The 72,089-nt window shown below is 33.9% G+C and overlaps 3 protein-coding genes across 3 annotated transcripts; 2 read left to right on the top strand and 1 right to left on the bottom strand.

Annotated features, from left to right (window-relative positions):
• The first annotated feature begins 2,204 nt into the window (after nt 1-2,204).
• Nucleotides 2,205-8,679, top strand: LOC128556461 (heat shock 70 kDa protein 12B-like). The gene is made up of 3 exons (XM_053541691.1): nt 2,205-2,293; nt 3,186-3,464; nt 8,428-8,679. Exons 1-3 carry the CDS (start codon nt 2,210-2,212, stop codon nt 8,677-8,679), a joined length of 615 nt encoding a protein of 204 aa, XP_053397666.1. The 5' UTR covers nt 2,205-2,209.
• Nucleotides 8,680-9,134: 455 nt separating this feature from the next.
• On the top strand, nt 9,135-14,432 carry LOC128555165 (heat shock 70 kDa protein 12B-like). The gene is made up of 2 exons (XM_053536735.1): nt 9,135-9,288; nt 12,905-14,432. Exons 1-2 carry the CDS (start codon nt 9,231-9,233, stop codon nt 13,981-13,983), a joined length of 1,137 nt encoding a protein of 378 aa, XP_053392710.1. The 5' UTR covers nt 9,135-9,230; the 3' UTR covers nt 13,984-14,432.
• Nucleotides 14,433-43,313: 28,881 nt separating this feature from the next.
• Nucleotides 43,314-63,574, bottom strand: LOC128557463 (dentin sialophosphoprotein-like). Its single transcript, XM_053544842.1, has 12 exons — nt 63,485-63,574; nt 60,153-60,307; nt 59,273-59,333; nt 58,704-58,750; nt 58,051-58,096; nt 52,567-52,613; nt 51,215-51,275; nt 50,537-50,691; nt 49,608-49,848; nt 48,895-48,987; nt 48,423-48,512; nt 43,314-47,775 (listed from the first exon to the last, which is right to left on the bottom strand). The coding sequence occupies exons 2-12, from the start codon at nt 60,251-60,253 to the stop codon at nt 44,866-44,868; spliced, it is 3,852 nt and encodes a 1,283-aa protein (XP_053400817.1). The 5' UTR covers nt 60,254-60,307; nt 63,485-63,574; the 3' UTR covers nt 43,314-44,865.
• Nucleotides 63,575-72,089: the final 8,515 nt, after the last annotated feature.

Raw genomic sequence — 72,089 nt, 5'->3', positions numbered from 1 at the left:
CCCAAATTTTACAAGATGATCATTATATATTTATATAGATGTGCTCTAGAAGGAACTTTTGCTATGCTTTAACTTGTATTAAAATATTATTTCAGTAGAATGAGGGACTATAATGGGATTCAAATTGTCCCCCTTATTGGATTATCTCCAAGATGATAAAATTGTAAGTTGGTCCAATCATTTGGAATCCTCTGACTTTATCGTCTGTGCGGACTGTGAGATATCAGTTCTAAGGTGTGAGATATCTTGCATATTTGTTAAACTAAATGTCAGAAATGTCAAAATTGAGATACATGTGTGTTTATAGAATATGTAGCTAAAAGAATATTTAATTAACAGACATGATTATCAATATCTTAGGTTCACTTACATAAGTTGTTGCGAAAAACATAGCGATAACAACAGTTATCAGAATGAAAGGACCTACATACTTTAGAGAGTATGTAAGGGGGATAACTGACCAAAGTCTCCCATTCAATACAATATTGATCGTGCACTGCTTTTGACAGTCTGCCATAAAGCAAAATGAGGCTGATATTGTAACAAAATGAGTTTGTCAAGCACAAATTCAACATTAAAGCTGAGGTTTAGCAGTTTTCTCTGCTTTTTAAATGATGTTCTAGCAGTCACAAACATCTGCTCTTATATTTGAAGCTACACATTGATAATCAACGCGGCAAAATCGGGTCTACCTAATAACATAAACATTAACTGACTTTTACAATAAAGCAAAGTCATGGTACCACGATATTATTAAATTTATGTACATGCATATGGTGTCATATACTTTGAAGTTAACTGCCAAAAGATAATTTGATAAAAGTAATGAATCTCAATAGAAATATAACCTATTTTAACGAAAACTAACAATAAATGAAGTTTAAATTCGAAATATACATCAAGTCTATACTGACTTAAATAAGTATAATGCACTGGGTAGGGTACGGCAAATATGCTTCTAATTATTATTTCAAAGAGAATGATGAAATTATGAATTATATTTTATATCATACATAATACTATAGCCTCGCAATAAAAGCTTTGATTAAAAATAGTTTTTCACTGTAGCCACGATAGTGCATTTATTCATGACGTCATAAGATTTTCCAGTCGCGGTCTCCAAAAGAGATACATGCGATGTTATATTATTTATAGTCTATATTTTCGTTTCAATATGTCGCCATGTAAAACAACTATATTCGAGCTGCACTTATTTTCGATATACACTACTTGGCAGAGTGAATGAAAATTAGTTATCTCATTCTATATAAATATAATTACTAAAACTCAAGTTATAAACAAAAGTTTCTTACCTCTACACTCTTTTTTTTTCTAATTATACAGTGTAATGAATCAGTTAACCCGATTTTATCACATTTGTTATTCGGAAACCCACGCAGGCTAAATGTGATACATGTGTGAGAGATAACCGACATTTATCATATGATTATCTGTATCTCAAATAAATGCTAAAGTACACATCCCTGTCTTAATATTAAATATGAAGTATATTTTAGTTTGTACATAATTTATGTTAGGTCAATTGTGAAGGAAGTTCTACAACTTGTATTTATCACTCTCGGCATCTCATTCCTGATGGAATTAATCGCCATGAGTGTATGAGAGAAGAGGCCAGTTTTTCTTTCTTTTAATGCTGAGCGCCAAGCAAGGGAGCTAGTGGTATCATTTTTTCACGTCTTTGGTATGAAGCGGCCGCACTCGAAGCGGAAGCTCTGACACAAGGCTATCGAGGCGGTTAATATTTTAGCAACCTCAATAATGCTATATGGCCATGTACTTCCGTCTACATTTTTGACAGTAAATCTTTTATACATCTTCTAATTTTTAAGATTGAATGCATCGTATCAAGTGCCTGAAACAATGCTCGCGGTCTGTTCTACCGTTTAAAGTTGGACAGTTGCCTTATGAAATGAATGGTATCGCAAGCACTTAAGGTGAATTTAAATTGATTTTATTACAGATATTTAATTTGTTGCACCAACATGCTGTAATAAGGTGGTTACAAGATTATCGAAAGAAAATGAGCTCGACCGTAATAACGACATAAAATAAGTTAGTAATCGAGACTTTGATCTTGTCAACTGAGTTATCTTCTATCATGTTATCTCACAAATGGTGTAATCTTTATTTTATACATGTCGAAATTTGAACTTGACTTTAAAAGTTATCGTCTCCTATGAGGAAAAAGATGGAGGCACTGGCCTCGGATTTTATTCAGGATGATTGCTATCCCTATAATATGTTCGAACACTATGTTGACCAAGATTTAGAGGTTAGTTCACGTCATATCTATTTTCTTTTTCATTTACAAAATCATAATACATCAAAAGTTCTCTTGACTCTCTTAATGATTTTAGATAAACGGGCGAATATACAACGAAATAAATGGAAAAGAAAGAACACAATGTAAACAGCAATAGCGGACGTATCCTTTAATATTTTACATGTATGAAATGTATGTATGTTTGCAAAGATCATTATCATTCTTTGTAAAACTAAAAGAAACTAACAAAGCCAGGTAACCAATTTAATGATTCTAAAAGTACCAATAAGATACAAAAGTTTACCTTGACTTATATGAAAATTGAAGATATATCAGCCAAAGCGTTTTATGGCCACATCCTGCTAATTACATGCAAGTCGCTTCTTTCGGTAGTATTAATGAGGACATACATGTACAAATGAACGGACACACAAGTGCAAATTAACATGTTCGTCTCAGTAATTGTGTACATATGCAAATACTAGAAACAGTTCACGGGAGATATTTGAAAGGGCAGCACCCAAAACGATCCATTGCTACGCATTTAAGCTTTACTCTGTTATACAGCTGGATTCGATGACCTAAATGGTTCCTTACTGTCAGTAATTATATCGATAATGAAAGTGCCAATGCATACGGTGACTTTTGAAGACCTCCGCGCGACATGCTAAAATGCATTCAAGTAATAAAGAATATATTGCGTCCTATTTTAACACAAAATACTATGATCGTAAAAGGATCAGAAATGATAACAACATAACCTTTAAATTGTACTTCTGAATGACTTTTCTCTAAAAAAAAACCCCTCGTCCCAATTGATACAGCGGTCATGTTAATTTTTTGAACATTTATTTCGCGATGAAGTTTAGTTAGACTCTTAAACCATCTCTGCATTTTTCAGCCGAACATTGTAGTTGGTATAGACTTTGGGACAGCTGGAACAGCTTTTGCCATTCAACTACGAACGGATTATGAGAACAATAAGCATGAGATGTACTATGATAAATATTTTTCTGAGAATGGTCGGAAAAATTCAACTTCACTTTTGCTAAGAAAGGACAACTCGTTGTCATATTTCGGTGTTGAAGCTGAAAATAAATATAGGCGACTGCAGAACCGTGATGACTGGCATTTCTTTCGACATTTCAAAATGCAGATGTATAGAGATAGAACACAGCAGGTATTGCTTAATTTGATTCCATACGAAATCAAATACAAAATATACATTTAATAAATGAATGAATGAATATATAAAGGTTTAATATTTTCTAACAGCAGAAAAACACGTTTTAACTTGGGCTTAAAGGAATGAAAAAAGAATCCCTGTTCAACTACACTCAACAAAATTCCTAATCGGTCAGTTTATATTGTATTACTATTTTGTTGATAATGCATGTATTTACAAGAAATTTCACATACCGACATTTAAATAGGTACTGCTTCTTAATATTGATTAAATTAGGCCGAATCATGGTCAAAGTAACCGCATTAGGCTTTTTAGCCAATATAGCATATTTTGCACGTGCAGGGCATGTACTCCAATATGCACGTGTTAATGAACACTTTTTGCATTATTGACGAAAGTCCTACTAGAAAAACTCATATCATCATGAAATTGACACAAGAGAAACGCGCCCGAGCTGTTGGAATTATACAACAAAATTCAAAATCGGTCACTTCAATGAATTGTACTTTGGTTAAATTTCCCCAATAAGCGCGGATGGTAGATAACCAACGATTAAAGGTTCTTGTTAACGGAAATAAGGTTAAAAATGGAAATAACCATCAAAGTAACAGCTACACACAAATTATATCGAAATTCCTTTGAAATTGCAAAAATAATTACACACGTGTCGTAAATGTGTCCTGGCTGGCAACATTCCGACAGCTCGATCGCGTTGCTCTTGTGTCAATTTCACTATGATATGTGTTTTTCTAGTAGGACTTTCGTCAGAAATGCCAAAAGTGTAAACGAACACGTGCATGTTGATGCGAATGCCCTGCACTTGCAAAATGTGCAATATTAGTCAGAACGCCTAATGCGGCTCTTTGGCCATGAGTCGCCAAAAATAATTTAATAATTAGTTGCAGTACTGATTCAAATGTCGGCATGTGAAATTTCGTGTATATACATGCATTATTAACAAAATAGTAATTCAAGTTTGATCTGACCGATTAGGAATTTTGTTGAGTGTACACCATCTCAGAATCCTTTTGCCAAAACATACAAATATACTTATTAAGGAAGTTTGTGTACAATTTCATACGAGTTTATTCGAGCATATTATTGTAACTATAACACATTGACCATTTTTATTTATTACTTAATATGGTCTGGTAATTAGTCCTCTGCTGGTTGAGAACCAGAATGCACTTTTCCGTCCGTCCGTCATCCCGCCCGTCCGTAATTTCTTGTCTGGTCCATAATTCTGTCATTCATCAAGAGATTACAATATTGCTTGGTTTTCCTCCTTGAGTAGGATTGTCATCAGGTCCCTGGTTCTAAGGTCAAGAATTAAGTTGTCTGGAACATTTATTCTTCATGCATGAAGGGATTTTGATGTAACATGGCACAAATATTAACCACCATGAGACACCCTTTTTGGAATTTCTTCCCTTTGTTGTTACTATAAATAGCTTATATTGTAACCTTGTTATTACTGGCCATAAGGAAAATCGAGACTACTTCTCTGTGGTACAACGTGCTTGTTATATCCAATTTTAGGTGAATTTTTACCCATATCTACCTAGTAAAAAGGTTTGTGTGAATTTATATAATATACATTTTTAGTGCACATTTCTTTTATTGGTACTATAAATAACTAACAAAACAAAATAAAATAAAATCCATAATGAAAACCAAGGTGCTAGTGTAAAGAAATTTGCTATGAACGGCGTATATTGTAACATTCTGGCACTCTTGTTTATGTCAATAGTTATGAAACAATCAACAACTGAAGGTATTTTGTATAATTATGCAAATCGTAATCAGATCGTTTTGGTATAACATGTTGTATATATAGTACAATATTGTTTATACATCAGTGGCAGATACCTGTTCATTATGTTTTGCAGTTACTGTTACTGTAGAGAAAATAAGGTGCCTTCCAGCAGGGGGACTTTGAATTGCATTGCAATACTTCATTCACTTGTGTTTCACTAAAGTTAGAGCCTTTTTTAGCGAAAATTGACTTTTTTTTACATTGTGTTCTCTAACTTGTTGAAAATAGGGTAAGTACGAGGTTGGCATGCCCCAAACTCGTTTAACCATCAACGGTGTCCTTTATATAGGTTACCGACGTTTCAATGCAGTGCTCCTATTTTCAACTATTTTTCTGTCCGTCTTGTTTTTTGAGTTGCGTACGTTGTCTTCTTTTCTCTTTCTCCTACTCCTCCTATCGTCCCTCCCATTCTTTCCACTTGCATTTACATCCGCACTCCTTTTTCTATGAGTAAGTGAACGTGCCCACCTTAATTTTGGCTTCAGGAATTCTTTGGCAGGTGCCTGATTGTTGTTTTCCTCTGATTAATTGTGTGCGTATGTGTGCTTGTGCGTCTCTGTGTCTTAGGCGGTGCCTTTCAGTGTTATAAAATCTTTATTGTCTGTTTGTCTTTGTAAGTTCGTTATATGCATGTGTGTGTGTGTGTGTTTGTGTGTGTGTCTGTGTGTTTGTGTGTGTGTGTGTGTCTATTGTACGTGAGTATCTGCGCTGCTGTGGTTTACGTTGTAAAGTAACTGTTTTATTGAACGTAGCATTCCATTTCGAATATTCATTCTTGTTCCATGTTCCCCTTCAATCCCATCCTTTGCTGCCCCCTACCCCTTTCTCCCCTTTTTAGCTCACCTGAGCAATGCTCAGGTGAGTTTTTCTAATCGCTCGAAGTCCGGCGTCCGTGGTCTGTCGTCTGTCAACATTTAGCTTGTGTATGCGATAGAGGCTGTATTTTTCAATTGATCTTCATGAAATTTGGTCAGAAAGATTACCTTGATGAAAACTAGGCCGGGCTTGAAAATGGGTTATCTGAGGTTAAAAACTATGTCACTAGGTCAAATCAAAGAAAAACCTGGTGTATGCGATAGAGGCTGCATTTTTCAATTAATCTTCATGAATTTTGGTAAGAATGATTGCATTGAATTTTGGGATTTCATTGATAAAATCTAGGCCTCTTTCGAAAATGGGTCATCTTGGGTCAAAAACTAGGTCACTAAGTCAAATCAAAGAAAAACCTTGTGTATGCGATAGAGGCTGTATTTTTCAATTAATCTTCATGAATTTTGGTCAAAATGATTACCTTGATGAAACCGAGGCCAAGTTCGAAAAAGGATTAACTAGGATCAAAAACTAGGACACTAGATCAAATCAAAGAAAAACCTTGTGTATGCGATAGAAGCTGTATTTTTCAAAAAATCTTCATGAATTTTGGTCAGAATGATTGCCTTGATAAAATCTAGGTCAAGTTTGAATATGGGTTATCTGGGGTCCAAAAATAGGTCACTAGGTAAAATCAAAGAAAATACTTATTTATACTCAAGATTTTTGCTTCAATTTTAATGATAATTGGTCAGAATATTTTTTTTCCATGAAATCACTAGGTAAAAATATGTTTATACTGTTATGGTGTGTGTTATGGTGTGTTTCTCAGGTGAGCGTCACTAGGTCAAATCGAGAGAAAAGCTTGTATATGCGATAGAGGCTGTATTTTTCAATTGATCTTCCTGAAATTGACTCAAAATGATAATCTTATTGAAAACTAGGCCGAGTTTATAAATGGGTTATCTGGAGGCAAAAAGTAGGTCACTAGGTCAAATCAAAGAAAAACCTTATGTGTGCGATAGAGGTTGTATTATTCAATTTATCTTCATGAAATGTAGTCAGAATGATAGCCTTGATAAAATCTAGGTCAAGTTTGAATATGGGTCATCTGGGGTAAAAGATTAGGTCACTAGGTCAAATCAAAGAAAATTATTGTGTATGCGATAGAGGGTTTTTTTCAATTGATCTTCCTGAAATTAAGTCAGAATGATTGCCTTGATGAAATCTAGGTCAAGTTAAAAATGGGTCATCTTGGATCAAAAAGTAGGTCACTAGGTCAAATAAAAGAAAACGTTGTGTATGCGATAGAGGCTGTATTTTTCAATTGATCTTCATGAAATTTGGTCAGAATAATTGCCTTGATAAAATCTACGTTAAGTTTGATTAAGGGTTATCTTGGGTCCAAAAGTAGGTCACTAGGTCAAATCAAAGCAAACCCTTCTGTATGCTATAGAGACTGTATTTTTCAATTGATCTTCATGAAATTTGGTCAGAATGATTGCCTTGATGAACTCTAGGTCAAATTCGAATATGGGTTATCTGGGTCAAAAAGTAGGTCACTAGGTTAAATCCAAGGTAAACACTGTGTATGCGGTAGAGGCTAAATTTTTTCAACTGATCTTCATGAAATTTTGTCAGAATGATAGCCTTGATGAACTCTAAGTCCTAATCGAATATGGGTCATCTGGGTCAAAAACTAGGTCACTAGGTCAAATCAAGGAAAACCCTTGTGTATGCAATAGGGGCTGCATTTTACACTGGATTTTCATAAATTCTGGTCAGAATAGTTGCATTGATGGAATCTAGGTCAAGTTCGAATATGGGTAGTCTGGGGTCAAAAACTAGGTCATTAAGTCAAATCAAAGAAAAACATTGTGTATGCGATAGAGGCTGTATTCAGAATGATAACCTTGAAGAAATCTAGGTCAGGTTCGAATATGGGTCATCTTGAGTTAAACACTAGGTCACTAGGTCAAATCAAAGAAAATACTTATTTATACTCAAGATTTTTGCTTCAATTTTTATATTTAATTAATGATAGTTGGTCGGAATATTTTTTTCCATGAAATCACTAGGTCAAATATATTTACAATGTTATGGTGTGTTATGGTGTGTTTCTCAGGTGAGCGACCTAGGGCCCTTTTGGCCCTCTTGTCTATATTTTGCATAACTTTAAAATGTACTTGCTGGGTTTTTAAAGCAACTCATCTTTAATATTTTCCGTGACAGCTTCTTTTTGTTGTGGGCTTAATTGGCTCTGTAGCTGTGTTTGTTTTGCTTTTTGCTTTCGAGAAATCTACACTTACCTTTTATCTTTTGTATTCATAGGATATTGATAGTAAAACACAATTAACTGCAGAAGGAGGAGAGAAGGTACCAGTTGTCATTGTATTCGCCGAAAGTCTGAAATGTATTAAACGTGAAGTTGATGAAGTTTTAGTTGAAGCATATGGGAGTTGTTTAAAACAAATGAAAAAATGGGTTATAACTGTCCCTGCAATATGGAGTGATGGAGCAAAGACAATGATGAGAGCAGCCGCTGAAAAGGTTACATGTTATGTTAAATATAATGTTGACTAAGGGGTGAACTATGTAAACTTAGTTGAAAAACATTAAGGCATGATTCGCACTTTTCTACAAGAAAAATATATGATACATGTAAGTTTATAACATTAGGGTACTGCAAAAGAAATGTTTCTGGATTTTTATACGTTGCACGGTGAGAAACTAGTTTTACCAAATGCGCAAGATTAAAACCGGTCTTATTGATCAGCTAACATAAAATCAAATTTAAGCTTGTTGTAAGCATTTATAAAAGCAATATGAAACTCGGAGTAGACAAACGTCCTTAGGACCAAGCTATTATTTAGATTTGTTACATCACGTTAATGTTGTACGTGTAACGAAAGGTAAGTTAAGGTACATCTTTTCAATCAAAACTTGAAAGATTCATAAACTAATTGTGGTTCAAATGATAAATGTTAAATGTGAACGGCAATACAGTAATTATTTGTCTGTTTTAACAGGCCGGCATTGAATCTAAGTATCTCTCAATTGCATTAGAGCCAGAAGCAGGTGCTATTTATTATGCCGTGACACAGGCAAATCCACCAAACAAAATCAAAAGAAAGATGGAACTTCCGGTGGATATCGGCCCAGGATCAACATTTATGGTTGTAGATATTGGAGGTAAATATTTTAACTGTCTTTATAGGTTAGTAAGTAGATGATTTTTAGACTTTTCTAATACATTATTGAAATATTAGTTTTTTGTGGGGTTGGGTTTAACGTCGCACTGACACAATTATAGGTCATATGGCGACTTCCCAGCTTTGATGGTGGAGGAAGACCACAGGTATCCCTCCGTGCATTATTTCATCACGAGCGGGTACCTGGGTAGAACCACCGACCTTCCGCAAGCCAGCTGGATGGCTTCCTTACATGAAGAATTCAAAGCCCCGAGTGATGCTCGAACCAACATCGATGAGGGGCAAGTGATTTGAAGTCAGCGGCCTTAAGCACTCGGCCACGGAGATTGAAGTGAATACCTTGTTTTCTCAAATATGAAATATATTTTGCATAAATGGTGTTGAACTACACTTGAAATGCGGAAGATTATGAAATATACATAACCGAAAATTCTTAACAAATACACGCATAAGTACTTCGCGAACAACATTTTTCTAAATGAAACAGAAACTTATATATTTCATTCAACTTTTCCTCACATGGACGTCATCATGTTGAATATAAAATTAAGCGGGCGATATGAGTAGTTATTTGTTAACCGTGCAAAAAACATGGAATATCGTTTTTGCTTTACATACTGCACCTGTGTTCGCTCGATGAAACTGTCTAACGCTAGCCGCTATATATTGTTTGCTCTGATCGTTGTTTTGTCAAATATGATAGAAGCAAAATACACTTTTACGAGGGTCCTGCAAAACTTTCTATCATTGGGTTCAGATTTCTTAAGTGCCACGTTTTATCATAATTACATTGATTACAAACCTTCAAAGTATTCCCACTTTACCGTAACACTTTTGTAACCTTTTTACCCAATTGCCAAAAGCAGATAAAAAAGTCTTCTGTTGGTATCTGTTTGAGACAAACATAAATGGAGCTACCAAGAAAACTTCTGGACTTAAATTTCTTTCCATAAAGCATTTTCTTAAAGCCTTGGAAATGTTGAATGTCGCAGGTACTCAGGTCAGGAAAATAATGCGGATTGTTTACATTTTACACCTAACCTGAAGCCAAAAGAAAAAGACATGCCAACCTCGTACTAATGGCAGGAGGCGTTGTCGTGTATAATATGGACTTCCGACCACCCTTTGCTTGGCCATTTCTGATTGTAAAACCTTTTCACTTTCTCCAGTACAGAATTGTCCAGTGAGAAAATGAGGTTCCAATCTAGCGCACCCTTTGCTCAGATTTTTCAGAGCTGTTGGCACACTGCCTTCTAGTGTGTCAGTACAACAGGCTGTATACTATAGAGGTTATACGCCTACCAGAACGGCAGATACTTTAAAGCTTAACCCACCTAAAAACTGTGCGCATTGAAATATATAACACACAAGTTATCAAATATATGCTTTGAATCTATATCAAGCCTTATGTGGCCTTTAATATAGCTACGGATACGTCTTTACGTCTTTTTTACAATGTGACAAGTAAATTGGTAAGTGTATATGACTGCATTTATTCTAATCTGGAAAAAGGCGATCATTTAAACAGCAATTTGCACGAAATAGACCGATATTGTTAGCTATTTGACACACCATTCAAGTGCAATGAAGCGTTGTAAAATAACTTGGATAAAACTACGGACGTCCATTAGTGAGGACCCTCGTAGAAGAAATCAGTCAGGTCTTAAATATGGAAACGTATGATTATTATCATTGTACATCCGGATGATGTGTTTATGAAGGAATATTTTTGTCAACTTACTCTGAAATAATACGGTATGTCGTGATAAATAAGTTGTATTGTCAACATGAATGATATAGCTTCCCCACTATATTTTATCAGACATATTTATGTAAAGTGATCTTTTCGACATAAGTACTCGTCTATCAAACCGAGTCTGCAATTTTCACTATTTGCCTTGTTCTCGGTGCTTCCGAGGGATCTACTTTCCAGATTTTATTTACTTCACAACAGCGGGTGTTAAGTGCTGTGTGGCGGCCGTAAAAAGTCGCCCCGACTTCATCTCAGTGTTGTTATATTTTCTGGTCCTTCGGGATCATTGATTTCAACTCATTTAGATTTGAAGATTGAATACTGCTTAAGCCGGTGCTAGGGGGCGTGGGCAGTGTTGCTTTTTCCATTACTGCCCATGAACAGACTCAATCAAACCGAGTCTGCAATTTTCACTATTTGCCTTGTTCTCGGTGCTTCCGAGGGATCTACTTTCCAGATTTTATTTACTTCACAACAGCGGGTGTAAAGTGCTGTGTGGCGGCCGTAAAAAGTTGCCCCGACTTCATCTCAGTGTTGTTATATTTTCTGGTCCTTCGGGATCATTGATTTCAACTCATTTAGATTTGAAGATTGAATACTGCTTAAGCCGGTGCTAGGGGGCGTGGGCAGTATTGCTTTTTCCATTACTGCCCATGAACAGACTCAATCAAACCGAGTCTGCAATTTTCACTATTTGCCTTGTTCTCGGTGCTTCCGAGGGATCTACTTTCCAGATTTTATTTACTTCACAACAGCGGGTGTAAAGTGCTGTGTGGCGGCCGTAAAAAGTCGCCCCGACTTCATCTCAGTGTTGTTATATTTTCTGGTCCTTCGGGATCATTGATTTCAACTCATTTAGATTTGAAGATTGAATACTGCTTAAGCCGGTGCTAGGGGGCGTGGGCAGTATTGCTTTTTCCATTACTGCCCATGAACAGACTCAATCAAACCGAGTCTGCAATTTTCACTATTTGCCTTGTTCTCGGTGCTTCCGAGGGATGTACTTTCCAGATTTTATTCCTAATAAGTTTTCTCACACTTTGCTAATACACTTTGCTTATGCCGTTATGTCGTGTAAATACTAGACAAGTAGACATTTTTCAATATCATGACAAGTTCGTTATTACTTGTCTTATTTTAGGCGACAATTTTAGTATTTTTTTTTAAGTCATGACGAGATTTTCACAACTTGAAGTTTAATTTCATGAGGAACTTCGGTGTTGTATGTCGTCGTGTCGTCGAAGAGGATCTCCACTTAAACCATACATCTAACCAGGTTGTACGATATACGTAGTCATACTTAAATGTATTTGCAATTAAGAGTGGTGATCGAGAATTACAAAATTATGTAGGATTGGTATAGGAAGGTCCATAGTAGTATGTAATTCGAAAAAATGCACATAAACAGCTATGCACTTGAGTTATTCATTTCTAAACGAGCCCTATGTGATAACATTTAAATTCAACTCTGAAATACATAACAACTACGAGGGTTTAAGGCAAGACATGATAACGGATATTTTTACTCGCATGTAATTTGTGTGGCCAACCCACGTGAAAATAGCACTTTGCCAAAATATTTTCTTCACGGACCATATGTGTAGATAACGTACACACTGGAATTCTGGCAAAGTGTTTGAAGAAAGTATTGATTAATTGATTAAGTTAGGTAAACTGTTTTGCAGAGGTAGTAACTAGATTTCTATCTGCGATGCTTTTTACTTTCTGACATTGTCTGAAGTAACAAGGACATTACAAAAACAAACAGTTCATGGATCGCACGATTTCGTCCGAAAAGACATGCGGATCGGATACCCTTCTAATGTATATTTATCTTTTGTAGCAGGAACAGTCGATATAACAACTATGACCATAATGAAGAATGGAAAACTTAAACAGATTCACGAATCAGACGGCGGCCCAGCTGGTGGCGAAAATGTTGATAGAAAGTTAATTGCCCTTGTAGCAGAGCTGTTTGGGGAAAAAACCTGGAGTAAGTTTGCAAAAGAGAGTTCTCGCAAATATGCACAATTTAGGGACTCAGTTGAAGCTGCAAAAAAAGATTTAAAACCTACTAAAACAGACGAGGAAATTGACGACGTTTTACTGGATGTACCCGAAGAAATATTGAGAGATTTCGCGCGAGAACAGAAGGAGAATGACTTGGCGTCTGCTATTCATAAGGCTGGGGAAAAACTTATAGATGGAGGCGTTGACATAGAAGATGGACAACTTTGTTTCAAGGCCGATGTTCTGAGAAAATTGATGGACGAATCCGTGTCGGAAATACTAACGTTTATTAATGATGTAATAAGAAACGAACAAAAAAGAAGAAGCAACATACATGCTGTTGTTCTCGTGGGTGGATTTGCTTTGTCTGATTTTTTGTTCAAGGCAATCGAAAATGAAATTAAGTCAGTGCGTATTTTGAGACCTTGGTCTTGTGACAAGGCCGTTCTACGTGGTGCCGTCCTTTTCGGACATAATGAGAGAATTTTGAATATGAGAATAACACGCTTAACTTACGGTATTAGGTCGTTTAAGCCTTTTAAATCAAATGATGATTTGAAAAGAAAAGTAATAATTGACGGGAAAGCTTATGTCAAAGACCACTTCTCCAAACACGTCACACGTGGACAAGAAGTACACATTGACGAATGGACACCACCTAGAGAATATAAGCCACAGTACAATTCTGAAGAAAACACCACAATATTTATCTATTCGTCAAATGCCAATTCACCGAGATATGTCGATGAAGACAGCTGCAAAAGCATCAAACAATTAGTACTTGATTTCCCACGCGTGAAGGGCAAACCTAATTTATTAGATGTTTCTTTCAATTTCGGTCGTACGGAGGTACTTGCAAAAGTGACACATCGGTCGTCAGGAATTTCCCAAGTAGGATCGATTCGTTTATAATTAAGGATGGGCATAGTTTTTAGCATGTAAGGAAAAAGTGACATGTAATAAACATTTTAAACTTGATTGTTCTTATTCCTCTTTATGCAAGTCATGTATATAAAGAATCATTTAGAATTGCACTTTATTCTTGCATAAAAACTACTTTTTTTTCACTTGATCCGCCCATGTATTAACGGGAGAAAAATCGTGTGCTAACAAGGGAATTTATGTGCTGTTAATACTTGATTTTTATTTTTGAAATGGTTTGCGAAGGACGTATATATGTATTTCTGCGCTGACTTATATTTGGTATATGCGTCTTGTATCTTCCATAATAACCTCTTCTAGTAGCATTAAAGATACAACGTAATCCGTAGTATGTTTTGCTGTATCAGTTTTCAACCCAAAACGTACTGCCCTCAGCAATGTACTCACTCGCTTCTCTTACAGTTTACTCCCTTTACCAAGCGTCGATTCTGTTGTTGTAAGTAACCGTGAATGAATAGGTATCGCGTGTAACTTGTGCTATTGTTCAATTTAACTTTGTTATTCCCAGTGACATTTTATAATTATATTTCAATGTTTAGCTGATGTAACTGCTGACAGTTGTAGCAGTTAACTGTTGTTAATGCTGACAGTTGTAGCACTTTACAGCAAAAACTGCTGGCAATTGTAGCAGTATGCTGTAACTGATGGCAGTTGTAGCAGTATGTAGGAATAACGCATGTTTTTTTTTTCTTGTTTTAACATCTGCTTTGCTTCTTAAGGCAACCACTGAAAATGGTAGAGAATCTGCACAGCAATGTTAATCTCAAAATTTGTCTTTTTAGATCATAGCAATGCTTAAAATATGCCAATGTAAGGTCGTAATATAATAATGTTATTAGTCTCACCGGGAAAGATCGCCCGCCACAGTTATAAGGTCCAAGATTTCTGTGACCTCTTTCGTGGCGCAGAAGGCCTTTTCTGGAATTATAAGCCCTTCCGCATTCCTGGCACACAAATGGCTGAAATGTAAATGCGCTTTAATAATACAATAATAATAATATTTCATATTTTTAAATCAAAAAGGACATTCCGAAAAAATGTCTTAAGATAAGATATCTGGAAATAGCATATACATTTTATGACCAACGAAACCAGTACAATGACAACTGTTGCTGACGCTCATGTCAGATGCGCAAATGTATTTTATTCAGCCTAAAAAGGAATTCAAGGTTAACGTGAGTGAAACAGAATTCAATATAAACTGTTGCTTTTTCAAAAACTTAACAGTATTTGTTACAAAGGTTACAAAAATAGTGTAGACATGACATTTTAGTCTACCTAGAAATGTAGTACATAAAGTTAAAGTTGGTGCACTTTCAATTAAATCAGTCAAATTAAGTACTAAGTAGTTCACCTTAGGTACAATTTCACAGTTTGCAGTCGGGGAAAAGCTTTATTTGTCATAACCATTTGAATGTTAACATACATATAATGAGATTTTCTTACAGTAAGCAGTATAAACATGGGAAAAACTTTAATGAAGCGGGTTAATGAAATACAAAAGACTTTCAATAACAAATCTTTAAATCACGCCCCCATCTTAGCATCAAGAAAAACGGACCCCTGCTTAGCAATTTGATAAATCTGGCCTCGGAAGCTATTGAAGGCTCTTAATTTGTAATTTCTTTAAGTGTATATGTCAAGACAACACTCATACAAATATCCGTGTCGCAAAGTAGTCTTTTTCGGCCTTTTAAAGGGTTTATCTATTGAATTTGCGGAAATGTCCCCGGTCTTAACATTATCAAATGTGTTCACTTCAGATGCGCGGTTGCACTTTTAGAGAAAACGAGCGAACTTTATAACAGAAAACTTCGAGCCGAGTGCTGGATTTTCATATGAGATGGCACACATCTATGTTTCCTTTTATTTGAATAGGTTGGTTAAAAGCTATTTAAGAAAATGTTACTTTTGTCGAGGAATCCGCCATCTTTCTGGCACCCAAGATTAGCGAAAAAGTCACGTGGTACATGCACCCTGTATATTCAACTAGCGTGGTATATATTGTTGCTGAATAACAATATGGGTGATTTCTCTATATGGTTATATAGAATTAGAATTTGTCATAAAATACATGTATCATTTATGCAAATAGAATTTGATATAATTATGATATACACCTTTTTGACAGAGACAAGGTTCAATAACTATTTTTGTTATGTATGTGATATTTTTATTTCCGGAAGTTGCCAAACAAGTTACAGAATTCGGTTGGTCACTATTAGTATGTAAATAAGTAGCAATAAAAGCCGGTATTCCTCTGGCTCATTCTTAGTTAGTTTGCGCCAATTTTGTGCAAAATAACCAAATTACTTAAACCGTCGTCTCATTGACCGGCGTCCGCTTCTCAGGGTTACGTTTTTCGCTGAAGTCAAAATTATTGAAAGTTATAATAGTTACTGACTTGAAATAAAGTATTTCAGCTCAATTATTCGAAGGATATGGGAGCTATCCTCTTCGCCCGGGCGTTAGCATTAGCACGAGCATCCCACCCAGGTGAAGATATTCGTAAATGTTGTATCACCATAGATTGAAACACCATTAAGATATTGTTTTGCACACTTGTTTACCAACATGACTTTACATTGGTAACGACCGAGCAATTTTAGCTTGGCTGTTCGAAGAAAGTGAAGCTATTGCATTCACTCTGTCGTCAGCTACGCGGTGGTTAAGTTTTTCAGGCTGTGTTTTTTTTCCGGCTAAGACAATATTTTTCATAAACTGCCAAAGGTTGGATACTTGAATGGTAATTCATAACAACAAGGGAGATAACCCTATGATTTGTTTTTACGGATTTATTTGTCCATTTTCGACTTAAAATTTTCAGTTAAAGGACAAAAAGTTAATTTTATACGAAAGCCATCCTCAAGCCTTCCATAACGCCGAAAGAATTTTTAAAATCGGACCACTGCTGAAAAAGATGTGGCAGTTTGAATTGTAAGAAAATTGCTGATCATGGAGGCAGCCATTTTGTGTGTTTATGACGTCATTAACACTGCTGAATTCCTTATTTAGGAAATAATCCTTGAGTTAGATTTATTTTTTATATTTCTTGTGTGTAAAATTTAAAACATTGTAATTTCTTTCATAATAGCTTGAAAAATTAGAGAAATCTTTTTACAGAACTAAGTAAATACAAATTCAAATATGTGTCAAGAAATTTGATAAATCCGCCATTTTGTTTTTTGTTGACATGGAAAAAAATGTTTGAGCAAATATTTAAATGCTGATAACTTTCTCATTTTTGAGTCGATTTTGAAAATTCTTTCGCTTCTTTAAATGATTACAGAAATCCCAGCAGATGGAATTAACATCAAAACAACATTGCCTTTCCCTTTAAGGTTTTGTAGTAATTTCCCAATTTCTCAATAACTTTAACAGTAATTTATCCATTTTATAACGAAAAAATTAAGGGGCGGTAGGCAAATACGTGTTTTTAGTGAATATTTCCTGAATGTTAGAAAAAAATTACAAATGATATGAAAATTTCGATATATCCCCATCAAAGCGCGTCCATTGTAGGTCATCCTCGGCCAATTCCCAATAACAAAGCTTTAAAAATGAAACAAAAAACTGCGAAGGAAAACATTACCTTGACTAGAAAAAACAGCCGCAAAAAGCACCCTGCTCGCAAGTAATTATGGCTCCGGTCAACGCTTACGTTGAGACTCGGTGATATATTACATCTGTTTTTAACAGCTTTTCGACGATATTTAACCTGTCCTTTATAAAAAATATTGAACATTTTCGCCGTGTGCAGATCTCTGTTTGCAGCAGTAGAGAGATATTTGGTATAGAACGTTCATATTTAGCTAAAAATCAATGAATTTGCATAACAATGTTCACACTTTTCCCTGCAAGGTCCCCTGTCTGCACAGGAACTAACAAAAGCTAATGCTCTGAATTAGCAGGTACACCGTGTACAAGGTTTCTCTAGAAAAAGTGCAAGGTTTCAGTAATTAACAGAGTGAAGCAGGTTCCTAGTACACTGAATTTTTCAGAGGACATTGCTGTCACACCCTAAAACAGCTCCCTTCGGACATACCTCCTCTTAGAGCTGCGTTCGGAACATATATTCGTATACATCTCGAGTATATGACCTTTTCCCCTAATACTGAAACTTTGCACTTTGTTCTGAATATATCTCATCTGTCTCTTTATGCAGCTTAGACCACGTAGTCGCTTATTTATCTAGATACTGATATTTAAAAAAAAAAAAAAAAAAAAAAAAAAAAAAAAAAAAATCAACAAAAATCAAAACAAAAACAAAACCCGACCTGAAATACAAAATAGCACGGATCTGCATTTCACGTTCAGTAATGTGTATGAGGTTTAATATGGGATTAGTTATTGACATTGATATTTATAAACGGATGGGATATCGGTCATTTCTCACGGGAAATTTCATGTTCAGACCTCCACAAATAATAGCGATTAGACACTGTTTTTTTGTTAATATACGGTAGCAGCGGTCTTTAATTTGAACTCTTATTCAAACTTTAAGGTGGTAGGATACCTTGTTACCAGGGTAAATTCAAATTAGTTGAATCGCAGCATTTTTTGTATATCGTGTAATATGATGTTTTAACTATTACAATCTCAATTTTCGTTTATCTCTGTCCCTTTAAGTTCAATTTTTATCCAGGCCTGAAGACAATGACCCTCCAAAGGTATTTTATATTGAAAGTAGAAGGAAAATTCGGATCTTTAACACTTTTCAGTGTATTTTAGTTTCATTGATATCCGTAGAAGTCTGGCATAATCGATAATTTACTAGAAAACGCGTGAGCTTTCTAATAAAAGCTTAAAATGTATATGTCGCGGGGCTTATGTTTCCATGGTAACGTATTTTCACTCATTTTTTTAGACAACTATGTATAAAAAAACGGTGTTTTCCACGACTCCAGCGCCATTTTGTTAATGACCAACATAGAATATTTGGGTAATATTGTTAGCAACATACCAAGCATTTTACATGGTACCCTATATTTCTTAAAATTTAAAGTAACCATGGCAACAGAGATGCTAAAAATAGCTTATATCTTGCTTTTTGTCGTAATTTCTTATATTAAAAATATTGAATAAAATTATCTTTCTTGTTAATGTAGCTTTAAAACATATTACTTCTAATATAAGTTATATTTTCGTGTTATTTGCATTTATTCAAACAAATTTCTCAGCTTTAAATACTTACAGCAGTACCATTCGTCTAGCATTTTCATGGAAAAATCTTTCAGCATGCTGCTATTATTCTCATGGATATTGTTAAAATGAAAATAAAAAAGCCGAAGCTGTTTTCCTGAAATAGACCAGTGTCAACGCTTTCGAATTTTACGCTTAGATATACAGGTCAAGGGCTTCGTTTCTATGGTAACATCAATTCAGTTCAAGAAACCACAATTTTCTACTGAAATATGAACAATTTTAGACCTTAGTTTTAGTATATATGTAACGAAAACTGAAAAATAGGTATTACAAATCAAACTGTTAGTTTTGTTTTATTTGAAAATGTCCATAACAAGTAACTTTTCACCCAACTATATTCCAAATAACATTCCGCATAACATTTCAATATAACTACATAAAAGATGCAAACTATTGATTATTATTCAGAGCAAACGACTCATAAAAGTATTTCAGCAAATAATGGCTGTATGAAAATAGTTCAAATAAAGAAAATGCGCAGAATTACGTACTTTCAAAATAAAAGCTATTAATTTTGAGCGGTAACTGACACGTAAAGTCATGACGTCAATGACGTTATTTTAAGGCAACATTGTTTTGAAGCGTTTCTGCGGCAATTTATTCATTATTTCTGCATAATGATTATTAAACCATAAAGTATCAGATCGGAGACAGGTTCATAATTTGTTTTCAGAAGAATGGATATACAAACACTTTTAGTTTGTCGTAAACATCGTCGTAAATCGTCACGTTAGCTTCCGTTTGGACATGCGCACATACAAATATTAAGGTAACCTACCTCCTTAACTCTTTCTAGAAGTAATAGGCGTTTTTGACAAATATTGGTCATGGCAATTTAAAATTGGTGGCCATTAGTACTCGGCAACTGACATTGAGTTGTACATAGTATTAGACGAAGGACATGTTAGAAGGCAGTGTTCGGACATCGGCACTCAGTTGTCAACAAACAAACGAATACCAACCTGACGAGCTCATCGTTAGAAGAATAATAAGGAAAACTTGATCCAACAACAGATTTTTCACCGCAGTGAGGAATATCATTTACCAAAGACGTCATTCCATCACTGACATTTTGCGTGCCTCTGTTTAATTCTGTGATAAGAGCATAAGCAGAAACCCTTTGGCGTTTGTGATCCTGTGTATACGTATATCACAGTTCAGTGTGTTGCCAAATAGAGGCAAGGACTCATTTACGTACTTTTTATGGACTATGAAGATGTAACATTTGCTTAACAATCAGCTGTGATATTTCGAAAAACTGTTAAATATTTCATAATCTCTTTGATCTAAAATATTATAATGAAAATATCCATAGTTTGTAAAATGCTGGATTATGATCGATGAAGATTTATAATGATGATGATACTGTGATAATAGCTGAAGATGAATTATCATGGTAGACGATTATTTAGGATTATTACTGGTGTCTGTTGATGTTGCTGGTGAAGATTGATGAAGATGATTGATGATGACGGCTTATAATAATTCAGGATAATTGATAAATGAAAATGTTGATGAAGCCCGCCGAAAAAGCTGATTGATGATGTATGCAAATGAAGATTGATCAAGGTGATGATACTTGATGATTATTGACAGTGATGCATCATGATGTCGATATGCTCGCTCTCAAAATCTTTAAATAAAGCTATTGATGATGATGAACACGACTGATGATGATAACTGTTTGATTATGATGTTGCTGCTGATAATGAAAGCGACTGATGATTGTTTTATGACTTGATCAGATGATAGATGGTAAAAAGTGACGGAGGAGAACGCGACAGTAATACAATGTTAGCTCATGTTATCACAGTATACGATTGTCCACTCTATGTCGTCCGTAAACGACGTACTCCAAATGATCTCTAATGAAACAACTTTTTATGCATCCTCGCGTCGACATCATTTCATTCCGCCTTAACATCGTCTTATCGTAATCTGTGCATAATTCAGAAGGGGCGACGACGCGAAAATACGACGCGAAGGCTGATATGAAGATGCCTTTGAGCGATTTTAATATCGCATTTTCGTATCGTATTATTATGCCTTGAATCTTGGGGAGATATTGCGATAAGGAGAGAAAGCGAAATTTACTGACATTAAGGCATAATTTATTATTTTATCAGTTTTACGCGTTATATGCTAGAATAGCGTTAACGCACATTTATTTTGTGGTTTAACATCTTCAGAATCCCTCGGGATACTACAGATCTTATAACACAAAATTGACATGTGTTATCCCTACATAAACAACAATGAACTGGTCAGCTAGTCAAAATATCAGGAATATTTTACTTCACAATAATACTGTAAGATCCTGATAAATTGTTTCATATAACTTTGACAGGACTGTTGCAATATTGTCCATCCTCTTCATATGCCCTTCTTTAATACAATGAAACAAACAATGTAATTATACTTGTAAAAGTGCTTCGCAACAGCAAGCCATTCGTTAGGTATTCATTATGCGACCTTTGAAAAAAATCTTGAAGACTTTGGCACTTGATCTTCTAATCTGCTAAATTTGTCCGTTAAATACTGTTTTTTTGCGATTATTTAAAAGTCTTAAAGAATCGATTTGTATATGATATTTTTTTCATATGTAATTTTATGGGCACTAGTCTTACTAAGAGTTGGTACAGTTCAAAATTGCTGTAAGATAGCACGTATGTAGATTTGATCGTATTGTTAACAGGATTGTGAACCCGCCCGCTTAGCTCAGTAGGTAGAGCGTCGGTCTACGGATCGCGGGGTCGCGAGTTCGATCCTCGGGCGGGGCGTGTGTTCTCCGTGACTATTTGATAAACGACATTGTGTCTGAAATCATTAGTCCTCCACCTCTGGTTCATGTCGGGAAGTTGGCAGTTACTTGCGGAGAACAGGTTTGTACTGGTACAGAATCCAGGAACACTGGTTAGGTTAACTGCCCGCCGTTACATAACTGAAATACTGTTGAAAAACGGCGTTAAAACCCAAAACACAGGATTGTGACAAGGATGGACGTACCAGCGACAATAACTATCAGAACAAATCAACACCCTTTACAATATTTACAAATTTATTTACAAAAAAATGATTATTCACAATGAATAAATGACAAATAGAAAAATTATAAGAAAGAAAAAAAAAATCAGAGTTCCGTATCTCTAGATACAAAGTTCACTGACAATTCCGTTGTAACGTGACGTGGCACAGTTGTTTCAGTTAATTTCGAACTTTGAGTAGCACAAAAAATAAAACGTATCTTCAAGTAAAGTCCCTTTAAATCGTGAATACGTTGATTCCGTTTTGGCTCCCTATGGTGGTAGGTAATTGCATCCCTGAGCTGACTTCAGAGGATAACAAAAATCAGCGTCTTTGCGGTTTTCGGCACAACCATGGGACGAAAGCTCTGCGCTGGGAAAATCACATCCAGGCGAGTGAAGACAAGTGAACCTCGGGCATTGTACTTCCGGGTTATGACATCACCAGGTAAAATCGTCTGGCGGAAGAAGCTAAAATATATAACATATGGTAAGCACCATAGCAAAACAAATAAGTCAGGGCATAATATTGCTCCTTTGGGTACACCATACCTCCGTAGGCTCCCATAAATAATATGTGCTACTTATACAAAATATGCTACTAAGTTCAGACGTCACGTGAGTAAAATACGTCACTAATTACTTCCATTATTACAAAAAATAATTACTTAAAAGACTAAAGTTAAAGTATGAAAAAGATATGAAAAGTTTATGATGAAAAAATATAGTAATGGAAATGATAAACTGCAGCTATTATTTATAACTACAAATTAACAAAATTCGATGTAAATCAAACGTTATATCATAGTTGGCCTACATATAATATCTAATGCCATACAACAAAACGGACATTGTATGTATAAGCTATAGACTGGCACACAATTTCATATTACAATAATATATTACATACATGGTACTAGACTTGCCACATAGGTTTATACATAAAAATACAATGCAGTAATGGCGGTCCATAACAACGAAATGTTTGACATAAGTTTTTGAAACAGAGTACGTTACAATTATCATGTTACAAATTTCAGTACAAATCTTACATGTTATATAAACGAAACATTTTAGACTCCTCTTTCGAAATAATTTACAAAAGTCTGAAAAATTTAATAAATTATCCTGACATGCCGAAACTAGCCAAAATCACATGCCGAAAAGTAAATGTTACAGAATTATGCAGAATGAACAAAAAATTACCAAATAAAAATCGTAATGCAAAAATCATACAAAAATCTAACAAATCAATTTCTTACCTCGATCGAGCTTAAATTTCTAGCAAGAAAAAAGAAAAATCAATCTGGCATAGATTCGTCTAATGTCAAAAGGTGGTGTGCGCTAGGCATATCTAGTCCAGTCTATTTGTAGGGTAATGTCCCGCCAAATACTAAATTTCATGGGACTCACGGCTAAGCCGTGGACTCCGACTATTTTTATTTTCACGGGATTTACGATATAGCCGGGAAATCTTACTACTTTGGCGCGGATTGATATTGACAATTTGAGGCCCGTTATAGTGGTTTTGGGGATAAAAACATGAATTACTGAGCTTTATAAAATATCAACTTTCTTATTACTGAACCGAATTTAATAAAATTTACATGGAAATATAAGTTATGAAATACAGAAAAACATTAAGATAGTTTATGCGTGAAATCTGACATTTACCTCAATAACTCAAAAATTTACAAAAGGATGATGCAATACCTGCATTTACACTACAGATAAAATAAGGCCCGTATGTCAATTTGTGACATGGATGTCACCGAATGACAGGTTTAAGACTCGATCGAGTCACATGTGTGTATTATTTATCATGTATTCTAGGGAAGTAAAGGTAAGCTGTTATAATATAATTATGCTTTATAAAGCATTTTAATACATACATAGCCCAAGATCAAGGTGCATATCCTCTCCTTTAAATGGATAAACAATAAATACAACGTTTTCCGATATTCCATGATACTGTAAAATATCTAATGTAATTAAGTAATCATTTCTGACAGATCTCCGCAGATTTAGTTGAAAAGTAGCGCGTGCCGGATCGAAACAAAACAAAATTGTATACATGTACCTATAATCTTTCCCTCCAAGAAGTTAGATATACAATATATTTCGTCACCGCAAATTTCTTACATTATTAAGTTGCCAACAGTTGTTTTCTAAAGGCAGATGTTATATAGCACAAGTAACCGATTTTGAACTACCTTTGGCGGTGGAGAAGAATTCCAGGTGTTCGAGCTTTGTTCATGTACTGACGGGAATATGTAAGAACCACGAACCATCCGAACTCCATGCTTTTGCACCATTGTGCTTTTAAACCAGCAGCGATGAAGGGCAAGTGATTCGAAGTCATCGGCCTTACTTTGCCTCTGATTTACAAAAATATACCACTAAACTTTTCCAAGTAAACCAAAGTAAAATGTAGCAGAGTATATTTCTAAGACAATAAAATGATAGTATATTTAACTGCATGATTGTTTCAAGATGATACCAATACTGTGGAAAATTGTCAATTTACTATACAAAATGTATAAGTGCTAAATAAAAATGTGAACTACAAAATTGATCTTTAAATACAGTGGTATTTTTCCGAAGTATTTCAATGCTGACCAAAGAAATGTTTTACTGGGAAACGATCATAGTGAACAACTTCTGTGGTAATTGCGATACTGCATGATCGTTAGTGGTCAGACTCTGCTATCAATTTTTCCATAGGCTTACATTGTAAGAAATGACTCTGTAGGACCCCCTCAAAACATTTGTTGACACACGAGGTGCCATTTACCATGTCAAATAGCCTTCCAGTCACCAAAAAATACTATCTATTTTTTTCTAGTTCCATTCAAAGACAACCATCCTCAACTGTTCATGGAATTTAGTGGTGAATTTCCAACTAGTAATTACTTCACAGAATTGCTAATTTCAGAGTTAAATATATAGCCAGGCAGCTATAAAATTCTTCAAAATGCACATAAAGCATTACATTTCAAGATTGTAAGGATATTTTCATGATTCAAGGCAACACATTTTTAACCAATCAGCTGATGTCTCATTGAATGCTACGTGTTTCCCTACATATTTGTCAACCAATCCGAAACCGGCAAACAATAACAACATTTGACCTAGTGGGAATTACATCTTAAAGCAAATCGTAGAACCCTGTACTCCTATATTTGGTAACGATCAAGAATAAACTAGCATCTCAGTTTACAAAGTTTTTTTTTGCAATATTCAGAAAATTATTAGATTACAATGATGTAATATATAAAAATCTTTTAGGATCACAGTCAAGTTAAAAATTGTCAGAATATGAATTGGTTTGATATGCGTCTGTTTGATCAAAACACATGTTTTATGCTGAATCATAAATGTGAAGTGAAAAATCAAATAGAAATGACAAATGCTATCTTTTAATATTACGATCAACATGAACAGAAATGTTCATATTCATAAAACGTAATCAGAACTTTCAAACGTACTTCTATTTTAATCAGGTTAAATTGTCAAGTAAACGATATCCATTTTGAAGTAAAAATTGTGTCTCATTAATAGAAATTATTGATAGAAGATACTGTTTGGCAATTGTCAGTGATAACTTGACTGTCAGCGGAGTTCTAATTTCGAATATGCTACTTTCGGACACTTTGGAAAGTATTCTCCTGCAACAGGGTTACAGTATTGCACTTGTCAAACAGCACGTCTTTTCATCTTGGAAAATACATTTCGAATAGCTTAATTTTTCATTTGTTGTTGCTGATTGATAAAGGAAGAGTTGCAATTCATATGATAATTTCTGAATAAATATGACAAGTTACTCCGTTAATACCAGCTTGCATTAATTTATAAAAGTCAGCTTAGTCTTTACGGCAATTTAGTTAACACTACTAATCATATTTAGAGACTAATATTTATTTATGATGAATTTATTATTTTACACATTAACACAGTATGAGAAATTCCACAACTATTTACCCGTATAAAATGTCGTTGAAGTAGTGTTAAAATTAAGTGCATAGAGTAGTCCGATGTAATAAAGTTAGACGGACTATGTAATGCTAGAGCAATACAAATGTTATAAATGATTCAACCAGTATAGATTCCTTCTTTGATACAAGTCCACAATCAAGTTATACTATTTCGAATGTCAATTAACTAATGCATATTAAGGTAACAAAATTGGAGGTCATGATAGTTCCCTGCCATTTGTAATCACTTCAATCTACAATGTGGTATAGTTCTCTATATTTTTCAATATTTTTTCCCACGGCGGCCCACATCCCATCAAATCGACATGTATTATGATGACCCAAAATCGCCCACCTCGAAAGTAGTTGAGAAATGTAGCCACATATATCAAATTATTTCTTGGTCCAAGACAAAAATAGTATATTTGTATCTCTTCTGGGGACCGCGACTGGATCCGGAAATGACGTCATCAATATGGCTACCGATTACAAAAATAATACTGCTGAATAATGTCTGAAAAAATCAGTAAAATTGCTTATAATATCGGATATTATGTCATTAAACAAGCAAATGTGACATTTCAAATGTTTATATTTACACTTTCTCAGAAAAGAATACACAAGTATTTAATTTATTTAAACAGTTTAATTTGTAACCCACCCACTTAATTTACGATGCACTTTTACACGTCGCTTCTACCTCTTGATATTAATTATTTTCGACTCTTCTTATGGTGTTGAATTTATAATATGATTATTCTCGAAAGTTACAAGAAATATAACATACAATAAGGGAATACAAATTACCAATATTTGCTTTAAATAAGTACCTAGAGGAAAAGGAATTTGCCGAAAATGCAGTACAAATCAATGTCGGTACAAGCAGTTGTCTATGCTCTAATTATAAGATTATTTGCAAATTATATGTATTGTTTGCAATTTTATCTTGATCAGATTTAAGCATAATCAAGACAATTATGCCAGCAGAAGTTAAACAGATATTTTTAACTCAATACAAGTGTTAAATTCATGATAGTCTTCTTAATTACTCACAATTACTGGTTAATTATATTCATTCAAACGTGACATCAACACTGAGAGTGTTTTACTAAATTCGTCTTTAGACCCGCGATAACAAAGCTATCTACACACAGTACTACTTATTACCCCTGCATTTAAAACGTGAGCTTTCCGCAATTATGTTCAGCTAACTGCAGAAAGAATGCATCACAGGCAGGTAGTAATGTTGTCATAACTGGAACAAAGCAGTCATTTCATTTTCTTTCTTTCATCATTTCTTCTCTGCAACTGCAATATTTCTCAACAATTCCGAGATGTGATATACACTGATCCATTTTAATGCAACGTTCCAGCAAAACATCCTCAGTTTTTAAACTGTAACACTGCAGCAATTAATGTATAAGATACATAAACAAAGTAAAGCATATAGACAGCAAGGTTAAAACGTAAAAAATAAAGGCACGTAGTGCAGCAACGCCTGCAAAACAACGCTGGTGTGTTTAAAACAATTAAAAAAGTAGTTTGACAAAATGCCCACACTCTATATCCCATCATATTCCAATGTTATAGAACAGTATAAATAAAATTAAGCCCCCGGCAGCTGAATGTCTTATTCACGCAAGGGAAACTAAAGGCATATTATGTGAAACAAAAAAATGATGGGGTAAATAATTATATTAAAACCCTCTCCTTAAGTATTATGGAGTTCGTTTAATATTATCATAATAGAATTCCGCTTACGTTTAGAGGGCGTGAGGGGTATTTCACCTTTCTAAACCTTTCATGAACAAACACAGTTAAGCAAAGTCCTCTATTATTTTGATTAGTTGAGTTTTATACTTTCAAGGGATCTTCTTAAAGCTTTTAACAAACCATTTACGCATGTTCTCCATGCCGTTGCAGAATGCAGAACAACAGCAAAACATTACTAAAAAGCCGACGAATCATGAGACAAGAAATATATCAAAGCAGCTCAGTACTAGTGGGCTTTAAGAACTACCTACCATGGCGTCGTCCACCTCTTTCGTTAGACACGATGAAAGAGGAAAGTATAATATCTAGCTGACAATGGACTTAACACCAAATATGCACTGTATCTCCCAATAAGCGGATCAGAACCGGATCAGAAGATTTATCATTTTACCAAATACATTTTGGCAATTTCCATTGAATTTGACAAATAATTACTGTTTTGATACACCTTGTAACAGAAGTGTTTTTAAGTTTCTATTAAACTTAAAACAAAAACACACACAACAAGTCTAAAATATGATAGTGACATTGTAGAATATTCTCGCAGTTGATAGTTCTGCAAAAGAATTTATTGATAACGTTCATTGAATACTTGAAAGTCGCTCTTGCAAAGATGTATTGCCGAATTTTGTTGTATATAAAGTTACAGGAAAGTTCATATAACCGACAGAAAACATGGCCTACAAAGCTATTGTGCGACAAACCAGGTATCTAGTAACAGATTCTTACCTGAGCTGATATATTTCAAATCATCTAAATAGAGAAAAATCTCGAGTTAATCTGTGTCTTTAATCAATTTTAAATATGGAGATATGACAATTTCAAGCGAGGCAGTACTGTTGTCTTTAAAATGTTAGTTTCAATTAATAACTGCACCTCCCTGGCTTAAAAATATCAACTATTTGAGAAACAACTGTATTTGAAAACATCATCAAGAATGCATTAATTATTGTTGATATAGTAACCTCACTTGACTGTGTATATCGTTTTCTAAGTCATACGAAAACCCCTGCGACAAGCTAAGCAGAATTACTTATTACATCTCGAAAAAATGCATTTCCTAACCGGACATCAATGTTGTTTAATAGGAAGGAGAGGGTTGTACAAACTGCCTCACGGGTTCACATGGAAAAATGTTACAAGCAGAAAAGGCTTAACTGAAATTAAATGCACAAACAGTGAGTTAAATGAAAGCAGTTCCTTGTCATTCATTAGATTATTTGGTAAATAGATATAAGGAGTAAATAAATCATATGAAACGACTGAACAGCAAACCTTGTAATCTTTGGATTTTACATTTTCTGGGATTTTGCAAGATTTAAACTGAATACGAATGTTTTTACCAGAATATCTTTTCACATGGAGTAAAAAAGCAGTTCGACATGAAGTTATTGTATATGCAATTAAGGAATCCAACATAAACTTGCTGATCATCTATGCGAAACTTTGAAAATACAAATTTCGGGGGTGTGATTAGTGACCAATTCCTGTTCATAGGAAGGACTCAGTGTGTAGGTTTTAGTACTATAAAGTTCCTTATGTTAAACGTAAATATACTGTTAAACATCATAGACCACCTAGTATGCTGTACTAAAACATACATAGAGAAAACTTCTGATGATTCCTTTCGGAGATGTCTTTAACTCAGGTTTACGGGGAATCATGTAATTGGATTTATCAATTTTAATAGGAGAATCGACATAATAAAATAGTTTACGTTTTAACATGTTTATGCATTAGAAACAGCATGCTCAAGATTGCACCATGTAACGGATATTTTTTCTATTGATTTTGCGTTTTGACCACAGTGTCGGGGCATTAACCTGACCTGACACACTCATACAGATAACACGGTGTATATTTAAGTCTAAATCAGTACAACAGAGCCAAAATTTACTATATTCCCATTTTATAAAATGAAAACTAACAATTTTTATCAGCTAGATTAACAAAAGAAAAATACTTTATTGACTGTTTTAAACCGAAATTAAACATGCGGAACATTTCATATGATACGGATTGATAAATAACATTATAACGTCATTAACTCCCTTGTTTGACGTCGAAATTACGTCCCTTGTTTCCTTGACGTCAACGTCAAAACTATTGAATTAATTCCCTTTCTCTTATTGTTATATATTTAGACGACACACTGATGAGCCATTCACGGCGAAACTAGATTTGTGACTTTTATATTAAAATTTAAGAAAAACTAAGCGAGCGTGTGAAGTCATTTTATAATTTTACGATATTTTGTTCCCGTTCCGGGTTCTTTTTTGTTCGTTATATATATATATATATATATATATATATATATATATATATATATATATATATATATATATATATATATATATATATATATATATATGCTATTTGACTATGGAAATGATAGATAATCAGAATATTTCTATTTTTAATCTTTTGCAATTTTAAAAAAAGAAATTTGTTCACTTAATATAGTTATTTAGTCATTTTCTGACATTTATGGCTATTTTTTCATTTTAAGCATAATAAATTCCATCTCTTAAAAAGTGTTTTATCTGCTAGAATAAACATCAACTTCACTTATTATATCATTGTTTACAATTATAACATAGTTCTCAAGGACGTTTTCACCTGTAATTATTCAGCAGTAATACATTTTCTGTCTTTCTTATTTTCTCTTTAGTCGTCATATTTATGACGTCATAACTTTTTCCAGTCGCGTGCCCGGAAAAAGATACATGGGTACATGGGAAATTACAATAACTCACTTCAATCTACAATGTCGTGTAGGTCTCTATAATTCTCAATATATTTTCCCACGGCGGCCCATATCCCCACAAATCGGCGGCACATATCCCCACAAATCGACATGTAGTATGATGACCCTAAATCGCCCACCTGAACTCAAACTGGAATCAGTTCTTGAATCACTTAAGAAAGATTTCAGCTAACCTACGGTACTATTTTGACAACTTTATGATAATTCCCTCTGAATATTAAGGTTTGCTTTCAATGCTTTATATTTCAATGCGTCTTACTGTGATTTTGTAGATCAACTCAAATTATACCTGAATACATCTTAATGTGTTTTCCATTTGAATATAGAATGCACTAAGAATAACACTTTTCTGGAAACAATGGCCTGTTTTAACGCTGCGAAACACTAACCTAATTGTTCTCTACAGTACATGTCAATATTAAACATCATCTATAATACTTTGAAGATTATTCATTTTCATTTGATAATTCATTTGCTTAAATCAAAATATATTCTAAATAAAGGTAGTGGATCTGTAAACTTAGTCGGCAATATCCGTTCGATTACGATTTCTCCGTAAGCGGTTTCGTCATTTTCCGACTGTTACGGAAAACAGCTACCGTAACGGCTAATACCGAGGTAGAATATTGAGATTACGTAACCGCACGAAAATGGCAATGTTTTATTTTCAAGAACTTATTATATAATAAATAAAAAAACTGTGTTTTCAGAGCTAAAACAGTTAAATGTTTTGTTTAACTCTCATTTGTTTTAAAAATCTAGGATTTTGGTTGTAGCACACATTTACACTGAGCTCTTCCAAACATGTATATTTCAACCCTTACAAGCAATACTGTTCATACATTGTTATGTTTTGACAAAGATAAAGTAATTGTTCATATTTTCATGTACGAATTCGGGTCTAACAAATCTTTAACTTTTGAGTTAAAAACAGCATAAACAACAAGAGATAGATACAAATATATATCTGCAGTATTTGATACAAATAAAACCAGTTTTTGTATAATAACTGTGACAGTCTTGGTAAGATCAATTAGAACGCATTATTCATCAGACAACTAAAACCTGAAACAAATTAGTTGTCAGCATCAGAGGTTTTATATTATTTATATTAATAGGTTATTAGCTTTGTATCGGGAAATATGCACGAGTTCTTCACCGGAAATATTGCGCGACTTTAGGAGCGCAATATTCTTCCGCTGAAGAATGAGTGCATATTTCCCGATGCAAAGATAATAACCTTTTTATTACATACGCATCTACACGTATAAATATTATATAAATATCATAAATATGTTCACTAGCTGAATAGGATTGACAATACTTAATAGAAAAAATAGTGCAACAACACACACTGAATTACGTCACGCACCCGATATGAAATTCAGGCGTCAGTGCATGGAAACATATTGACGTTTCCGGTACCAGTGTAACTTAACGGGGAATAGAAACGAGTATGTAATAATCTGCTATAGGGAACTTATGACAGACTGCTGTTCTGTCACAATACGTCCTAAATGTTATTGAATAGACTTTCTAACTAGACTTTGGGTCTAATAAATCTTTAATTTTTTGAGTAAAAACCACATAAACAACAACAACAAACAAATACAAAATAAATAAATGCAGTGTTTGATACAAATAAAGCCAATTATATATATACTATTGTCTTGCCTCCTACAAGTTGTTTGCATTTCTATTGGTCAATAGACGTCACGTGGAGACAGGATATATTCCATACCCTGCTAGTACATTTCAGATATGAATTTGATTAAAACAAAATGGCTGCCACACTGCTGGTTTATTTAATTGAATTAAATAAGCTCCAGTGATAGTATCATTTCCGAGAGTTAATTTAGTGTTTTCTTGCCTATTTCATTCGACTTAAATTGAGGCTCATGAAGTTTGACAAAAGTTAGCCGTAAAAGCGGAATAACTCTGTACGGGATACACGGACGTTGAAATCTTGTTTTAAGTTAAATCATCGTCAAATAAAGGAATTGACATATTTGTTCTTCAGCAGTTTGTTGTAGGGTCATTTAATCTACGTGCAAGATAAATGATTTAACAGGAAACGGGATGAAAGTCGAAGTATCAAGACATTTGTGACATTGTGAAATCTGGCGATTTTCGAAGGGATGGACCAAGAAGTTTTTTAGTGTTTCTGATCTAAACCAGTTCATAACTTGTGTAAATGAGCTTCTGTGTTTTGTGATTTAACCAAAATACAGGTCATTGTGCATTTTATGGCTGGTGTAAATCAACTATAAACAAAATATGATGACCAAACAAATGATTGCAGGATTCCAGTCTGCACTGTAAGTAGCTTTGTTAATTTACAAAATGTGTCGATTATAGCATGTAAGTAAAGGGTAGTCGGCAAGATAAAATCGTTACACAGCTTGTTGGTGACAGGATACGGGATATACGCTGTCTCGAAAATCCATATCAGGCTCCAGCTTCGCTCTCGCCAGATATGGATTTCCTCGACAGCGTATATCCCGTATCATGTCACCAACAAGCGGTGTAACTAATAATGTCTTGGTCAGTTATTGAATTTTGGATCAGTTTGAAAGTATAATTAATTATATACGAATTGGTTGTCATCTGCAGATAGTTTATGTTATCTATATTCTAAATGTTATTGAACAGGCTTTTTTGTCTGTCATTTGAAAGAAATGCTGAAAAAAACAACAACATATGTTAAGTTCCTATTGACAATGTTCAAACCATATTTTATAATATGATTTCAGTGATATAACCTCAACACGAAATGCATTTGTTGGTACAAGTCCACTATTATTCAGGTATAGTAGTCGCAACCGCGATGGTTGACCTTAGGCTGATTATTCATATCGATTATTTCATTGTAGAAATCAAGGGTGATTAGGGTACCCGTGTATATTTATATAGAATGAGTTGGTATACAGTGCAGTATCAGAGTACATATACTTAGATTTGATCAGTTAAAGCTTTCCAATAAACTAATTTATATTTACAAAAATTCATATTTCCTTTTTCTTGTGCAGCTCGTGTTTTACGTTCACTCCTTTTCAATAGTAGGTTGTGCCTTTTTATGTATTATAATGCAAAGGTCAACCATCGGGGTCAAGTTGCGTCCACTATACACATTTCATAATGCAATGACGTGTCTTAATGTTTTGTTTGTTTTGGGTTTAACGCCGTTTTTCAACAGTATTTCAGTCATGTAACGGCGGGCAGTTAACCTAACCAGTGTTCCTGGATTCTGTACCAGTACAAACCTGTTCTCCGCAAGTAACTGCCAACTTCCCCCCATGAATTATCAGAGGTGGAGGACTACTGATTTCAGACACAATGTCGTTTATCAAATAGTCACGGAGAACATACGCCCCGCCCGAGGATCGAACTCGCGACCCCGCGATCCGTAGACCAACGCTCTAACCTACTGAGCTAAGCGGGCGGGCCGTGTCTTAATGATTCGTGGCTGGAAGAAGAACGGAGTATGAGACGTTTAAGCTTTCCTTTTGCACATCGTTTTTAATGGTATATACTGACCAGTGTGAGGTAAAGTTTTATTTATAGCTTCATCAAAAAGAACTTTTTTCCAGGAGCAATAATTGGTTTTCATATAAAATGACCAGTATCTTTTTCGTCTAATTTTATCGAACTTGATTTGTAAATTTACACTTCATATCTCATATCGAAATTTAGAATTATACATGTAACATATTTCATTTTGAATTTGTCTATTTCAGCAAAATAGAAAAGGAATCTACTTTAGCATGTAATAATTATTTTTTTCGGAAACCCTTTTCCGCTGGAAAAGCAACACATGGTCAGTCATGAAATAGCTACTGGCCGTTTAAAGGTGGTATCATCCGTGTTTCTACATTTATTCTTTCATTGTTTCTCTATGTCTATGTATTATTGTAAATGTTAGTCTTTGATAATGCCATAAAAACACTATGCAGGGTTTTGATTTTCGGAGGATGCGTTCTTGGAAATAGGAAAAGCAAAACATAAAATTTTAAATGAATTTTCGCAATGTGTCGCAAAAAAGGAACTATAAAATATGGTGATACATTTTATTATCTCGCGTGTTGTAAAATGTCCTTAATTATATGGGTATACATGTATATTTCTGCCACCTTTGAGATTATTCAACATTGATGTGTCTTTTAAGATATCACACGAACACCAATAGAAAGCTGTACCCCGTAATGGAGGAACTGAAGGTTAAACTTGATATACGAGGAAATCACACACATTACATTTATATACTATCTGTTGCTGCCAGATATATTATTCTTATCGATTTGCTATAAATCAGACAACTACTGAAAGAAGAAATTAATTGTCTTTTGTTATTTTACTTCGCCCTAGGGACTATTATTTCTCTGCGGTTAAGCCTTAAGTTGTATAAAGCAGACGTCGTCACTGGTTTATAGTAAAAGTATATAATGTTTAAAACAAGATCACATTTTCTAATTAGTCTTACTTTAAAAGGACAAATAACAGTGCTGACGTGTACAAACCATTGCTCTAAACAAGGTTTATTTTTTTCACTATCATCAATTAAATTCTAAATCGTTCCCTGTTTTGTGGGATTTCTGCAGTTATTATACTCGTATCACAGAATACTGTAATGTTGTTATGATCTGTTTGGGAGAATCTAATTACGAGAGAAAACCTGCTTTAAAGCAAACATTTGTGGAAATTAAATTTAGGTGATAAGCTGATAAGTTGAAAGCGTGCTGAAAACAAAACAATGTTACATGGATGTAATAACTATTTTCCTTTAAAACCTACATAGAAGAAAACATTTCGGTGTACTACGTTTCAAATGTTTTAATACAAACCAAAAGTAAAATTGTAATAAGCTTCATAGACTATATGTATTGACAGTGATAATTCAGTGTATTGCAGCTCGATGTCTAAACAAAATTGCTATAAAAACCATAATTTATTATATCGTTTGCCCGTATCACCCATGTTTCGAGAAGAAAGACACTTATAACAAGAAGTGATACGTACATTTCATTAATGTAAGAGCGTTTATAAATGATAGAGTCTTCCAACTGCCAACCATGATATTAATTACAAAATAGCTAGAAGATATAAATCCCTTAAGCGCAGTGACATTTCAGCGTCGCTCTCCAACAGTGTAAATTAATGCATACGGTTTACTCGTCTTGGAAGTGCTGTTTTCATTATGCACCGCTGTTCAAATCAATTTGAACAAAATTATCTTAGACACAAATTATGCTTTACAACAAATCACCGTACCGAGGAGATATAGGTTTCCTGGTGCGAAATTGTAATTCGTTTGCGGGTTGCTTCATGATAGATTGATTTTACATCGACATTTTGAAACAAACTGGCATGTACTTAACTGAAATGTTGCATCCAAACTATTGAGGAAAGCGATTGTTACCCTTCTATGCAATGTCTCAGTAAAAGGATAGGGAAAAGTTTAATACAGTATGAGAACATGTAGGACATTTTAATCATGTTGATGACTTTCCAGCTTTTGTAGTTGAAGAAGCCCCAATGCGCCTTTAATGGTATTTTTTCAAGCCCATGCGGATATCGGGTAGACAACCCAGTAATCAGCTAAATGGTTTACTTGCGGGTTAGAAACATGCATAATCTGTGTTTAATGATTGATATATCTAAAATAAGAATCTTGAATATGTCTAACATCCTGAAACATTAGAAAATCTGAAAGGTTTGAAAGGTGTTATTACACATTACAAGTGACCAAAGAGCTTTAGTTTATGGCGCTTTGTAGGAAAATGAATATTTTAAAGAGTGATAAGCACTAATTTTGCAGTCTAAAGCTGAATATCGCTTAACTCATTTTGGTTTAAACAGTATTTATTGTCAATAACATATTTGCAATTGTTACAATTTACAAATGTATATAGATATAGAGGATTAAGCAGGAAGCTTTTTTAGAAACTTTCTCCCTACATTCTCCTCTCTCCTGAACAATTTCTGGCGTAAAAATCTTGGTTCTGTGCTTTCTGGACGAATTTTCTAAGAGATGTTAATTACTGGTATGACTTTTGTAAAAATAAAAATTCATTTGTTGCAGAATGAATTTACACATTATTATTTATCATGCTTTAAATTTTATCTTTATACATAACTGCTGGATATATATAAAACTTTTATTGTAACAACATGTTATCTATCATTACAATCTGCCTTGAAGACATTGTCACTTGATCTTCTAATTTTGTCAGTTTAGTAGTGTTCTTTTCGAGTATATTACAGTCCTCAAGTGTCGGCTTTTATATCCTTAGGACGGCCAGCACATATTCAGGCAACCTCGCCAGGTATATGTATGTTTTTGACAACACAGAAAATGACGTCACTCGATCTTCAGCTATTTCCGGAAGTAAATAAAATGAAAGTAGAAATGCTAAACTTGAAAACGAAAGCCGCATTTTGATTCGTAGATAGTCAGGGGTCACGCGCAGGGGTCACCCCGTCTAAATGTATGCGCGTGGACTTCATTTTTTTAAATTTATTTTTGCTATTGGGGAGCCAAATTTCAGCACTTCATTACGAATTGAAATTACCTGGGCTTTAGTACAGCATGTCAGCTTTTAATCTATGAAAAAGTATTTGAGCTCTGGATAAACACAAATCCCACAGGGGTCCGTAACTGACCAAGGGTACATTGATAATTTTGGAACTTCATCAAATCGCTCAAAATGTCATTTTTGATGTTGTCTGAGAGTGTCAGTATATGCCTCAGATGTAAGATATAACCGTATTTGAGAGCTGCAGACCTAGACATTTCAGAAATATTTTCAAAATAGGTTTCGTGTAATAAATGTTGTTTCTACGGAAGCGTGAAAGGGCCATCAGACGCTAATACGTTTTAGTACGTTAAGGCTGCGGAAAGGATATGACAATTTAAAATCATTCCGGCACATTTTGGATGAGTATTTCATTTTCCTATCGCGGGAACTGATTGATGATGAAAGAGTATTTTAATTCATTGTATTTAAAGCTGAACAGATATAAACAGGCGTTTCCAGTAATACCATCTTGCATTTATCATTCCAGACTTAAAGTTTTTAAGACAGCAACTTCTATATTACTAATATCAGTGATGTTTCTAGAAACATACAGTCAAAAAGTTACAGAATACGGGAAGTTGTCATGATATTGACATTGACTTGAGTTCTACAGTACCATACAAGAAAGAAGACCAAGAGCTAATATAAAGAAATCACATCTAGCAGTTATTGACACGAAGGTTTAATGAGATAATTATGATATACATTTGTGCGCTTGCTTATTATTAGGAAAAGTCTTATCTTTAGAGCACTAGACTTTTTTGCCCAAATCTAGCATTGGTACAGTTTAAAATGCATAGCGCGTACTAGTATATATTATTATTCAGACAGCAACAGAATGACAGGAACCTGTTTTCATATGCAAATATATTTCATGTATATTTTATGTATCGCGTATTTACGGAAGTTACGATAAACTGTTATTTATTTACTAAATATCCTGTGCTTTATAGTACATTCTTCCTCTGTAATGTAAACATAACATGGTGAAATTCAAAATCAAATCTTGACTATGTACATGTAGTCCTTTCAATAAAAAAGCCATTTGAACCAGTTTCTGTATACTCCAGAGAACGTTTCTATATTTCTTGATATTGTATAAAATCTGACAGAATTCAGTTATCTTGTCAGTCAGATCACAGTTTTCTCGTACCAAAGTAGATGAAAATGATATAATGCGAGCCAGTTCACTTTGGAAGTTTACAGTTACAGTAATTTGAATGTTTGTGAATTTCAGTTTTAGTTGATAAGGAGTGTATGTCGAAACAAAACAAAATGAATACATGTACATTATAATATTTCCCTTCAGGAACCTAAATATATAATATTTCGGCAGCATATATCTTTTTAATTCATTAAGAACACTGCTGTTATAATTTCTATGTATCTTTTAGAGATAAAACTTTTTATAGCATGAACAATCAAATTTGAATACAATTATTCTAAACATAAATTACCCTTAAATTCAATCTACATTTACGCATTATTATGTTTCTTAGTGCGGAATGGCAATGTCTGCAATAAATATTAATTTTACTCTAACAGTAGACTTTGAAATTAAGATAAAAGCGCTCCAGGGGAAAGCATTCGTTTTAATCTATTTTTTCTTTGATTTGCAGTGTACGGTATGCAAGAAAAAGAATATGTCACTGATAACAGGTGTGAATGGAAAAATCTGGTTCTCGGGTAACTATTTTTGTGGTAACTCGGCAAAGCCTCGTTTCCACATATCTTCGAGCAAGATATTTTAATCCACACGTTCAGCCGGTGAAGGAGTCCTATATTAATACAAGTCAAATGGTTTATCGCGGCCAGAAATTTGTACAAACCGGATAGAAGTTGCGAAATTGTCATTTGTGCAGGAACGAAGCGTTTACCATAATGTCCAGTACTGGACAGGTATAGTGACCATGCACGGACACAGCCAATTTTCTCAGAGGGGGTACGATCCCCTGCCCCCCCCCCCCCCCCCCCACCACACACCCTGGAAATTTTGAAATTTAGCACTTCAGTTTTTGCATTCTGGGACAGTTTAATGGACTAACCTGTTAAATTTGGGAAAATGATAAAATCAAGCTTTCTTGAAGGTACAATTCTTAGTTTATTTTAGATAAATAATATGGATTATGTCGGGGTCGTATGTAGCAGCAGCCGTATATACTTTACATGCAGTCCTAATGTTGCCTTTTTCGAAAAACATTTTCTTTCCTTCTTGTCTTCTTTCCTTTTTTAAAGATTTTCCAGAGGGGGTCCGGACCCCCGGTCCCCCCACCACCCCCTCTGGATCCGCGCATGGTGACATATCATGCTTTCTGTTTATGCAGGTAAACTTGTGTTTGGTTAAATTTCAACAGAGCACAATTGTCTGAACAGTGTACAAACTCATTACTGTTTTTTCAGGCAAGGGTGGAAAAAAAGTGGTAGACAATGAAAGCAGTAACATTTTTATTAAAAAAAATAAACAATGAGACAAACATTTCCAACATCTTTAGACGGTTCAAAAATCCCATGTTAAACATACGATAAAGCCCGAAACGCGTGAAAATGTTCCGAATGTAAATCGGGTGAAGTAAGCGCTCTATGTATAGTTAGATTATGCGTCTAGATTGATTAAACTGGGCGAGTCTACTTACTTATTACTTGAGGATGAAAAAACGTGTTTTTTAAATGTTGCTCTTAAACAAGGGTGGCGGTTGAACTACTAAAAGTACAACAACAGTTAATTCACAACAAATCGTACGGTATGTTTTATAATCAGTAGAAGCTAGTCGTATTTACGCTTATGAGACCTGTTTCACCCACAAGTAAAGAATTCACAGGTCCATCATGAAATATTTTCCCCAGCGCACATATACTTGTCCTATTCAATATGATCGCGGCCTCATCGGCCGCGATCAATTAAAACATTGATGCTTTGAAGATTAATCATCTTTTTGCTTTTATCGACATTTATTTCAAATACATAAAAAAACATCTGCACACTGGATAACCGGCTATCCTGACGCCCGCTGGAAATGTAACCCAACTGGAAATGTAACCCAGCTGTAAATCGGTAGGTAAAGTTTTTCATTTATTTCTATTAAAACGAAGCCAATTCTTGCAAACCAACTTGACAGTTTTGTCAAGGAATGACCATGGCTTACATTTACAATTTCTGGGCTAAATACGATCGTTACGTTTTGAGATATTCGCTAACAATTTCTTCAGTTTGAAAAAATCGAGCAAAAATCCAAAGTTTTGCGCAAATCGTTTCGTTTATGAACAACCTGTGAAAACTTTGATCATCTGGTTTAACAGATGTGTCCTTTCGGAACACATGTGTAAAGTTTCCGGGTTCTACTTTATTCCTGAAAAAGTATATTAGCCGTTAAATAGGCATGGTCGAGAAAAAAAGACTGTCGAAAACGGCCGCTACTGCTGTCGTTGAACTCGGATGTTAACATTTATAGACTATCCATTAACTCCGATGATTTTGAAAACTTTTGTATGTAAAAAGTATTACTGGCAGTGATTTGACGGAAACGTAATTATTTTTAAAAATGGCACTTTCATTTCAAGAGGCTTTAGGACTATATTCCTTCACACCCGGGCTGAATTTTAACCTAGTTCACGCGTTCTTGCCATTTTTCCGCCATGCGAAAGCCAACCATATATTTTTTGCAGTTACACCGAAGCAATATAGTACATATTGCCATTTTGCCCGCTTTTGATGGTGGAGGAAAACCACTACAGGTACCTCCGGGCTACTACAGAAAGAAATTTCACCTCGGGTTTTGCAAGTGCAAATGATTGCTTCTAGTCGTCAGTCCTTTGAATTTCGTTTGAAGAATTCAGTATCTTTAATGAATCTCAAATGCCCGTTCTTGTTTTGAAACGTGTTCTTAGTGCGGTGCTTGATAGGTGTATAATCTTATTTGCTCATACATAATTATTTAACTGCTCCTAATGTAAATCTGCCATTTTGTTTTATTCATAAATACCTTTTCAACAAATACCAGTTTATTCATGGTCTAAAACTGCAAGTTGTTGATTTACAGAGGCAAACGATTGAAAACGATTGTTTCAAATCTAAATAAGCAGAACTTTGCAAAATGTCACATGACTGTTAATCAGTTATTTCTTAACATGGCAGCCACATGTAGCTTTAATCAACATATAACAAGGTAGATCGGAAGTCTTCTTTGCTTGTTTGCGATCTTACACAGTCAGCTATCAAATAAAACCGCATGAAAATAAAAGTTCTACTATACGACACAACATATTTGAAATTTTGTCTATGCATGTAGGAATTGCCAGTTTGACACAAAATACTTATTTATAGCTCTGTGTTAAAGATTTTATTTTGTTATACTGACATTGGAGGTGGTCATTAATAAATGGGCCTCACTTATACTTGTATCATCGGTAACACATTTTTGAAGTTTAAAAATCAATACTTAAAAATTAGTCCATGCATGTAGAATCAGAGCCCGGACAAGACACTGCGGGCGGACGGAATGACGGACGAAAGGAACAAAGCAATTTCTAGACCCTAAACCAAAAGGACAATGATAATGAAATCAACCAGAACTACTCGACATGGCAATAAGGACCATACATAAGTATATACAAACTGTTTACTGACTGCAAGTATACACATTTTACACAAATGAAAGACGAAAGAAATCGCAAAAACACAGACAGATTAAACAGATACAAACTATACATAAAGATGAGACACTACGGGGCATATAACATGTCTACAAGACAGTTTTTTTACTTTTATACAACTGTATTCTCGATAGCCGACAGCTGACTTCAACGACTGCCTATTCCAAATACAGCGGCCGTTTTCGACAGTCTTTTTTTCTCGACCATGCCTATTTCACGGCTAATATACCTTTTCAAGAATAACGTAGAAACCGGAAACTTCACACAGGTGTTCCGAAAGGACACATCTTTAAACCAGATGATAAAAGTTTTCACAGGTTGTTCATAAACAAAACAATTTGCGCAAAACTTTGGATTTTTGCTCGATTTTTTCAAACTGAAGAAATTGTTAGCAAATATCTCAAAACATAACGATCGTTTTTGGCCCAGAAATTGTAAATGTAAGCCATGGTCATTCCTTGACAAAACTGTCAAGTTGATTTGCAAGAATTGGCTTCGTTTTAATAGAAATAAATAAATACAGCTGGGTTACATTTCCAGTTGGGTTACATTTCCAGCGGGCGTCAGGATAGCCGGTTATCCAGTGTGATCTGACTAATCCACTTTGTTTTCAATAAACTTTTTGACACTAAAAGCAATTAGAACGAAAAGAATAAAAAGAAACTGCAGTGAACGAATTTATTTGTATACTAACAGCCTTGGCCAGCGGTAGAATTCTGGATCAATTTGAACGTATTATTAACCAGATAACTGAAGCCAGACACAAATCGGTTGTCATCATCAGACATATTATGTTATTTATATTCTGCCGTAGGAAAATTAAGATAATACCGTTATTCCGCCACAATATGCTTCAAATGTAATTAAACTTACTTTTTATAGTCTGTATAAAAGTCCCGCGAGTAAATGAAATAATACATTTCATTGATATATTTTACTATACTTGAGAGATCAAAATGTCGCCATAAAGAATTATGAAGCTTTGTTATGGTACATCGCATGTTTATGTTTTGAAGAACAGATTGCCTCGAAGAAGAACATTTCGAGTGCGCTAATATTTTCTTATTGTCAAATGTTATAAAACTGCATAAAAGGTATTTTATTTTGTTAAGTTTGATCAATTTCATATCTTACATATCATTTCTGGTTATCCTTGTATTATGAACGAAGTTTTTTTTCCTTAAAATCCATTTATTAGAACACAAACAAGTCTCCTGTTAAATGTTTTCTAAACTTTTATTTCTGATATTTCAACAATTAAATTTTAAACAATAATGTTTTTTTACTTTCACAAAGTTACTTAAGATAAAAACAAAGTTTCCTTTTAAATTATTAACACAAAGTTTATCACAGAGTTCTTAATTTGTTCACAAAGTCAATGTTATCTATCTAATACAAAGTATATCTCTTTATTTTTGAAAATCAGGTTTATATACCTTCTTAGTATTTGACTTAACAAAGGATGTTCTTATCAAACAATTAATAATCTGATTACATATAAAACCTGGAAGTCTTTGATGATAAAACAAATATCTACATGTATATCCATTAAATAAAGATCTTCAGATAAATACCATTGACAACTTTGAACGTGTTTATCATGAAAAGGGCGCTATATAAATCTGGTATAATAATAATAATAACTTCTTAACGAGACTGGATAAAAGTGCTATAAGGCAAACATCTTAAACTTTCTTGACATATGTAAGATGTGCACAAATTATGATTTTTAGGAAATGAATATTCAAAAATACAAATTAAATCAAACATTGAAATAGTATCTCAAAATTAAAAGTATGATTTTCAAAATATACATGTTTTAACAAACAAAAAAATTGATACTAAACATAATATACTCATTTTTGTTCTTAAATGATATGTTACAGTATACAATGTCCTGGAATTGAAAAATAGGCATCATAATATTTGCAAAATTCTGATATCTGATTTCAAATTGAAATTATTTACGTCGGACGACGACAATGGACGACGGACACAGGGCAATTACACAAGCTCACCTCGACCACTTTGTCTCAGATGCACAACTTCTAAAAAAATGTTGAAAAATATTTCAGTAAAGTGCAATAATGGTAAGTCAAATACTTCTGGCATCATGTGTAATGCAATTTTCTCAGACGGACAGACAAAACAAAATCTATATCCCCTGAAGCAAAGTAGTGGCACAATAAACTTAATCTTATCATCATTATAGGCATGTTTTCCTACCGCATGTAATATATTTGAATTATTTTGAGATGGTCCCTTTGAAATATCGATCGTCCTAGGCAACCACAGTCCACTTAATCTTAATTGGCAAATGTCTATTTTCTGGTTCAATGACGTTGTCAATTTTAGTACGCGGCTCCGACAGGTTTACGTGTAGCACGAAACTATAAAAACTATTAAAACTTTAAAATTTACAGCAGCCTTTAGTAACTTTTACTCATTGGCATACACGTGCACGATTTGAAATCCATACTCTCTACAATTAAATTTGCCGAACCAGCATTTCAATTTCAATTCCAGTTTTCAAATATTACTGAGACGAGCTGATTTTGTTACTAAACAGACAGTATCTTGTTAAGCATATGTTGGATGTAATAATATACGATTTGGCTACAAAATACAATACTCTTTTACAGCATATTCAATTACTTCAAGCAATACACAAAGATAAAAGTGACAATTCGATCTCAAAGGAACGCATGTAAATTGTTGATGTCTTGTCATCGTTTCTTGTCATTCGACGCAACATGATAAAAAGCACGTATTATGTCCTGTTCTATAGACATGTAGCTAAAAACTAAGTTGTCATTCATATTTACTAAAGAATACTACAAATATAACACAAACGAATACATAGGTTTTACTACATTCAAATGATTTTAGCACTCATCTAAATAGTTGACGACCACACGAGCATTTTCGGTCGCCAAAACATTTTCTTCATGGCCGCCATATTCATAGGTTATACAAGGTGGCCACACAACCAAAGCAATTTCATCATGTTTTTTGCTCGTGTCTCGATAAGGCATATTTAAAGTGTATTTTTTAAGTCCATACTTTTCATCGACATCTTTGAAGTATTTACCAGTTAAATTGAACTGCAAATGTACAGGTGGGTAACTTATTACTGCTTTCCAGCAAGCGTTTATGCACACAGTTACATACTTCTGAAACTGTTTCAAACATTCATCATTACTTTTTAATTGCATTATGTAACTACAAATGATTTTATTAGTATCAGTAGCGATATCCCTTTTGCATGATTCCTCAACTACTTCGCCGTTACTTGTAATGCGATCTGCAATGTCAGATAGTTTGCCTTTTTTTCTGCACCTTTTCTGATTAATAAGGTCATTTACGCTTTCTGCAGTGCATGTTATGTTGTCTTCCTTGACGTTTCTTTCCTTTTTCCTAGAGTATATTACGCTATCAAGAGTGTCAGATATTTTGCATTCATTGTCGTTTCCTTCCTGTATGCTAGGCTTAGTTACGTCCTCTACGATGCCAGATATTTTGCCTCCTTTGCCACTCCCTTCTTGTTTACTAGGTTTGGTAACGTTATCTGCAGTTCCATATAATTTGTCTTGTTTGACACGTGGTGTGCTAGGGCCAGTAACGCTATCTGCAATGCAATTTATTTCGTCTTCATTGCTGGTTCCTTCCTCCTTGCTAGATGCAATAAGACCTTCTGCAGTGTCAGATATATTACCTTCTTTATCGCTTCCATCTTGTTTGCAATGGTCACTCACGAAATCTGCAGTGCTAGATATTTTGCAGCGTTTGCCATTCCCTTTCTCTTTGCAATGATCATTATCACTTACGACAGTGCCAAATGCATTGCCTTCTGTGCCGCTTTCTTCCTGTTTGCTAGGGCCAGTGTTGCTATTTGCAGTTTCAGATATTTTGCAGTCTTTGTCGCTCCCAATCTTTTTGCAACGATGTGTATCGTTTTCGGTATTGCTGGATGATCTGCCGTCGTTGCCGCTTCCTTCCTGTTTGCAAGGCTCAGTAACGCTTACTGCAATGTCAGATATGTTGCCTTTTTTGCAGCCTCCTTCTTGTTTACTAGGGGCAGTAATGTTATCTGCAATGCCAGATATTTTGCCTTCCTCGTTGCTATCTTCTTGTATGCTAGAGCCAATTTCGTTTTCTGCAATGTCAGATATTTCGTCTTTATTGCTGGTTCCTTTATGTTTGCTAGGATCATGAATGCTTTCTTCAGTGCCAGATGTTTTGCCTTCATTGTCTCGATCTTCCTTTTTGCTAAGATTCGTTACACTATCCGTAGTGCGAGTTGGTTTGGCGCTCCCTTCCGGTTTATCAGTGTTAGTTACGCTATTCGTAATGGCAGATATTTTGTCTTTATTGTCGCTTCCTTCCTGTTTGTTAGGGTCTGTTACGCTACCAGTAGTACCACCTATTTTGCCTTCTTTGCCGCACCCTTTGTGCTTGCCAGGTTCAGTATCGCTGTTTGCACAGGAGTCAGAAATTTTGCCTTCCTCTGCAATGTCAGATGTGTTGCCGATTTTGCTTCCTCCTTCTTGTTCACTAGGGTCAACAACATTTTCTGCAGTGCTAGATATTTTGTCTTCGTTGTCTCCACGTGTGCCAAAGACAATTTCGCTGTCTGCAATGTCAGATGTTTCGTCTTTATTGTCGCTCCTTTTCTCTCTGCAATGATATTTATCGCTTTCGTCAGTGTCAAGTATGTTTCTTTCTATGCAGCTTCCTTCCTTTTTGCTAGGGTCAGTGTCGCTATTTGCAGTGTCAGATATTTTGCCGTCTTTGTCGCTCACTATTTTTTTGCAACGATCTGTATCGTTTTCTGCAGTGTCAGATAATAAGCCTTTTTTGCCGCTTCCTTCCTGTTTACTAGGCTGTCTAACGGTACATGCCATGTCATATATTATGCCTTCTTTGCCACCTTCTTTCAATTTGCTAGTCTTAGTTACGCTATCTATATTATCAGATGTGTTGCCTTCTTTGCTGCTTCCTTCTTGTATACTAGGGTCAGCAATGTTAGGATCAGTTATGCTATCTGCAATGTCATTTATTTCGTCTTGATTGTCGCTGGCTTCCTGTTTGATAGGGTCAGTAATCTTATGCATAGTGCCCGATATATTGCCTTCTTTGCCTCTTCCTTCCTGTTTACTAGGCGCAGTTACGCTATCTGCAATGTCAGATATTTTTCTTTCTTTTCCGCCTCCTTCCTGTTCGTTAGGCTTAATTCCGCTATCTGCAATGTCAGATGTGTTGCCTTCTTTGCCGCCTCCTTCTTGTTTACTTTGATCAGCAATGTTATCTGCAGAGCAACATATTTTGCCTTCTTCGTCGCTACCTCCCTGTTTTCTAGGAACAGTTATGCTATCTACAATGTCAGACTTTTCGTCTTTATTGCCGGTTCGTTTTCGTTTGTTAGGACTGATAACGCTTTCTGTGTTTTTAGAGATTTTGCCTTCTTTCCTGGTTTCCTTCCATTTGTTAGGATCAGTATTGCTTTCTGAAGTCCCATATCTTTTTCCTTCTTTGTTGCTTCCTTTGTTGGAGTCAGTAATGGTATTTGCATTGTCATAGTTTTCTCTCACTTTGCTGATCTCTTCCAGTCTGTTCGGATCAATAACGCTATAACTGTCACGATTCTCATCATCCTCGTGGCTAGAGTCATTAATGATATCAGCACTGTTACAAATCTCACCCTCTTCGCAGTCCCTATTCTGGTCACGTTCGACGGTTATGATATCAGCATTGCTTTGCTGTTCTTCTTCAGATACGCACTTTGACAAAAATCCCTATAAAGTTAAATCACTAAAACAATTGTCATACTGATAGCAAAAGAAATGAAATAACAGCTTATCAGTAGATTATCAGTCTAAGTTTAATACTGAATAACATTGCTCCAAGTTTCAATATTATGATAAATAAAAGTACACTTCAATTTCCCTGAGGGTCTTGTAAGTCAATAGTGTATGAACTTAGAATTATATTGGTAATAATATTAGAAATGACGTCTTTTGTATGTTATCCGTGAAAGCATTCAAGACTCCTATTTTAATACAGTCAGTATAAACATATTTGGGTAATGATTTACTATTCATTAAGTTTAACATTTCATATGTTACAAGATGTTAGTATCTGCTGATTCATTAAGTGCATATTCTAATGCCTGGTAAAACATACAAAAATTATTTAAGAAACTGCTTAGAGATCCCACTTGTCTAATATTTTGTTCTGGCTTGATTTTAATTGGCAATGGGGATATCAGTAGTGAAAAATATAAATGAAGAAGCCTTGATGATTCAGTCATTCTTGCTCTTGCTTGTAATTTCTTTAAGGCTGGCTGTCTATCACTTTCGATCACAGTACTGAAAAATGATATGTTTCATTGCAGCATCGTCATTTAATATTAGCATATTTATATGGTTTTAGAAGTATGTACCTGAACAATGCCTTCCATTACATCGCTGCGCATTCCGACAATTTTTCTCATCTTTAAAAAGTAATATCTTTCAACATCAGAACACTTTACCTGAAGTAAATGAATTATAATGCACTAATATGTCAACGAGAGAGCAAAGCTCCTTGATATAGTCGGTAGACTAAATGGACTGTCCTGAAACTGGTCTCAAATCTGTGATATGATGCAACTGCAATGTAATTTTATCTTATGGCTACATATAGCCGTGGTTTTATGCAAATTCTCGTGTTTAAGTATGTTATCATGTTCGTGATATCTTATATAAAACATATATTATATGTTGTATGCTAAATAATTATATCTATCTATTACATGTACTTATATTACGTGAAACAGGAAAATGTTTTGAAACAAGCGTATAGTTTGTAAAATTAAATCTCATACATTTAAGATATAAACAAACTGTAATTTCAATAACTAAGCCGGTGCCTACCATATCAAACTCCAATTTTGCATTTGTGCTGAATGCTGCGAAAAACTGTGATATTGGTAAGTTTGCCTTCGTCTCACAAAAGGAATAGCATTCCTAGAGAGATACAGATAAATAATTAGAACATATGTTGAAAACTGGTGTTAGCTTTCAAATCTTTAGCGGAAACCCTTCACATATATTTTGTAATAAATAATAGTATATTCTTTCTCAAATAAAGAAATAACGATAGATATGTTATTTATCACCGTATAGTTTATAGAGGATATCCAAGTATTTGCAAGGTTTTTATTTTTATCGAGTCGTATGGAAAAAACTCACGTGTGGCGTCGCAACGAGTAAAATATATACTTTTTTTACATAACACGCGCTGAAAATAAAATCATTATCCATGATAAAAAGCTTGAATTTTCTGTTTATTATATGCAGAAACAATTGAAAACGTCGTATTTTTATATTAAAAGCGAGCGACAACAACAACAATACATTTTCCGTACAGCGATTTTTTCCTCCCACCATAGTAACCCGTATCACGCTTTCAGAACAACGCATGTAAGTCTGTGAGGCCCAGATCAAGAATCACTTATTTAACAAATATGATCAAAATGGAAATCAATACTACCTTACTTATCTGCAAAATATAATTAGTTAACGTGTTTCAAATAAATGTAATGTACTACGTGTATAAAAGCTGGTAGAATGTAGAAGATCTTTACCTGCAGTATGTAGCTTAACCACTTGATAACATCAATTTCCTTCAAAGGAGATGTAGGCAGAGCTGCATTTTTGTTGTAATTATGCAAATTAGCAATCAATGACCTTTTAGTGTCTCTCCATTCATTTTTATATATTCTCTGAAGTTCGGTGGCCAGATGCCTCGGTTCCGTTAAATCAGCTGAATTTACCCACTTCCCTTTTGCCGCTATCTCAATACCACTACTAAGTAATTCGTTGATACTGGAAAATCGAAAAATTACAATATCTTATATCATAATTACTAACTAGAGTCCATTTTCAGTATCCGTTGCAAATCTTTCGTTGAATAGAAGTAAACATTATCTTTTTCCCTGTAAAAAGAAAGGTTTGTCAATATAATAGGGGGCGATTAATGAGAAAACTGGAGAGAGGATCAGGAGTGCAGGAGGGCGTTGGTCTTGTACTTTTAGGTCAGGCGCGAAGTACTTAGACACCTCTTTCCGATCATTTATTTATTTGAAACCGAGTCTCTGTTTTATACCTTCCGTTTACGAACATTATTCAAAATTAAACATAACAGAAACAACAGGGTATGCAAATCCTCTACCTGTATTATCTAAATCGTATCATTATGCAAAATGTTAGCTTTTTTAAAGGTTTACAATGACATTTTCTTTGAAACTGAGATTTGGTCAGGAGAAATGTTCTTGCTATCCTTCAGTATATTGTACAGTATAATCAGGCATAACGTGTATAGTACAACTAGCAGCTATTTTTGTGGAGTTATGACAGCCCATGAGTGTCCCATTTAAAATGAACCTTTATTGCTTTTACTCAATTAAGCCGTTCTGCTATCATGTTGCTAGTTGCGTTCTGTGCTTCCAAATGATCTATTCCAAGATTTTATTATTTATCAGTATCTGATTCAGCAACTATATGGCTTACTTACAGTTCTTGCTGCAAGTCTAACTTTTTAGACAAGTCTGTTATCTGTTTTGACTGATCTTCCTCTTTCTGACTCCTTATCCTATCTATTTTTTCTGGATGTCTATCAAGTTCTGCTGTTAGTTCTGTTGCATCATTTCTGCCAATTATTTTATTAACCTAAACAGAAAGAATTTTAAACATGCTTTAACTGAGAGTAATACATGTAGAAACGACTTTGTTACAAAAAAGTTGCCTTGAATAGGCTTACTTAAATTCCAGCTTCTATTATGCATTTTCGTTATTTTGTGGATATAATAAGAGTTTAATGGTAGATAAAAACGTTTTTTTATTGGTTAAGCATTGAAATTCTACAACATCTTTAATTATTTAATAAGTAATGATGCCGTAGATATTCATTGTGCACTTAGCGAAAAATGAAAGCGGTCGTATGGCAAATCATATTCAAAGTGTTGTCATATACAATACGAGTATTTAGATAAACGGAAACAAAAAGCACATGGCAATATATACAAACATAAACAGCAAATCTATTTTGCAGCATGCTTTTCAATCATAAAGGACGAATTATTTTGAATTTTACAAAAAGTAAATTTGCCTTATTGGAATGGTTACTCATATATCGAGAAATAATTAAAGGCTTACTCAATACTGTCTAAATTACAGTTTGTAAATCACATACCTTTTTGTTTGTGGTCAACTGCTTGTCTGAATTTTTCCTTCCACAACAAATCAAATTGGAACTAAAATTGTAATGTGGCATGTACCGTAAGGAAATATATTAAAACTATTGCGATGTAGTATAGTAAAACTAATCTCACTAAACACATTTTATGACAGATTCCTTCAAATGTAACAATCAAACGTAATGAAAATACAGTCGTATAAAGATTCGTTTTCGTGTAATTTATAAAAGTAAATAAGAAAGATACTTCTCATAAAATTCTTACTGCTCTTTGTAAACTGTCAAATAATCAAAATGAAAACTTAAACAAGTTTTTTTGTTAGATCTTACCTTCATTTTAACTGTGTTAATGAATGCTATTTCCTTAATATAAAGATGTTGTTACAATTCAAAATGGTAGCAACGCATTTTGGTAGTCACTACCTAAATTCGGCCGAGTTTTGGTAGCGGCAAAATGCGTTGCAAGGGTACATATGCAATAATATTGTATTGTTTTGTTGTTTTAATGTGCTTGTGTTGTCGGAGAGATAGTCCGCCGTGACTTTTAAAAGCACGAACATGTTGAATTCTGTAAAACGAAGTATAAATGTGAGGATAAAACGTGGGTCCTCCTCCTAGATATTTTTAAAACATCCCACATAAACATAAATGGTGAATTCTGTGCGTGTTTTCGGGGGGCTTATATGAATATTTCCGGCAAAAAAAAAATGTTTTCTCTTTAAAGGTGAGAGGTTTCGAGAAATCACCACGGATATCTTTGAAACACAACGTAGAAGAATGATAAAATGTAGGCGTCGGCTTACTTGAACAATGTTCCGAATAAGTAAATTCTCCGTCGTTAAATTTAGATTTTTCTTACATGAGAGTGGTATTTTGGGGTCCTCCCCGGACAACGCATGGAAATGGTGGGTCATTTACTCAGAAATGAAGCTTCCTCCGCAATAAGGTATACAATGTCACCTGTGTTCCAATTGTCCTGCTTGACTAATTCTAGGGTCGTTATATTTTCAAGGTCATAAGGTCAAGGTTGGATGAGCGACTATATTCCATCATGACTCTCTTTGAAATAATGTTGTCCATTTGTCACAAAATGTTCTTTTTGTAAATCATGGGATTATTATTAATACCGTTTTGCGTTGGATGTAAACATATCCAACGCATTTTGGTACTACATTTTTGTAAACTACCAAATTGCGTTGAGTGTAACGCATTTTGGTAGTGACTACCAAAACTCGGCCGAAGTTTGGTAAGTGACTACCAAAATGCGCTGCTACCATTTTGAGGTGCAACAGTTGTCAAATGAATATAAATTGTAGTTACACATTATAATTTATTGAATTGTTTCTAACCTCGTAGACTGTGATCCGATCCGGGTTCCATTTGAACTAATGTCAACCTAAATATAAAAGTCAACAACATTTGTTATGGCAGAGTATGAATGAAATCTGACCATCTACCTTCTTTCCACATTCTTATGCAATAACATATATTCAGTTACGATCATCGTGAAATACCTCGTACGCGAAAACGCATTTCACATATTGGATCATTTGAGGTATATATCTTACTGAAAACATTGTTTTATGACATAACCAATAAAGAAGTCCGTATAAACCATTGACGTGAAATATTCATAAATTAGTTCGTGTGCTCCATGGCCGAGTGGTTAAGATCGCTGACTTCAAATCACTTACCCCTCATCGATGTGGGTTCGAGCCTCACTCAGGGCTTTTGAATTCTTCATGTGAGGAAACCATCCGGCTGGCTTACGGAAGGTCGGTGGTTCTACCAAGGTGCCCGCTCGTGATGAAATAAGGCACGGAGGGGTACCTGGTGTCTTCCCGCACCATCAAAGGTGGAAAGTCGCCATATGACCATATTGTGTATTATTGTGCTTTACCGCTTTAATATCAGTTGCTGTATGATAATTTCACTTTATGTACATATTACTACATTTTTTCAAAAAATGGTAAGACATTAAACACATTGTCTTGGCCTAATAAATGTCACTGTTAATTCAAAACTAAATTCTTGTATATCTGATATTTTCCATGCAAATCATGTTTAATTATTGCACTATTTATTTGAACTGTCAAAGCATGTTTCTGCCGGCTTTCATGTTAATCTTATATAGGTGTAAACAGAATTTAATGAAAGCCGGGAACATGTTTTGACAGGTCAAATAAATAGTACAATACCATCATGGAAATACAAAGGAATACAGTTATTTTGTGGTGCCTCTTTAAAGATGATTTTTACATTGAAAAAAATAATTACAGCCAATTATAAAGCAAATCGTGAAGAATAAAGTCTTAGGAAATTAATTTGAAATTTTACCTGGTTACTGAATTATACACAAAAATCCAAACACCATCAATTTATACAATTAGTTTTATCTGCTCACACATAATTTACATGTATATAAACAAGTGATATTATTGTGTACTGGTTTACCTAGCTAGCTGTGGTCAGTAATGCATGTATAAACAACATTTCAAATTAAATTTACATGGCGTTGGCTTTTTGTGTCTTATGCAATAACCAGGAAACATTTGGACGTATGTCCGAAACAGTTTGTAGTATGTATAGTGTTCTTTAAAAAGAACTAAATGTAGTCTTTGTTTGACTGCGCGTAAGATTTCAATATTTTGGGATAAACTTTCGGTCTAAACGAGACTCAAACATTTTACAAGCGGCGTATGTACTACAAATCAACTATAAATCAGGGTATTGGACAAAATGTGAAAGAAGGACCTAGAATAGTCACTAAAATTATTATCGTTTTGAATGGTTATTTAGAAATTCGCCTGACATTCCATAAAAAAACCCTGGGCCACAATGTGTTTCACCTTTTCCACAGTATTTTGCTTGAAGGTAGACTGCAAGTTATATTCAAATAAACATGAAATCTGAACATAACGGTAGATAATTTCTACGGCCAATGCTTAAAATTCCTCTCAATACTCACAACAAAAATATAATTTGCAGGCGTTTACAAGAACATTCAGAATCGTGTTAGCATTAGTGTTTTTCTATCATGTACTGATAAATTCAGAATTGTGGATTTTAACATAACAAAAATGGACTATGTATGAAGGTTCGTAAATTATTACTATTATTTTTGTGTGACTGAAAAACTGTTAAAAGGGTAGTTAAACGTAAAAAAGCACTACCGAATTATTATGGTTGATTTGTTTTCAATTAAAGGTAGAACTGTAGTTAATCTTTTACTTTCAAAGTTAATGCAAGCAGTATCGCTTTGTTCAATATAGAGGACTTGGGACTGTATGACTAGAAGGCCCTCCCTCGTTGCAAAATCCAGGAATTTACTACAGTCTCTCAGAACTATCATCATTGGTCCTACAAAACTGATCTTTATGTAGAGAGGGATCAAATTCTTGCACAATTCTTAAAACTGGAAACCTAAATAATAATTTTTTTCAAGGGATATTGTTGCTCTAGCAAGTTTAGGGAGTAAGACTACGTCGACGCAGGCAGAAAATGGAATAATGTTATTTTAAAAAACGTTTGCGATTACTTCAATATTGATAAGGCATCTATACATAAAACTTTGTTTTGATATTTTTTTTATTATTTTTTATTATTAGTACTGTGTTATAATATTGGGCTGCTTTCAGTGGGTTACAGTAATGTATTTGTATTGAATCCAACTATTGATAAATATTGGACTTCACACGTACATTGATTGTGTATACTATTCGTTTTCCTCGTGCAGCCCAGTATCAAATAAACTGTCCAATATTATGAAGTTATTTACGATAGATGTAGGAAACGAAACATCATTCATTTTAACTCGCAAACAACACACATTAATTTAAAATACGTTCTTCTCTGATTCTATTCATTTTGATCTACTCTAGGTGCAAAACATTTCGAAAACAACTTTTCGTGAAATTTTGAACCGAAACCATGATAATTGGGTAGGAAACATTCTAACTAAGAAATTGAGTGCTTACTGCTTACACTAACATGTTTCGTTCAAATATCAGAAAGTTATCGCATTTTTGTTCTCAAAAAAAAAAAATTAAATGCTGTCGCTTTATACAAGGGAAGTAATTCCAAATCTCCTAATAAGGAATCGGAAGAGTTGTCCCGTCAAATATGAAAAAGATACGGATTTTTGGGACTTGAGTCCAACATGAAAAAATATGGAGATTATGGATTGTAGATTTCGGATGTGATTATATATACTTAAGAAAATGTGACACACAGTACAATACTGGTTTCTATTGTTTTGTCACGTGACAGAAAGAAAAGCTTCCAATTGGTTAAAAATATATAGGTGAGAAATAATAAAAATTATTCTATATCCATTTTATTTATCCAGTCGTGAACGTTTATTTGCACCACGTGACAGTACAATATATTACCGTATTTGACGCACGTGCGTACAAAAATCCTGTATTTTCCCGTATTTGGACGGTTCAACAGTCCCATGTTAAACATATGATAAAGCTCGAAATGCGTGAATATGTTCCGAATGTAAATCGGGTGAAGTAGGCGCTCTATGTTCAGAGTTTGATTATGCGTCTTGAAATCAGGATTATTTGTCGTTTGATAGCGAGCTCGAAGAGCAGGGCCTGCTCGAGAATCGAGCTTTACGGTAACGCAAGTATACTTCCACACTTAGTGATGGATTTGAAAAGTTTCGTCGGAAGTTCTTGAAAAGCGCACCCTAACGGATAGGTGCTCACAGGAAGTACTTCTTTCCGGAGTGAATACAGAACTTCATTCAATTGCTAAAAAATATTCATCACTCAATAATGAAATAATGAAAGAATGCTTTCCAGTTGTTTGAAATTTTTTTTTTCATTTAAAAGATCAAGCATCGGCCAGAAAAAGGAAAAATGTCATTAATAAGCAGAAAGAAACGGGAACGCGGTAATGACGTCACCGTGACACCGGCTTCCCATAATTTTTGCAACATATGATATTCACTGTTACAGGTATGGTGACATGAAATGTAGACTTTTTCAAGTGAATGGGTTCTCCTGAATTCTTGTGAGTAGTGAATAGTTTCTTTGTGACAAATAAATGATGCATAATATTTTTCGCTAAATCCGATTTCTTTGAGCTCGCTTTGAGGCTTTGCCTTATTTCATATTATTTAAACTAAAATATTTACTGAGTGAAAACTATAGAGTCTTAAAATATTTACATCCGCCCTATTCCTTTCCATTGCAAATTATGACGTTCATTTCATATATGAACAGCAAAAGGAAAGGCGCCAAAGTTACGCCAACGCTGCCTAGTGATAATGGGCCGCTGTTTTGACGACGTCCGCGTATAGTCAAGGAGAACGTTCCTTAGATAACGTTGCAGTTGTCCCGTCTGGTGAAAAGAATTACCGGGAAGCTGATTTTAATGTTAAATGCAACAAAATATGTGCATTTTATAAAATAATCTTGTTTACAGAAAGAAAGTAAATATAATGTAAATATAAGAAATGAAACTTTTTTTCAGTGTTCATGCGAAATGAATGACAGAATAGGATCGGCAAATTAAACATGAATTTGCATGAACGCTGAAAACATATTTCATTTCTTAATAGATATAGAACATAAAGGTTATTTAACATTGTACTGTACAATACGAGATATATTTGGACTCGTACCCAGCTGGGAAAACCATATTGCCTAGCGGCTCGTCCAATATGGTTTTCTCAGCTGGGTACGAGTTCATATATAATAGGGTTATTATAACAGTAGCTCGATCTGGGATGATGTATTCGGCTTGAGTGGATTTTGCCAGATCGGATCTCATGAGGAGCGCAAGCGCCAAATGTGATCCGACCTTGCAAAATACACGAGAGCCGAATACAAAATCCCAGATCTAGCTAGTTTTATAATGACCCTTTTATTATATACCACTACCATTTTGTTTATTGTCTGGTTATTGAACGAAATCTTCAATGTTTATCGATATCAAAATGGAACTAAGTGAAGTTTTTATGTGCGCTATTTATAGAGCTGTGTAAGGTCATGCATATTAATGAAAGTAGTCCGGCAGCATACAATACGGAAAGTACAATACGGAAAGTACAATACGGAATTTAAAAGGTACAGTACGTTCTTTTTTCTGCCTGTTCATATTTCATTGTGAAGTACACGCTTAGTTTTTACAGAATTTATATAGGTATTTAATAAATCTGCGTATTGTACAGAACAATGTTATATAACCTAAAACTACTGGACTTCACGCGGAAAATACAGTACTGAGTTCCATTGAAAGCAGTCCAATATTAAAATTACAGTACTGTGAGTGCGAAGGAATAACATCAGTCAGTGTTTTAAGTATTGTTATTGAGTCCGTGGCGTTTTATTACAGTAATGGCTACTTTAGGTTGATCATCTATACTCGAAAACCTCCTTTTTACATTTAATTTACTGTAATTGATTAATATTATTACGCGATTATAAGACACATACATGTCATCAGCTAGTGGTCGAGTGGTTAATAAGCTTTTTATCAACGTTTAAAAACACGACCATTATTGATCATAAAGGGGATTATGTTTTTATTTACAGTAATATCAAATAAGAACAGGTTTCATTTGCGTTCTTCTTCTTATTACATTATAAACTTTCCCTTAACGTTTATTTTCCCTGTAAATGATAAACGTTAAAAAAGAAATAGCTAATATACATGTGTCGTGTATATTGTCTCGATTTGGTGGTTTTTTAAAAGCAAAAGCTGTTTCTTTGGATGCAGTGGTTACTTACATTTCGACCTCGCGGCTTTATTTGTGTTAAACTATTTCATAACTACATTACACTGTCAAAATGATATTATCAAACTGATAAAGTTTATACCATTTCTGTTGAAGTTCCTGGTGTCCTTGCACTTTCGTCGTTAGGACTGAAAAGGTAAAGATGTTCTTAGAAAGGTACGTGTAATATATAAAGCATCTGAATAAAATGCATTTCATTATATTACGGCTTCTATCTTATTTTAATACTATTTCAGTTTCATGACATAAAGTATGTTACTTAAATATTTTGCTACATCTTATTCTTATGTTAATTACTACTTTTTGGAGACAAAACAAGTGATAGTATTCAACAGAATATACAGATTTTTTAAAGTTTATTTGTTATAAATAATAATGGTAATAATACGTTTCCTTTATCAGAACCTATGTACTGGTTTTCAGTTAAAGATCAATTGAAGCGTCTAGAACTGCGAGTAATTTGAAACTATAACAACAATCTATTAAACATCTTTATTTATGTTACAGATAAAGCAATTTACTCCATTCTTTGTTGCTAATATCAGACTGCTGCGAAAGTGCAATGTTTAGTAAGATCGTCGAAAAATATTCACTTCAATACTAGTAATACACGCTCAGTTTATGAATTCAAATTAACTTTTTCAAACATGTCTTTTTTTTTTATCTCTGTAAGCAATTTACATTAAAATGCATGACAATCTTATTGTATACATGACTTTTTTTCAATTTTTTAACCTTATGATTTGTGATGTAACCGGAGAATCATTTGAGCTACTGGTATCCTGAAATATAAAATAAGTTAGTCATTATTGTCATAGAAGAGAAATTCAGGAAATGTGTTACTTAATATTAGACCAACTATATGGTACTTTCTCCGAAGTAAAATTGGTTTGGGTTGACCTATTGGATAGTTAAACAATGTGGTCTACCCTCATTTGTCGTATTTACTGAACATCCCTTTTAATTATCACGGAGTGAAGATTATATAGAATCGCTGCGTGATCAGTGCTTGATTTCTTTGTTAAGTGACATAATTACGGTGCGTGATAGGACAGTGACAGCGTGATCATGTCAGTAGCTATTTTTTGTGATTTGTTGTGTACGGACAAGAGAGAAATTGAACAAAAATAATACGGAATAAACTGATGCAGGCTCACTTCAAATAATTGTTTTATGATAAGACTAGTTAACATTTACACGCATTGCCAATACTGCTAGTGAATAAAATGTCTTAAAATATAACAAGAATAAATTAGAATGCAATATGACTAATTTTACTGCAAACACATGAAATCGAGACTTACCGTTCCACTTACGTTGCCCAGGTTTGAATTTACACAATTTGTAGTACTGCTCTTGTCTGGGCTAGACATTCGTTGAAATAAATAAACATTAATTTTAATTATATAAGCAAAAAGGCAATTAGCCAAACTTAAAAAATAACAAATAATACAGTAAAGTGTTGGCACCCGTACATTTCTACACATACAAAAAAAAGTTAAAACGAGACATGAGTACTTAGGCTTGCTTAACAAAATTTTGGACGAAATACTGTTACCTGTATCTATGTTTCCTCATTAAATTTTGTTAAAATTGTATTTTAAGTGTGGTCTTCGGAATAAACTACTTGACACATCAGTGTTGACAACTTGACAGATGCTATCAATCAATGTTTCTGTGTAATGCTGTGTTAGAGATGCATGTATTATATGGATATTCTTTTCGCGCAGACATAGTTTACACGTATAAATACAACTACCTTAACTTATTAGCATGTATCACACAGAGAAATAATAAGTGTAAATCATGGATTATTTCTTCAAAAGTGGCACAATACTAACGTATTTATCATTTAACAAATGTTAATATGGTATTGCGGCTACGTTTAATACTTTAGATAAAGCAAATATTTAGACATAGTCTCATGGTGAGATGAGCCAAATGAAATTATCTGTTCACATTCTATATTTACACCATTGAAACGTCAACGGTGTTTACTCTTGTTTCTGTGAACATATGGCAGTTACTTATTTTACAACCCGTGTTGATATTTCATATGTATTTCGTAGTGTAGGTACATTTTACAATTGAATATGAATGCATAATAAAAAACACATAATTGAACTTTATTAGGCACTGTGGCGTCCAAATAAATCAATTATGTGGCTGGTAGAATCTACTTACCTAGTTATCGAGACAGTTTGTAATTGGCAAACGTTTTTCCTCATTCGCTCTAACTCATGTTGATGCACAGAGCAGGGAATTGGAATGCTCGGCCCACTCATTCGAGTTTTGAGGATATTACGAATACTGTATAACTATGTCCGTGGAGCTTATAACTGACAAATAAAATCAGTGTATATATTTCATACTGCTCTCAACGTATGAAACACTTCGGATTATAAATGCTACGATTTTTGTATGGAAATTGACATTACAATCAAGCGCCGTTGATGTTTCAATAACTGAAATATTGCAGACTAGCATTTTAACACACACGTACGTATCTTTCGTCTGTTCCTCAAGTGGAAATTATTTTATAGAAGGCAATAATTTCTGTCTTATTCTCCTGTCATTATCAAGTTCTGGCGTCTTTTTCCGTCTGAAATTGTTATGTGTCTTGTATTTAAACTGTTATAGTTACTAAAGTCAAAGAAATACAAGAAAAGTATTTGCAAAATGCTTGCTGTATGACCTTGACTTCTTCTTTAGTTCGATTATGATAAAAATAATAGTTTGATACGAGACAGTTTGTGTATGAAAAACAATATTAATTTCTCATCAAATTCAAGTAAAAACATTTAATCGGTCTCCAGTTTTGTTTTCATTGTACACATCATTAACGTAATTTAAAGAGCATATTGCATGTGAGTACTATAGCTTATTTGAATGCAGATGTAGCAGAAACGAAATAATAAGAGCAATACTACTTGCATACAGTTTATACATATTAAATGTGGTAAATGTCAGTATTTGTGTGCACTCAGTGCTTAGACTTTATATAAATATACATGTATAGTTATAATTAGAACAAATGTCAGTATAAACACTATAGTGATATTTTAATTTGTTTTTGGCCATACTTGTGTAAAGTGTTGTGACATGGTTTATTGCTTATGTATGTAGAGCAGCTATCTAACAGTGTGATTAAGTAGAAAATTATAATTACGGTAGATAGCAATGGTAACTCGTTGCTTTTTTTATGTAGTCTGGTAACAGTTTTGTTATTTCTGTAGTGGAATTTATCCAAAACAACATTATAGCATTGAGCAGACTAAAATTTATGAAATATAAGTGCTGTTTTAAACTAACATAACATAATAATTATAGCATTAATGCTGTAAACAAACATGGCAAAGTCATGATTTTAGTATAATTGAAGTGATCAAATATAGATTATAATGACTGTAGCATAAATACAGTAAATAGACATAGCATGATAATAATTCAAACATAAATGCGATTATCAAACATAGCATATAATGATCCTATGATAAGAGTGATAAACAAACATAGCATAGTAAAAATTCTAGTATAAATGTGTTTGTCGAACATAGCAGCATAATATGGTAAACAAACACAACACAATGATTCAAGTAAATGAACACAGCATAAAAAAGGATAAAGTATTAACATAGCATAATAATGGCTAACGTTTAAATGGAGAGAAGTACATGTATTCATATATTTAATGAAATTAAAAAGTTGTCTTTGGATATTGTTAAGGGTTATTTCTTACAGTTTTCATAATAATATATAAACAATTACATAGTCTTATTAATTCATATTTGTTTTCAGTATTCAACAGCTGTGGGAATTTTTATAACATTTGAATTTCTGTAATAAGATTGTTAAACAAATTGTTTTCTTTCGTTATTAAAAAATAATACAACAAAGTAAATAATGAAATCCATCTCCAAGTTCGTTAAGTCCACAAGAAAACATTTCCGTGCAGCTAATGGAACACCTATCCATCTTCCTGTTTCAACAGGGAATCTATGATTTCTTGTTCGAAAGGCTGTTATAATTTTACATAAATACGCGTAATTATGAAGGGTGTAAAAATACCTGTTTATTTCAAAACTGCCTTTAAATAATTTGTAGTTATAACTACTAGTTGTTTTTTATATTAAATCATTTCATTCTTGTAAATATTGATCATGAATCCTTTGTTTAAAAGCAAGGGGAAATCATTTTCTGTTCATTTCAGATTGCTTTTCCCATATATTTCCAAATCCATTTTTCATTACTATATTTTTAATATGATATACACTGGACTATTTAAAGCACGCATGAAGGCCTTCCGCTTCCGCCCACATTAAACAGTCCAGTGTATTTCTTATCAAAACAGTATCTGCATAACCATAATTTATTCTTTAATTGAATTGAAAACAGTCATTTTACTAGATACATAGAAACAAACTCAAACATACTAATGGCCAAAACAGGTAACCTCTTAAACCATTATGATCCGGCAAGGTTAATAATAATATGCAATAAGGCAATGACTCAATTGGAAATCGATACAGGTCATCAGCTTGCCCAGAAATATGCGTTTGTATCAATTTAAAGGTAGATTTACTGATGTGCAAGACGTTGCAGTTCGGACAAGTTATGAGGACGCTCATTATGCACAGGGAAAAAGCGTATTCTTCCGAAAAATCCGAAGTCAGACGCTCTGTGCACGTGCCGGAGGACCGCATTTTTTAATTCGATAATATATCTCATTCGGTATATATCGCATATTACCGTAGAGGGATCGATCCCGATTTTCGTCGGAAGCACTAGGATCGATTCCCTATTATTGCAATGCTTCGCATATTAATAGAAACATTAAAAAAATGTGCCAAATAGACTTAAAATAAACTCTCATTGGTCAGTTTTTCATAATACAAAATGAGGCTGACATTGTAACATGCTCTTCTTTTTCATAGGAGAATGTGTTTGTCAAGCACAAACACGACATTAAAGCTAAAGTTTATCGGGTTTCCCTGTTTTTGTAAATGATGTTTTAGCAAATTCACAATCAAATGCTCTTATCTTTGAAGCTGCATATTCATAATCAACTCGACAAAATCGGGACTACCAAATTACGTAAACAGTATAATGTACTGGGTGGGGTATGGAAAATATACCTCCAATAATTATTTCAAAGAGAATGATGAAATTATTAATTGTTATACTTTATTGTAAATATGATAAATAATACCACTGTCTTGCAAATAGAAGCGTTGATTGAAAAATATAGTTTTTCATTGTAGCCACGATAGTGCCTGTTTTCATGACGTCATAAATGTTTCCAATGACGGTCCCCAAAAGAGATACATGAGATTTTATGTTATTTATAGCATTTAGTTTCGTTTGGAATATGTCACCATGTGGAACAACTATTTTCGAGATGCACTTACTTTTGATATACACTACTTAACGGAGTGTATGACAATTTAGTTCTCTTATTCTATATAAATATAATTACAGAAACGGAAACTGCAAAGTTATGAACAAACGTTCCTTACCTCTACACTATTTTTCTAATTATTCAGCGTAATGAATCAATTAACCCACTTTTATCACATTTGTTACATGCTATGATATATACATTTTTGCTAAATATGATACATGTATGAGAGATAACCGACATTTGTCATATGATTATCTGTGTCTCACTAAATGCTAAAGTACACATGCGTTATTAATTGCGTTGTTTGTCTAACTAAATATGAAGTTTATTTCAGCAAATATCAACAGAGGCTCGAAATAATGCTAGCTGGGCCGTGTACTTCCGTCTACATTTCCAAAGACGACAGTAAATCATTTCACGGTCAACTTTTAATTCATCTTCTAATTTTGAGGATTTAGTGCATCGTATCACGTGCCTGAATCAATGCTTGGAGCTCTCCTATCATTAACAGCTTGAACATTGCCTTGTCGGTAACACTAAAAGTGTAACTCAATACACTGTTGAATTAAAACTGAAATATGTTTTACAAATATTTATTCTATACCTATTTTATCTATCCAATCGCGAACGTTCATTTGCAACACGTGACCGTACAATATATTACGGTATTTGGATGCACGTGCGTACAAAAATCCTGTATTTTCTGTATTTGGACGGTTCAACAGTCCCATGTTAAACATACGATAAAGCCCGAAACGCGTGAAAATGTTCCGAATGTAAATCGGATGAAGTAGGCGCTCTGTGTACAGAGTTTGATTATGCGTCTTGAAATCTGGATTTGATTTGAGTTTTTGTTTTTGTTTACAACACACAAAAACGACTCAGTGGATAACAATGCTATCTGATTTAGATATTAAAACGTTCGTTAATAATCAAAAACTTAAAAATACAATAAAAAGGATCATCAGATGTTGGAATATTTGAAAAGTCGCTAAAAGAAGCCGTTCCGGACGAAACCTAGAAATTGGTATCAGCCCTGACTGTCTGAATAGCTACTCAGCAGTTTTCATTTAACGGTTAAGAAACAAAATGGAGAAGATTATGAATGACAGCGGACGGGCGGTCAGCATCCAAAACATGTCTGCTTTATAATTCACTTTTCGTCGGATATTCACCAAACTTGCTGACAATGTTTGTGGGCATTACATCTCGGCCAATTTCGATAACCAGCCAAATTGTACCAGACACTCTTTGATTATAGTCCTTTAATTACTAAAAAAAACGGAGATTTAGCCTTGTCACTCTTTTAAGTCGAACAGTTTTCATCCGATCTTCACCGAACTTGCTGACAATGTTTGTGGGCATAATATCTCAGCTAAGTATTATTACCACCCAAATCGCCAAATGGCTATTGTTGGGAGGTTGCACCATATACTTTTTTTAATGATGATACGCAGAAAAAAAAACATTCAATGAATTACGCATATTACGTATGAAATGAAATAAATATAGAATAAAAAGGTTATTTAAGGTCTAACATTGTTCTGTATAATATATATTTGCACTCATACCAAGCTGGGAAAAACTAGAAAAGGCAGGAATACAATATTCAGTGAAACATTTTTAATTTAAACTATTATTATGATAAGATAAAATAGATATAGAATAAAAAGGTTATTTAACATTGTACTGTACAATACGAGATATATTTGGGCTCGTACTGTACTGAGAAAACCATATTGAACTCGCCTAGCGGCTCGTCCAATATGGTTTTCTCAGCTGGGTACTCGTCCAAATATATCTCCGTATTGTACAGAACAATGTTAAATGACCTAATATTATCACACGTTTGACGCCGTGGGAGTGTAATAAACCCAATACATAGAAACGATAATACACTAGCGTAATAAAGCTTTGACGTCGACGTCGTTTATAGTATAGGAGACGTTGGTCAAATTGAGCTATTTATATAGTAAAAGAAAGTAGACTTTTTGACGTTTCGACAGGACGAGCTAAATTGTGACAAAAAGAATATTGCATTTGTGACTTTCCACATTGAATTTATTAAACTCGTCGAATAGAATTGATAAAATGCTCGGTAGAGCCTCGCATCTTATTATTTCATTCAACTCGTTTAATAAAGTCAATATGAAAAGACACACACGTAATATCCTCTATATAATTTGTTGCAGCAACATACTGTAAATTGGTGGTATAAAAGATCCTCTTTGAAATCCTGGAAATGAAAAGAAACTGAACTCAACCGCACTAACGACATGACTCATAAAATATGTTAGTAACCGAGACTTTGATCTTGTCAATCCCAGTTATCTCCTGTCATGGTATGTCAAAGTAGTTTAGTCAGATAAAATTCAATGTAATCATTTATATATCACTTAATTTTATCTTGACGTTAATAGTTGTCGTTAATTGTGGGGAAAGATGGAGACAGATGCCTCGGATTTTGTTATGGACAATGGCTATCTCCATAATTTGTTCGATCACGATGAAGGTGACAAAGAGGGAAAGGTCAGTACATCCCATTTTTATTTCTTATTTCATTAACAAAAACATCATAATACACCAGAAGTTGTGGTTGACTACTATATTATTATTTCTTAAGATAAATTGCCGAATGTAGAGCGAAATAAATGAAAAAGAACGCAACGTAAACCGCAATAGTGGCCATGTCCTTACTAAATTTGTTTGAATATTTATAACATAGTTAGCAAGGATCATTATCTTCTTGGCTTAATAAAAGATAAACAAAATCATGTTACCGATTTCATGATTCAAACAGTACAAATGAGAAATAAATCTTTATATTGACTTGTAAACGACATGACTTGCATAAAATATGTTAGTAACCGAGACTTTGTTAATGCAGAATTTTATCAAAAAGTTACAAAACCTCTCTAGCATAGATAAAGATGCATATCTTGTAACACTCGATGTATTATCTTTATACAGTAATATTCCTGATGGTGAGGGCATAGATGCTTGCAAATATGTTTTTGAAAATGGTAGTAGATCACCGGATTCTGTTAACCCCATTTCTAAAATCATAGAATTAATACTTACAAAAAAACACTTTCAGTTCAATGAAATTGATTATATTCAAACATTAGGAACTGCTATGGGAACAAAAATGGCTCCTTGTTTTGCCTCTCAATTTATGGGTAAACTTGAAAAATAATTTTTAGACTCCTGTGATAAGAAACCACTTATCTGGTTACGTTTTTTAGATGATATTTTTTTCATCTGGAATCATTCAGAAGAGGAATTATTAGACTTTTGTTGACAGTTCATGATACTATAAAATTTACATACTGTTACTCTAAACACACAGCTACTTTTTTAGATGTTAACATAGAAAAAGATGAAAATGGTATCCCGCACACTAGCGTTCATAAAAAAGACACTAACAGTCATCAGTACATAGCACTTATTTTCATCATGTCACCCAATTTCATGTATAAAGGGTATTCCCTTTAGTCAGGTTAACAGTTAAGCTTTAGGCGTATTACTTCGGATAATACCATTTTTGACAAGGAAATGGACAAGCTCAGAGAATACTTTCAAGCACGTAACTACCCTAAATGTGTTATAAATTAGGCGTTAAAGAGAGCCTCTTCTTTAGCAATGCAAGATATTCTTAATTCGTGCAATAACAAAAATACGGATAAAGGCATTCCTTTTGTATGTACTTACAATCATTCTTTGCCTAATATTGGTAAAATAATAAACCAATATTGGAATCTTCTTAAGTATTCTCAACAAGAGAGTGTTAGAAATTATATGACTATAAACCTATTAAACCCAAGAATATTCAAGATGTTTAGTTCATTCTAAGCTGAGCAAGAAAGACATAAATGGTAGTGTAAGTAAATGTTATAGACGTCGCTGTACACACTATTTAAATATTAATGAAGATAATTCATTTTCTAGTTCCACCAATTCATCTTGTTATAATGTTAGACATGATCTGTCATGCAGTTCAACTGATGTTATTTACTTAATAACATGTAATAAATGTTTGAAACAGTATGTTGGACAAACGCACCAGCAATGTTCACAAAGAATGAATAGTCATAGATTTGATATCAATCATTATCCAGAAACTACTACTAATGTTTCTGAATATTTTAATTCTCAAGGACATACTATCCAGGATTTCTCTTTTATGCCCATTGATAAAGTAATTAATCTTTGGAAAAGGCTTTATCGTTTGGGCACTGTGTCTCCACAAGGAAAGAATTCAAAAATTCTGTATTAATGCCTTTCTAAAATACTTGTTATATATGTATATATTACTGTTGTGTGTGTATTCCATAATCAGTTTTTACTGGTGCCTTTCCTTAATCATTGCACTTATACTGCATTTTTTCACCAGTATTTATGCATCATACTATGAACCTGTTTATGATTTTTACGCCAAACTCCTTATTAAATTTTGACGTTGTCGTCATTGACGTCGTTTGACGTTGACGTCACTTCCTTTGTTATGTTTACTTTGAACTCTGGAGAAGGCTAATGTAGCCGAAACGTTGGTTAAAAATAAAGTGATTTGTTTTAATTTTTTTATTGTATTTTTTGACTACTTTGACTACTTATATTTTTGGAGGGTATGGGAATTTGAAAATGTATTACCCCAAAACTTTTTAAATGGAACATTCTGCCAGTTATATAAAGATTAAATACAAGTCGCTTTTTTTGGGGTAGACATGATTAAGATATACTTGAAAACACCCGAAGGGGACAGACAAGGCAGATCAACAGGTTTCCCCCTCAATTTTTTGTGTAACTTTAAGCAAATACATGAAATTAAAACGTCATCGTAACCCCATTTTTTTAAAAAATTAAAAATGATAGAAGGGATATCTTTTGGGGCTTAAACAGACAATACTGCAAAAAAAAGGGCAATAAAGGGGGGTTTGTAGGGGTCCCTTTATTTTCGAAAATGGGGGAGTTAAAAACGGGAAGTATAAACAAATATACGGCCCTTTAAATTTTTCATCCCGTATTGGGAAAACCTTCCTAGTATAGGGGGAAAGCCCCGTATTTTTTTGTCATGCATATAGGGGACCCCGTATACCCGAATAATACAAAAATTTGAATTTTTCCCCGTAAAAATTTTGCAAAAATACAAATTTTTAAAAAAAAAAATCCCTAAAATGGTTTTTTTATTCGTGTCCTGCAAAAATTTTTAAGTTTCTTTTTCATGTATTTCAAAAGGGGTTTGAAATTTTTTCCCTATACTTTCCGTTTTTTTTAGAATATAGGGGGAACACTTTTTACGAGCCTTATTTTCCCGAATATATTTAGTTTTGGGACCCCGTTTTTTGTCATATACGGACTGTGATGGCATTAATTTTCGGGGAAAATTACGGCCCCCCCTTTAAAAAAAATTTTCCCCCCCTAATATACCCGGGCTTGGGTTTTTTTTTCCGTATACGCTTGAAAATTACGTAGTTTTACGGATCCCCGATTTTTGTCATATACGGATTTGTAAATTGCATCAAAATTTTGGGGGCATATAGGGCCCCATTTTTTTTTTAAATATAGGGGCTTCGGATTTTTTTCCGTTACGCATTTAAAAGGAAGTATACGGATCCCGTTCTTTTGTAATATACGGGAAAATTATACAAACTGTACTTTTTGATATAGGGGCAAAGGAAACTAGCCCCGGGTTAAGGAAATTGGGTAAAAGGGAAATATACGGATCCCGAAATTGGGGTCAAATAGGGGAAAATACGAAACGTATTTTTTGCTTACGGGCAAACCGGACAAAGCCCGTATATGCTTGGTAAAACGAAAATATACGGATCCCGAAACTTGTTTCATATACGGAAGGGATTTGCATTGATAACGGGGATATACCCCTTTGTATTTTTTGTATACGGGCCGGGTTTTTTCCCCCGGTTTATGAAAGGGTATGCAATTTAAAAACAGACCCAAAATTTGTGTCATTTTTAAAATTTAAATTTGGGTTTTTGGGTTATTGGGGGGAATTAAACGGACCGTATTTCTAAAAGAAAAAATTTAAACCAGACTTTTCCGTATATCCCATTTTGTAGTAACAAAACCCCGTATTTTTTTTTTTTTGTTAAAACGGGATTTTGTTAGGGGGACACACTAAAAAAAGGGGGGAAAAAATAAATTCGGTGTTTACCTACAGCGAATGGGAATGTTAGAAAAAAGAAAACCCAAAGACGGGGTTTATGAAAAAAAAAATTTCATATTGTTTTTAAATTTGGGAAAGACATGTCAGTTAAAACAAAACCATTTTATTCAATTTTAAAATATTTTTTAAAAATTAGTTTTTTCCAAAAGGGTTTAAAATTCTTTTTCATTTCTTGTCCAAATGAAAAAAGCAGAATTAAAATTTTGGGGAAAATTTAAAAAACTTCAAGCATTTCTTAAAATTTTTAATGTTCATTTTAATTAAAAAATTTTAGCAATTGCTCATTTAATTCTCCCGGGGTTTTGTGACAACAAATTTTTGAGTATAACTTTTTTTACTTTTTCCCTGTACATTTTTTTTTGTTTTCCCCCATAAATTTCCCTGTTTTAAGCTTTTGGCTTTGGGATTTGCCGTTTTTAAAAAAGGCGGGACCCCCCCTCCAAATGCCAAAAGATTTTTATTTTAAAAAAACGCATGTTGGTTCGGGATTTAAACACGTTTGAAATCAGGTTAAAATTTTGATAAACCCACATGGAAATTTTTCCCTTTTCCCAAAAACTAAAACAGTTTTAAGCTTTTTCTGTTGTTACTTTTGTCACTGAGAACAAATTGGCTAATTTTCCGGGGGGGGGCTGCCTGCATTTAAAAAAAAATTTTTAAAAAAATCACACTTAATATATTCCCTATCGTGAAAAAAAATTGCGCCCTTTTTTCCCCTGATTCCGTAAAAACCCTCTTGTGTCAACCGGGAATAAAAAAATGAAACGCTTTTTAAAAGTTAAAAAAAAAGGTCTTGCAATTCTTTGAAAAGATAATTTATCAAATTAAATTTATGTAAAAATTATGACCGAAAAAAAATGAAAAGTGGGGATGACGACATCATTAAGTGTAAAAACCCGCCCCCCTTTTTTTCGCGCGAAAAAAAATTTTAGATATCTTTAAACGTCCCCTGTTGATTTTTAAAATACAATTTTCTTTTTATGTTTTATTTGCTTTAAAAAGGGTTTTTTTACAAAAAATTTCTATCCCCCAAAATTTATATTTAATAAAAAAAGCAGGGTGTTCATAGTGCCCCCACCCCGTTTTTCCCGGTAAATCCTCCCCTCTTTTTGTTTGGATTGTCTTCAAATTTGGAATCCCGAAAATAACATAAATACGGGAGAAAATTTTTTTTAAAGGGAAAAGATTTTCCCTGTCAAAAAAACTTAAAAAGAAAAAAAAGGGCGGTGGGGGGATCTAAATAACATTTCCCCCATTTTATTCCTCCCAAAATGTAAAAAACTACCCCCACGGTTTTTTTTAAAAACCCAAAGGGCCTGGGTTTTAAAACGAAAAATATGCTAAATTAGTTTTCCCTTTAAAACCTTTCCCCCCTTTAAACGAAATTCCCCGTGTTAAAACTTTTTTAAAAAAGCCCCAATAAATTTTTTTTGTACAGTTTGGAAAAAAATTATTCAGAGGGGCCCAAAACAGAAATTCCCCCTTTCCAGAGGCAACCGGGGCCCCCCCGGGGTTTTTTGACGAACATCTGTTGTTTGGTTTTCATAACAGTCGCGTTTTTAAAGTTTTTTTTTTAAATTTTAAAATTTTTAAAAAACACCCTTTTTAAAAAACTTTTTAAAGAACAAGTTCAAACCGAAAAATTTGCCTCAAAACTTTTTAAATTTTGGGTTTTAAACAGTCTAAAGAGTTTCCAGAATTTCCAATCTCGCGGTCAAGTATAAAATTTTAGAAAAAGTAAAATATTCATATAAACCCCCTTTCCTTTATCATGTTCAAAAAAAATATAATGCATCAAAAAATTCGGATTTAAAAAAACCCAAATTCAAAAGTTTAAAACCAAAAACTAAAATAAAAATAAAAAAAACCAGGGTTCAATAAAATTTTAAACCATTTTTTAAAAATTTTAAGATTCCCGAATATTCGAAAAAAATTTTTAAAACAGTGTAAACATGTTTTAATCGGGGAAAAAAGAAAGAAATGGCACAAATTTGTTTGAATTTTGAAGTTTCGAATTTACAGCCCTACTCGTTTCTTTCCCTAAAAAAAACCCCCATTTTGTTTTCGAATGTTTGGTTTTTTGCCGAGCGAATGTCTATTCGTAAACGTAAACATCCCTGGCTAGAAACAAAAAACGGTAAAACCTTGCAAAAAATAGACCTTCCCGGGGGAGATTTTTATTGTTATCAAAAAATTTTTTTTTCGAAATAATAACCCCAGGAAAAACAGGCAAAAATTTTCCCAAAAAACAATATTCCAAAAACCCACAGGATATGCTTGACGATAAATTCTACAAAAAACATTACAGAAAAAATATTAAAAGGGGTTCGATTAAAAACAAAATTTAATTTCAGTTAAAACAAGGTTGCCTTTTAAGCTGAATTTTTTCCATTATGAAACTTAAAAATTAGGAATCATTTTGTTTCTATAAAACTATTAAAAAAGTCATATTTTAAAAAAAAAAAGAGGGGTCGGGGGCCGGGAAAAAACGAACCCTGCCCGCGGCGGCAATAAAAAATTTTTTCCCAAGGTCGTT

The sequence above is a fragment of the Mercenaria mercenaria genome, chromosome 1, assembly GCF_021730395.1.
Source record: "Mercenaria mercenaria strain notata chromosome 1, MADL_Memer_1, whole genome shotgun sequence".
In the NCBI taxonomy this organism is placed as follows: Eukaryota; Metazoa; Mollusca; class Bivalvia; order Venerida; family Veneridae; genus Mercenaria; species Mercenaria mercenaria.
Note: the sequence above shows the minus strand (reverse complement) of the source record. Positions and strands in the feature narration are given on the sequence as shown.

Bases quoted from the DNA above. Each gene is read 5' to 3' on its own strand.
- LOC128556461 (XM_053541691.1), top strand. From the start codon at position 2,210: ATGGAGGCACTGGCCTCGGATTTTATTCAGGATGATTGCTATCCCTAT. The intron at 2,294-3,185 runs GTTAGTTCACGT...TGCATTTTTCAG, and splicing joins ATGTTGACCAAGATTTAGAG to CCGAACATTGTAGTTGGTAT. The intron at 3,465-8,427 runs GTATTGCTTAAT...TTGTATTCATAG, and splicing joins ATAGAGATAGAACACAGCAG to GATATTGATAGTAAAACACA.
- LOC128557463 (XM_053544842.1), bottom strand. From the start codon at position 60,253: ATGAGTGGGCCGAGCATTCCAATTCCCTGCTCTGTGCATCAACATGAG. The intron at 51,276-52,566 runs GTTAGAAACAAT...TTACAATTTTAG, and splicing joins ATCGGATCACAGTCTACGAG to TTCCAATTTGATTTGTTGTG. The intron at 49,849-50,536 runs GTAAGTAAGCCA...TCGATTTTCCAG, and splicing joins TTAGACTTGCAGCAAGAACT to TATCAACGAATTACTTAGTA.
- LOC128555165 (XM_053536735.1), top strand. From the start codon at position 9,231: ATGGAACTTCCGGTGGATATCGGCCCAGGATCAACATTTATGGTTGTA. The intron at 9,289-12,904 runs GTAAATATTTTA...TATCTTTTGTAG, and splicing joins TATGGTTGTAGATATTGGAG to CAGGAACAGTCGATATAACA.